This window comes from Equus asinus, chromosome 3 (genome assembly GCF_041296235.1).
Source record: "Equus asinus isolate D_3611 breed Donkey chromosome 3, EquAss-T2T_v2, whole genome shotgun sequence".
NCBI classification, from domain to species: Eukaryota; Metazoa; Chordata; class Mammalia; order Perissodactyla; family Equidae; genus Equus; species Equus asinus.
The window spans coordinates 153,569,614-153,631,106 of NC_091792.1; the positions used below are offsets into that span (position 1 = coordinate 153,569,614).

Sequence of the window (61,493 nt, forward strand, 5' to 3'; positions counted from 1 at the left end):
TGAGGTCTCTCTTATTTGCACCAATACCTAGAACATTGTTTTGCGTGTAGTGGGTACTTACTGTACATCTGTTGTATTGATCTCTTTTCGAATGTGAAGACGCAGCCTACTCTAATTATGTTTTCTTATATCTTAAAGCAGCTGCCCTGTGTGGTTAGCTTGAGAGATAACATTTCTTGGTAATTAGGGAGCACTGTAGCTTCTTTAACAAGAGCTAAATGTTTTTATGAACCATTTGAAATATGAAGACAAGGCTTCTTGTTTACATGCCTTAGTTGTTCTTTTCTTTAAAACATTATACATAAAATTTGCTTGCACAAAAAAGACGTTGCATCCAAAAATAGATTTTGAAACAACATCGTTACGTATTCATCAAAAACAAGAAACCATGTGTTTCATCTTGTTGGATATTTAAGAATTGTCTCTGCTCAGTGACACCGTTAAGGTGAGGAATTGGAATGAGAATCGTTCTTGGAATAAAAGTAGTGAACTGAAAAATATTAAATCTAAACATTCTCATTCTATTTACCAGAATCAGTATAGAGAAACAAGTGTCTGAAACAATCTCTATGGTACCAGTCTGGGAATGGAATGTAAGCTTCATGAAGGCAAGGGCACTGGTCTATTATTCACCACCATTCTATCCCCTTGCTGTAGCTCAGTGCTTGGGAAATAGTAAGAGTTTAGCATATCTTTGTTGAATGAATAAACAAAGTAAAACCCTATTATAAAGGGTACTATTGGTGTTGTTGGCATGGAAACATTCATTTCACAAGCACCTGCTATACACCAAGCACTGAGTTAGTGGCTTGTGATAAAGAAAGCAATAAAAGAGTATCACTTCATGATAGAGAATTTGAGGGGCTTTCTGTAGACCTTGACCCTTATGCAAGTCCGGCCTTTGTGTAACCTTGGGCAAGTCACATAACTCCTACGAGCCTCTGCTCCTTCATAGGAACAAGGAGAGCACAGGACTATGAAACAATAGTAGCTACAGTGTAGGTGGCATGAACTGTGAGCCTGACACTTCAATGGGTTCTCTACATATGTGATTCAACTTAGTCTTCACAACAGGTGTACAGAGTGGGTATCATATCCTCATTATTACCGTAGCCTTGGAGAGGTTATGATACTTTCCCACTGTTTCAAGTTCAAGGATTCAGAGATTGAACCCACATCTTCCTGACTACAAAACCCATGCTTTTGACACTGCACCTTATGCCTCTCTACCTAGAATGACTACATGCCTAAATTTGCTCAGTACAGTCCTAGACCTGCCTGGTCCCCACACCCCCAGTGGTTTTCTCACTTTGGGACTCAGTGGTCTCTCTCCACTAGAGACAATCATCATGTATGCTCTGCTCCCCCTCTGACTTCTGCCATAGCCTAGAGAGAGTGAGGAAGCAGACGGCCATGGAGAAGCTCAAGTGGGGTATGATCACTGCCTTCAGTCAAAGGAATCTGAGTAGTTATCAATTCTTATGCAGAGTCATGTGTCCTGGAGATGAACAAATCCAAATTCACTTGCCAAACTGAGAATGAGAGCGCTAAAGTGGTGCCAATGATAATAATAATAACAACAACAATAAACACAACAATTGGAAGATTAAACATAGTCTTCCAATCTGGATTATGTAACTAATTGAGTGTTTATTCAGTAAACAAGCCCTTATTGAGCATTTACTGTTAGTCAGAGAAACTGAGGCACCTTATATATTATCTTTTTACTTGAGTATCCTAATCTCTGAGACTCTTTTTTCTCTCTTATCTGTAAAATGGGACTAACAATTCCAACCTGACAGAGCAAAGTGATTATCATTCAAAGAGAAAATGCCTTGAAGGGATCAGCCCCTAGCTCCGTAAATGTTCACCTCCACCCCCTTAAGCCCAAGTATGTTGACATAGATATTTATTTTTATATTATTTATTTATTTATTTATTTATTTGTGGTAGGAAGATTGGCCCTGAACTAACATTTGTTGCCCATCTTCCTCTTTTTGCTTGAGGAAGATTGTCCCTGAACTAACATCTGTGCCCATCTTCCTCTATTTTGTATGTGGGACGCCGCCACAGAATCGCTTGACAAGCAGTATGTCAGTGCCCACCTGGGATCTGAACCTGTGAACCCCAGGCCACTGAAGTGGAGAACGTGAAATTAACCACCGTGCCACAGGGCCAGCCCCTGAAATAGTTATTTATAAAGGTCAGTGTGTTTATGCATTTGTTTATTCAACAAACATTTATAGAACACATGCTATGCATTAGGCACTTTTCCATGGCTGGAGATTTAGGGCCAAGTAAAACAAAGGAAATCCTTCCCATTATATTGCTGATACTCTAGTGAGACAAAGCAGGCAAAAATATAGTTAATATATAATACATCAATAAAGGCTGTGAAGACAAATAGAACAACTGAGAAGATGGGATGTAATGAAGGGGATTTTACTACTTCAGACAGGGTGATGATGTAAGGCTTCTTTAAAGGGGTGACCTCTGAGCAAAGGCGTGAAGCTGGCAAAAGCACCAGCTATGCAGAGACTCTGAGGCAGAGTTCCAGCAGGGAGAAGACACATGCAAATGGGCTGAGGTGGGAGCAGGCTTGTTGAGACCAGGGAACAGCAGGAAGGCCTGTGTTGCTAGAGCTGGATGAAGAAGAAGGGAGATAGAAAGAGAAGTCAAAGAGAAAGTCATCAGGGCTGCCATGCGCAGGGCCTGTGGGCCATGGCAAGTATCTGGGGTGTTGTTTGGATATTATTCCAAGTTTAATAGAAATTGGTGGAGTGTTTCACTGAAGATCAGTTCGTAAATGAAGAGCATGAAGCCAGAGCAAGAGGCTGGGTAGATACTGGATACCAGAGAGCATGAACTCAGTGCCAAAAGCTATTCCCCAAAGCAAGATGGATGAGGATAGACCAGAATGAGAAGCCAGAATAGCACAATGGGAGATTCCAAATCCAAGAGCACATTTGAAAATGTGCTTTTATGGGGCAGATATGAGGCCCCAGCTGGCAGACCCATCCAAGATCTAAGACCAGAGATGTGAGGTGTGACATGATCAATCCAGATGAATCTAGCAGTGTTCCAGAGATTTCCTTTCTAGGCAGGTGTCTTGAGCAGGAGGAAGTCAAAATCTACTGCAGGCTATGAGCCAGGCCTCGGGCTAGTGTTTCACAGACGTGATTTCATTTAAATCTCACAACAGCCCTGTTTCGTAGAGGTTCCAATTCAGACTTTACAAGTGAGGAGCCTAAGATGGGGGCAGGGTAAGTGATTCGCCCAAGGTCAAAGGAAGCCTTGGTTCCCAGACAAGGAAGCCCATCTTCTTCCTACATAGCCCACGACATACTTGGGAACCTGCATACACTTCCTATTTGCCCCTTCCATCATTCAGGGAGAAAACCTGCCAAAGAGTGATTTAACAGCAGTAATAACCACCTCCCAGCTGCAAAGGCCTTTCTTTGCAGTTTACCTGGCTCTTTCACATCCGTTATCTTGTGCTTCCTATGAACCAGTTCACACCCTCACTGACACTTATTTTCACAGGCTTGCCAAGGACAGGATGTGATAAATACCCTGAACAAGGAAACATTTAGCCTAAGCTAACTATTATCGGCAGCGTCTATGACGAATGACTTAATATAATCCTAAAAGCCCAATGTGATGACGAATTTATGGTTGAAGGTTGTTGGAAATTTCCTTTGTAAAAAATTATGTGGAAGTAACTCGATTAACTTTGAAAGAGAGGAAAAAAAGCCAACAAAAATACACTCATAAAGACTTACTCCTCCTTGCAGGGGTAGCAATAAAGATAAGAATTACAACCTCAAAAGCAGTTAGAGAGGGAATGAACATGTTTCACTTTGCATACTGCATGCAGACAATGAATCAGTGTGGGAAACATAAACGGGAGAGCTCTGGGACACCTTGAACATGGGCAAACTCTACGTTCAGCTGGCTAGTCCGGTATCTCCAGTTAACAGGTGAGGAAGCTGAGGCAGAGGTATGATGATTTGGGGTCTGCTGAGTCAGGATCTTCTCCTCGGCAGGGAGGGAAATGCACCTTGGTACGAGGAAACGACATGAGCTCTGGGGTCCAACTGGCCTGGGCTTGGGGCTCCATTCTGGGTTACTTGGGACAAATCACCTAACCCCTCTCAGAGTCTGATTCTTTAGATGAAGAATATGGATAATAATGCCGACTTCCTAGGGTAATAAAAGGTAATTGGCTTACTGTATGTAAAATAGCCAGCATAATGTCCAGTGTACTGTAGGTTCACCCAAAATGTTCATTTCTTCCTTCCTCTGTCTACTTATATTGTCAGCCCCCAAGGAAAGCCACTTCAAATCTTTCCCAATTCTCTCCCCAACCCTGTCCCCAACCAAAGAAAGCTATAAGATTGACCTTGACCCCATAGGAAAAGCACGAAGCCTTACACGATATGTTTGTAAATATATAAGCTCCAGGATTCTATTCTGAATTATCCTTAAAAAAAGTGTTAAATGTTCCCCTCCTCGCTATGATTGTTTGGCCCCCATTGCTGTGTTTGTCTCCACTTTCATGAAAAGCAGTTTAATTAGTGGCCTGGTACAAGGCTTCCAGCCCGTGGTTGGGGGGTGCTGGAGGAAGGGACCTGAAAGATCAGTTAGTGACATTTCTGACAGATGGAAATCCTACCGTATCATTAGCACGTCTGCAAAGATACAACTGCCTTTTCTCTGTGACTCCGGCTCCAGTTACAAATGCTGATTCTGTGTGGTCAGGACTTTCCCCATACCTAACCTAGAGCTTTTCTGCATCCTTCGCTCCCTTTCAGCATTACTCCTTTTGCCCTTAAGGATAAAATGAAAACTCTGTAACCTGGCCTTCAAGTACCTGGCAACCGTCTCCAGCCTCCTCATGGACTCTGGCCCCACTCTCCTTTCTGTTCCTTGAACACATCATGCCCTCTCCCACTCAAGGCATTTGTCCCCACTCTCACTTCCTCCTACGGTGTCTCCCCCAGAAGTGCTTTCACCCTGCAGGTGTCTGCTCAAATCTCACCTCCTTAGAGGGACATTCCAAGTGGGGCTCCCTTCCACCTCTTCCTTTATCACATCCCCAGATTAGTTCTTACACACAGTTTATCAAAGATCTGTACACATCGCCATTTATTTACTTCCCTATTTGTTGCATCAATTAACTAAAATGTAAGCTTAAAGGGCGTGTTAGTTTCCTGGGGCAGCTGTAACAAAGTACCACAAACCGGGCGGCTTAGAACAACAGAAGTTTATTGTCTCATGGTTCCGGAGGCCAGGAGTCTGATATCAAGTTGTCACACAGTTGGTTCCATGCCTCCCTCCGTTGGTTCCACGCCTCCCTCCAGCTTCTGTCAGCTGTGGGCAATCCTTCGTGCTCCTCGGCTTGTAGATGCATCACTCCAATCTCTACCCCATCTTCACAGGGTCTTCTCTGTGTCTGTTTGTCTGGCTCAAACCTCCCTCTCCTCTCTCTTGCAAGGATACCAGTTATTGTATTTAGAGCCCACCCTAAATCCATGAGGATCTCATCCTAAGATTTTTAACTTAATTACATCTTCAAAGACCCTATTTCTAACTAATCTCACCTTCATAGGTACCGGAGGTTAGGACTTGGACATCCCTTTTCGAGGGAAGGGCATAATACACCCACTACAGAGAGCTAGCACCTTCTCTTTCTTAGGGACCACTTGAGTCCCCGAACCCAGCGTAATGCTTGTCCCCTAACAAGCTTTCATTAAACGTGTGTTGAATGAATGAACACTGTCACTTTAAGACTTTCCCTCTCTGATCCTGAATCTTTGCCAGGTGGCCCCCCAATCCTGAGAGCTGCAGCTACCCCACCGCCCAAGCTTCCCACTGCCTCTATCATCATGGAAACTCCACAGGAAGCCAGCCCCCTGGCAGGAGCAGCCCAGCAGGGCTGCGTAGCTGTCCCCAGACAAGCTGCATGGCATGGTGCCATGCATGCTGTTCAGAGAGACAGAACAGGCGCTCTTTCTGCTGGGCTCCACAGTGACAAATGTCAGGGCTCTTTCTGCTTGCTCGGATGACCTTCCTTCCCTCAAGGACATTGGACATGGTGGACTCATGGTCACAAACACCTCCTCCCATCTCCACGCAAACTTCACCTGTTGAATTTCCCTCTCCTGAATCTTTGTTTCTCCCCATCCTGTGGGAGAAACATCCCTCCTTTATCACAATCATCAAATTCATCCCCATCCTAAAATCCCTCTCTGTAATAACCACCAAACCAGAACCCAATCTACTTCCTTGCCTTATTGTATACTTTCATAAAATTTATATTTCTCCTTCAAAGGACATAACACACAATACATAATTATTAGCGTAGTCACTTGTATAATATCTGACTTCCTGAACAATCTTTAAGCTACACGAGGGCAGACCTCTGTCCATTCTATAAGGAGAATGCAACCCCAATGCCTGGCTGCTAGAAGGCGCTGAACACGTGCAACCGACTACTTGAATACATACCGCACACTCTCCGTCTCGCCTCTACTTTCCTCATTCACTCTCCAACCTCCCAACACTCTGCATCCTGGATTCAGCCCACCACTTACTGTAAACTGTTTTCATGATCCATATTGCCATCCACAACAATCTTTGTTTCCCAATATCCAGTTTATCACCATTCTATTCATGCTACCTATAAATATCTGTTGCCTTCATCCACGTCTCTACCTTTCCATCATTCCATTTGGGTGGGTGGATTCCTACCTGTATCAGTCTGCTAAAGATGCCATAACAAAGTACCACAGACTGGAGGGCTTAAACAACAGAGATTTATTTTCTCATAATTATAGAGGCCAGAAGTCCATAAGATGGTGGTAGGGTTGGTTTCTTCTGAGGCCTCCCTCCTGTGCTTCTCTCAGTGTCTTCAACAATCTTCTTTCTGTATGTGTCTATGTCTTAATCTCTTCTCCTTATATGGGTGGATTACTGCCCATCCCAAGGACCTTATTTTAACTTAATTATCTCTTTAAAGACCCTGTCTCCAAATATAGTCACATTATAAGGTATCAGGGGTTAGGACTTCAACATATGAATTCAATTCGTTTCCTTTCAATCTACTCCACTTCCTTAGAGAAGTTTTCAATGATATTCCAAATGAGGTCAGAATCCCCCACGACAGTCTATTACAGCATCCTACACTGTGTATTTACAGCATTTACCATGACAGTAAATTTATAGATGTGAGTGTGTAATTATTTGATTCACGTCTATCTCTCCACTGGACTGTGAACTCCCTGAGGGCAACGAATATGTCTGGTTTTGCTCACCGTTAATATCTCCAATTCTCTGGTCGTTCTTATCTTCTTCCTTTTGATTTCTGAGATACCACTTGATTTTCCATCTCTTCCTACACCTCAAGCTCTTTCAGAATTCTTCACTCTCCTCTTGCTTTTGACCCACCGCTTAAATTTTGTTCCCTTGAGGTTGTATCTTGGTCACAGTCTCTTCTTGATCAATGAGCTGTATCTGGGAGATTGTTAACCCTCTCAAGGCTTTAGTAAATGTCATATCCTGCCAATGACTTCCAGATTCCTTTCTCCAGTGTGGTTCTGCCTTTATTGTTCCCTTTCTATATTTTCTACTTCCTACAAGTTATATCTAGCTTTACCAACTCCTCAAAGACATAGTCAATGCAGAAATAGCTTTACCTTTTAATCCACTCCACCTCTATTCCTTAGTTTAGTAGATGACACCAATATGCATGCAGTTTCTCAAGCAATAAAATACATCACAGGAGCCTATTATAAACATAAAATATAAATATATAAAGATTCTGCCTGAGTCCAGCTTCTCTCCCACATCCCAAACACAACTCTGTTGACTCCTTCTGTATATCCCTTGATTCACTTTTTATGTTTCCATTTCTTATGTCTTAAATCAGCCACCCATTCTACCTCCACTACCACAAGAACATTTAACTAATGAAAATCCAAGTCACTCCTCTGCTTAAAACCTTTCAATAGCACACCATTACAAAAGAATATATATCCATCTGTTTATCCCGACACACAGGACTCTCCATGAACTGAGACTCACTCATTTCTCTAGACTAATTTCATACTAATCTCTATTTTTCCGCATGTCTTCACCTACACTAAATTTTTCACTTATCTTTGAATAGGTTGGACTCCTCTATGCCTCTGTGTGTTCCTCTCAGATCCCACTTCAGAAATGTATATTGGGAGAAGCAGTTATTAGTTGTCACCCTTCATTGATAATGGTTTCAGCTACAGAAAACTGCCTTGTCCAAGGTCATACTTCCTTCCATGGGGCAGCCTGCCTCTAAGGCTGATCAACACAGGGTATAAATTCCCAGCTACCTTGCCCCAACTCAGGACATCTCTGATGAGCCATCACAACTCCAGAGCTCCCCTGGGGTTGGCTCAAAACTTTGTTGGGGCTGAATCACAGTTCAACTTCTCCCTCTGCAGATTTCTGCTTCCCCTCCCTCCCTTCCACAGATGTAGATCCCAAGGGAACTCCCGGAAAACACTCCTGCACACTAATCTCCATGTCTGCTTCCCAAGAAACCAATCTTCGAGACTGACTATTCCAAGATGCTGTGCCCTCTGCCTAGACAGCATTCCTGTTCTATCCTTGCCTGCCAAATTCCTACGCATTCTTCACATGCCAAGTCAAATGTCATCTAGATGCACATTTTGGTTTTCCTTTATATCAACACATATCACACTGCATTATAATTATTACTCAGATATTTTCTGTTCCTGATAAACTAATTCTGTGCTCTGCAAGGATATGTAGTAACTATCTACTGTTGTGTAACAAGTTGCCGTAAACTTAGTGGCTTAAAATAACACCTATTTACTATCTGACAGTTCTATAGGTCAGAGATCCAGATGACTTCAACTAAGTTCTCTGCTTAGGGTCTCCTAAGACTGAAATCAAGATGTCAGCCAGCCTGGCTCTTAACTGGAAGCTTTGAGGAAAATCCACCTCCAACTCAAGATGGCAGAATTCAGTTGCTTGTGGTTGTAGGACTGAATTCCCTGTTTCCTTGCTGGCAGTCAGCTCAGAGCTACTCTCTGCTCTTAAAACTAACCACACGCCTTCTCACGTGGCTCTTTCCACCTTCAGAGCCAACAGTAGTGCATCAACTCAACTTATATTTTGTAACTCCCTGAGGTCCACCTCTGTCTTCTGTCACCAGCCAGAGAAAGTGCTTTGGAGGGCTCATGTGATCAGATCAGGCCCACCAAGATATCATCCCTTTTTTAGGATCAATGCTGTCATATAGTCACGAGAGTGTTATCTCACATTCACAGGTCCTGAAGATTAGAACATGGATTCCTGGTAACCATACCTAAAAATTCTGCCTACTACTGACGGAAAGAACATACTATTCACTGGGTGCACTTCTCAGAACCTAGCAGAGCTTCTGATATAAAAGATAATTGATGCTTGAGTTAATTTTTAAATTGAACTGACTTCAGTTTCAATTATTACCATGTTTTTAAATTATCTGTTTTAGTTGCATGCATAGTAAAAAAAATACTTTAAATAGCGAATAAGGAAATAAAATAGCAATAAAGAAGTAACTGCAATCCTTTCATGATGAACACTGTAAGAGACTAAAAAAGGAAGAAAAATGCCGCAAAATAGAAAGAAAGAAAACCTCTTGAAAAAGGAAAGTGGAGTTTTGCATATTTTACAGTTGAGTCTATCAAATTTCAAGCTCAATAAGTAAATGATAGTTCTAAGTTAGAAAAGTTGCCTTACTATTAAAATGCTTTGATTATGTTAATGACAACAGGTTTTCTAAACCTAAATCTGCTTAAACTTCAAACAGAAATCTGGTTTGGAGCTGTAGAAAAGCAATGCTTGCTAGGGTGCCCTAAAGTGTGCTGTGATGAATTAGCGTTTTTGATTTGGAGGTGAGGCTATTTTCATGCACGTATTTGCGCATTTGTTTATGTAAATCATCACAGTGTTTTCAGGGTTGCTGTCTCCCTGTATATATGCCAAGACTCTAATACTTTTTGGCGATTATGGCCTCCTTCCCTTCTGCTGATTGCAGCCTGAGCTTCATTTTGTGCTAAGGCATATAAAGTGATGACAAAGGTGGACAATTGTTTCTGGCTGCAGCTCACCCAAATAAAACTGTTTCAATTGATTCAGAGCACTTATGTCAGCCAAGACCCTATACTTCTTGACACTGCATTTTTCCCAGTGAATAATAAATCACTGTGTTTCCAACAACAGCCTCTCTCCCTCTGCCTTTCTCTCTTCTTCCACCATTAGTCATGCCGGTCTAGCTCACCACCTGTCACTTGGCATGCTTCTGCAAATACTGTTACCCATGTAGAAATGGATTTGGTTTCACTGAAGTTGGGAACACACCTGTGCTTACTTGGGTCTGCAACCCACCAGCTGTAATCCCTTTAAAGGTATTTTTTGGCTGTTCCTATGTATTCCATCTGCTCTTTCTTGGCGTGGATTTTTCAAACATTTCTATCATTAGAATTCTGAATTTCAGGTAATATAAATATGCCTCACAACAAAATACATAAGTAGATAAATACATGGTGGGTAATCTCGAAAGGAAGATTAATGTTAAGTCATTAACTTGTGTATGATTCATATACCTAAGCTCCTTTAATTCTCCCAACAAATCTAATGAGGGAAAATTATGCATTATCCTCATCAAATAGGTGAGATAGTTAGACTTAGGAGAAGCAACTTACCTAGATCGTTCACCAACTAAGTGAAAGATCCTGGACTCCAAATAAGGAGTCTCTGATTGCAAAGCCCCTGTAATTGTCCCTTTAGAAGTCACATTTTCTGCTTAACCATGCTGCTTTCTTTTATCCATTCATCCAACATTCAAAGGATCCCTACTATGACCCAGACACTGTGCTGTTGGCAAAATATTTGTACAGGCAAGCACACAGTCCTGTCCCACAGATGCTGGTAGACCAGCAGAATGAATGCTCATGTAAGTGAATAATTATAATGCAGATTTTTAAAGGTGCTGCAAGGAAAGTAGGTCTCAAGGTAGATCTATCTAGAGCTGCTCTTTGAATGTAGTAGTCGCTACCTGTGTATGGTTATTTAAATAAATAAAATTATTCTATAAGTAAGATTAAGAATTCAGTGTCTCAGTTGCACCAATCAAACTTCAAGCCTCAGCAGGTACATGTGGCTAGTGTCTATTGGACTGGACGGTGCAGATTATAGAACATATCCATAGTTGCACAATGTTCTATTGGACAGTGCTAGTCTAGAGGATCAGAAAAGGTTCATTGAAAGTAGTTGTTGAGCTCAGACTTGAAGACTAAATAGGAGTTTCCAGACAAACCAGTAGAGGCCGGAAAATTCTGCACAGAGGAAACCAGATGTGCCAAGGCAAGGCGATGGCATGAGAAGATGGATTGTCCAATAAGCAGAAGGTAAATAAGAACAATTCTAAATGTTTAAGGGGTGTCCTGGAATTTGGAGTATAACATGGATTGACTGGAAGGCAGGGACCTCTTCCTTGATAAGCTTCTATGTTATTGTATGACATAGAATGGAATTTCTTTGTTGTAAGATGGAATGTGGCTTTTCTCCTGCGGGCCAGTAGTTTTCAAATCTTTTCAGTAACTTGCCCTTTTGCTTCTCAAATGAAATATTATTCAGAATCTCTATACATAAGGCAGATAAAAATAGAGCTGCTTCATTAAAATTTGGGTAGAAGCTTTCCTTCTCAGGCACACCTGGGCCTCTGGGACACCCTCACTGAAGCCTGAGGCTCTGCACAGCTCATGGAGACACCACAGAGCCACTGGAGAATTTTGAACACAGGACAGATGATCTGAAACAGTGTGTTGGAAAATTCACTCTGTCCATTGTGGAGGACTGGTGGGCAGAAGTAAGAAGGAAGCAGGGATGGACGACTACAAAGGCAAGGAAATAGATGAAAAAAAGATGGTAAGTACCATTTTTAATTAGAGAAGAAAGAATGATCTCCGGATCTGAAGGAATCTGGTATACACGGAAGAGAAGAAACAGACCCACTCCCATTATTTTGTTTTTTTTCTCTTGAGCAATTTGGTGGCTGGTGGTATCATTTTTCATGATGTGGAATTCTAGAAGGACATTTTACTTAGTAGATGAGGGGTTTAAATTCTCTATTTTTCAAAAAACAGCAGGATGGCGAGAATGGTGGTTTACATTTGGGCCTTGAGTTACTGCTCTGCCATTCTTTCAGCCAGAGGGAATATCACAAAAATCCTCATATTCACTTCAAGGAATAATGTATATCTTATATCTTTATCCTTCCCCATAGCAAACACCAATGAGAAACAAACAGACCGCAGAAACTCAAATCACAACCAGCATTTTGTCAACTGATTATATAGCAGTTAGTTTAATGCTAACATTAATCAAGATCTGATTGCTCCATTGTGAGGAACAAGAGCTATGTGCAGAGATTAATACACAAGATCTGGTTCAGAACATTTCTGCAGAAACCCCCACGCAGTCATTAAGGAGAACGCCAAATGAAGGTTATTGATCCGTTGTGTTATTGAGAAACAACATAATTGATATTTTGGATCTTAATTGTTGGTTCCAAAATAAAAGAGACAGTTTGTATAGATCATTAGTAAAAAGTTTTTTGTTTTTAACATTTAAACTAAAACATTGAGTTCAAATGTTACCCTGCTTCAAAAAAACATTGATTTACTTGTCAAGAGATCTTTATTTGTGCTTAACATTATCATCCTTTAGACAAATCTGAAGCTACACATTACAAAGTTTGGAGTCAGACAGTTTCCACTCATGAGCTTTGTGGAATGAGGGCTGTCATTCAACCTGTCTGAGCCTCAAAATTCTCTTTTGTAAAGTGGTGTTAATAATGCCCGTCTCACAGATTTGTTGGTAGGATTCAGGGAGAAAACCAATGTTGGAGAGTGAGTGTAGCACATTGTTTAGTAGCAAAGACACTGGATCCAAACTATTGTATTTGAAACACAGCTTTGCTACTTATTAGCTGTGTAAACTTAAACACATTAGTTAACCTCTCTGTTCCTCAATTTCCTCATCTTCAAAGAGGGATAACAGTAATAAGCATCTCTGACAGAGTTGTTGTGGAATTAAATGAATATATCAAAAGTTCTTAAAAGAGGCCCCCCCAAAATTATAAACACTATGTAACTGCTAACTGTTTTGATTGTTATAATTTAAAAGTGTTTAGGCACATAGTTAATTCTTGATAAATATTAACTGCATCATTTTCCCCTCTAAGCAGTAGAAAACCCAAACTAAATCTCTTGCCTTTGCTTCATATGTAGCATGAGCAGGAAAGGAGGCAACTTGAAGGAAAGATTGTTGGTCTGCATGCCTCTCCTATTTACACACAGAACTTCTGGAAAATATTTCTTGCCTAATTCCTAAATATGACTAGACAACACAGAAACACCAGAAATGTGAAGAAACCACAATGGAGAAAGACCAAGATTAACTAATTGGGAAATAAAGACCCTAAGAGAAATAGATTGTTCTAACCAGGAAACAGATTCCAATTAGCATCCTGACACAAATATAAGGAACTATTGCTTTAAGAAAACAAAAATTAGTTGCATGAAAAAGAAACCATAAGATAACAAAAACAGTTCTTGGAGTTAAAGAATATATATGGAAGATAAAATTAAAGGGAAAATATACAATGGTTGAAGATAAATTCAAAGAAATAGCACAGAACTTAGAGTGAAAAGGATAGAAAAAAATTTGAGAGAAAAGATGAGAGACAATCCAGGAAGCCCAGCATTGGACTGAAAGGAATTCTGGAAAGGAGTAATAGTGATGAGAGAGGGAATGATACTGCTGAAGAAATAATACAAGAAATGTTTCCTGAACTGAAGGAAATAGAATCCTCAAAAGAAAAGGGTCCAAATCATGAGATGCAACTACACATACATTAGAGTTGCTAATGTTAGAAAATAAATAAACAAAAATGGAAAATACTAAGTGCTGGTGAGGTTGCACACCAACTGGTACTCTCACATATTGTTGGTGGGAAACATAAAGGTAGGTTTACTTTGGAAAACAAGTTGGCAATATCATATAAAGTTAAACATTTAATTACCATCTGACCCAAGAATCTTACTCCTAGTTAATTACCCCAGAAAAGTGAAGAATATGGCCACAGAAAAACATCTAAGTAAATGTTCATAGCAGCTTTATTTATATGATATCAAAAAGCAACCCAAATGACCAGAAATTCCTCAATTGGTAATTGGATAAACAAGTTGTGGCTCATCCAAACAATAGAATATTATAGCAACCAAAGGAACAAATTCCTGATATATTCAACAGCATGGATAAATCTGAAAAGTATTATGCTAACTTTAAAAAGTGACACACAAAAGCCTACATACTATTTGATTCCATTTATGTGACATTCTTAAAAAGGAAAAACAACAGAGACAAAAGCAAAGAGAACCTGGAGACAGAAATACCAAAGGCTGGAGATTAAAGATTGAGGATTAAGAAGGGTCAGAACAGCTATAATTAAGAAGACAGGAAACAGCAAGTGTTGAAGAGGATATGGAGAGAAGAGAACTCTCATACAGTGCTGGTGGGAGTGCAAACTGGTGCAGCTACAATGGAAACAGTATAGATATTCTTCAAAAAATTAAGAATAGAATTACCATCCAATCTGGCTATTCCACTGCTGAGTATTTATCTGAAGAACATGAAAACACGAATGTGTAAAGATACATGTACCCTTATGTTCACTGCAGCATTATTCACAATAGCCAAGACTTGGAAGAAACCTAAGTGCCCATCAAGGGACAAATGGATAAAGAAGATGTGATATCTACACAATGGAATACTACTTAGCAAGAAGAAATGATGACATCTGGCCATTTGTGACAACATGGATAGAACTTGAGAGTATTATGCTAAGCAAAATAAGTCAGAGGGAGGAAGTCAAATACCATAGGATCTCACTCATAAGTAGAAGATAAAAATAACAACAAACAATCAAATAGAGACAGAGATTGGATTGTTGGTTACCAGAGGAGAAGGGGTGGGGAGAAGGAGGGTGAAAGGGATGATTAGGCACCTGTGTGCAGTGATGGATGGTAATTAGTCTTTGGGTGGTGAACATGATGTAATCTACACAGGAATCAAAATATAATGATGTCCACCTGAAATTTATATAATGTTATAAACCAATGTTACCACAATAACAACAACAACAAAATTTTAAAGTGCCATGGGGACTGGTTCACCATAACCAAAAGTGATTTAGGAACCGGTCAGCAAAAACAGTCCCAAGAAAACTGAGAATATAGTGAGCTGAACTAGGGAATGAGGGAACATTCTATGTAGGGTCTACCTACAAAAAAGCACCTAAATTCATTTTATTAAATATTTATTGAATACTTTTACTTTGAATTTATTCCATTATATGTTTATAGTGCTTAATAATGTACTTCATAAGGCACCTGTGATAAAACAATAATTAAAGCCAACATAGTCTCTGCTCTCAAAAAAAAAAGAAAAGAGGGACTGGAGACAGAAATGCCAGAAGCTGGAGATGAAGGATTGGAGATTAAGAAGAGCCATGAAGTGCTGGAAGTATCTTATATCTTTGTATGGTGATGAATTTATAATAGTATATGTTTGTGAAAACTTATCTAAATATACTTCAAAAGAATGGATAGAATTACTTGTGAATTCCTCTTCAATAAATCTGAACTCAATAAAAAGAAAAAGGCTTACTCAATGAAAAGCAAGAGAACTCTATAAAAGGCCTACGTTAGATATGTCATTAAGAAACTTCAGGAATGGTGTCAGCAAGATGGTGGAGTAGAAAGCCCTGAATGCTCCTTCCCCTTACAAACACATCAGTTCAGCAACAGTTCATAGACAAATTCTCTTTGTGAGAAATCCAGAAACTAATCAAAAGGCTATTGCACCCCAGGAGAATGTTAAACCAGATTCACAGAGGCCAGTAGGGAGAATCAGGACACCCTTTCACCAGAGGCCCTACCCCTGGCACAGCACCATATGATAAGATATTTCTCCAGAATAGATAATGTGTTAGGTCACAAAATAAATCTTCACAAATTTAAGAAGATTGAAATTATACCAAGTATTTTTTCTGACCACGATGGATTAAAAATAGAAATTAATAGCAGAAGGAAAACTGAAAAAATCATAATTATGTGGAAATTAAACTCACACACTTGAACAACCATAGAATCAAAGAATAAATCAAAAAGAAAATAGAAAATACTTTGAGACTGAGGAAAATGAAAACACAACATGCCAAAACTTATGGGATGCATCAAAAGGAGTATTAAGAGGGAAGTTCATAGCAATAAATGCCAACATTAAAAAAGAAGAAAGATCTCAAATGAGCTACCTAAATTTACATCTAAAGGAATTATAAAAAGAAGAACAAATTAAACCCAAATTTATCAGAAGGAAAGAAACAACAAAACTTCAGGCAGTAATAAGTGAGATAAAAAATAGAAAAACAATAGCAAAAATAAACAAAATGAAGAGTTGGTTTTCTGAAAAGATAAACAGAATTGACAAATCCTTAGCTAGACTAAGGAAAAAAAGGGAGAAGACTCAAATAAACAAAGTTAGAAATGAAAGAAGAGATTATTACAACTGATGCCACAGAAATAAAAAGGATCCCAAGAGACTACTGTGAACAACTACATGCCAACAAACTCAATAACCTAGAAGAAATAAATTCCTAGAAACATACAAGCTACTAAAACTAAATCGTGAAGAAATAGAAAGTCTGAACAAACTTATCAGCAGTGTGGAAATTGAATCTGTAATCAAAAACCTCCCAGGAAAGATAACCCTAGGGCCATGTGGCTTCATGGGTGAATTTTATCAAACATGTAAAGAACTAATGTCAATCCTTCTCAAATTCTTCCAAAAAACTTAAGGGAAAGAAACATTTCTAAAATCATTTTATGGGCCCAGGAATACTCCAATACTAAAGCCAGGAAAAGACACTACAAGAAAAGAAAATTACAGGTCAATATCCCTGATGAATATAGATGCAAAAATCCTCAAACTAAATCCAACAGCACATTAAAAGAACCATACACCATGACAAAGTGAAATTTATCACTGGGATGCAAGAGTGATTCAACATACAAAAATTAATGTGATATACCACATTAAACAGAAGAAAGAATAGAAATCACCTTATTGTCCCAATAGATGCAGAAAAAGGATCTGACAAAATTCAACCCCCTTTGGTGATAAAAACCCTCAACAAACTAGAAATAGAAGGAAATTACCCCACCAAAATAAAGGCCATATATGACAAGCCCAGAGCTAACATCATACACAATGACAAAAGACTGAAAGCTTTTCCTCTAAGGCCAGGAATGAAGCAAGGATGCCCTCTCCTACCTTGTCTATTCAACATTGTACTGGAAGTCATAGCTGGAAAATTAGACAAGGAAAAGAAAGAAAGGGACAGGAATCAGAAAGGAAGAAATAAAATTGTCCCTCTTCGCAGATGACCTCATCTTATATACAGAAAACTGAAGACTCCATTAAAAAAAAAAAGACTCTGAGAAGTAATAAACAAATTCAGTAAACTTACTGGATACAAAAATCAAAGTACAAAAATTAGTTGCATTTCTGTACACTAACAACAGATTTCTGAAAAAAAAATTAGGAAAACAATCCCATTTACATTAGTATCAGAAGGATAAAGTACTTAGGAATGACACTCTGTTCATGGATTGGAAGACTTAACATTGTTAACACGTCCATTCTCCCCAAGGTGATCCGCAGATTCAGTGCAATTGCATTATAATCCCAAAAGCACGTTTTACAGAATTAGCAAAAACAATTCTAAACTTCCTGTGGAGCAACAAAAGACCATCAACAACTAAACTGATCCTGGGAACAACAAACTTGGAGGCATCATGTTTCTTGATTTCAAAATGTATCACAAAGCTACAGTAACCAAAACAGCATAACACTGGAATAAGGACAGCCATACAGAAGTGTGGAACAGAACAGAGAGGCCAAAATAGATCCATGCATCTATGGTCAACTGATCTTTTACAAGGGTTCCTATAATACACAACGGGGAAAGGATGGTCTCTTCAACAAATAGTTTTGGCAAAACTGGATATCCACATGCAAAACAATTAAATGGGACCCTTACCCTATACCATTCACAAAAAATCAACTGAAAACGGATTAAAGACTTGGAACAGCAAAATTCCTAGAGGAAAACATAGGAGGATTCTTCAAGATATTTGTATTGATTTCATGGTTATGGCACTGAAACCACAGGAACAAAACCAAAAATAAACAAATGGGATTGGTTCAAACTTAAATCTTCGTGGCAAAGGAAAAAATCAGCAGAGTAAAAAGGAAATCTATGGAATGGGAGAAAATATTTGCAAACCATATGTCTTAGACTGTTCAGGATGCTAAAATGAAATGCCACAGACTGGGTAATTAAATTGATTTCTCACAGTTCTAGAGGCTGGAAGTCTAAGATCATGGTGCCAGCATAGTCAGGTGAGGGCCCTGTTCTTGGTCACAAATTTCTCATTGTATCTTCACATGGCAGAAGGGGCTAGAGAACTCTCTGAGGTCTCTTTTATAGGAGCATTAATGGGATTATATAACCTAATATAACCTCTCATAACCTAAGCATCTCCCAAAGGCCCCACTCCTAAAATCATCACGTTGGGCATTAAGATTTCAATGTAAGAATTTGAAGGGACACCAACAATCAGACCACAGCACATACATCTGATAAGGAGTTAATCTCCAAAATATATGAGGAGCTCCTACAACTTAACTGTAAAAAAAAAAAAAAATCCAAAAAAACCACACCTAATAATTTGATTTTAAAACGGGCTAAGGACTTAACTAGACATTTCTCCAAAGAAGACGTGCAAATGGTCAACAGGTAAGCGAAAAAGATTGCTAATCATCAGGACAATATAAATCAGAACCACCATGAGCTAGAACCTAATACCTGTCAGAATGGCTATTATCAAAAAAACAAAGACAACTGTCAGCAAGTGTGTGGAGAAATTGGAACCCTTGCACACTGTTGATGGGAATGCAAAATGCTGCAGCCTCTATAGAAAACAGTATGGAGGTTCCTCAAAAGATTAAAAGTAGAACTATCATATGATCCAGCAATCTCACTTTGGTATTTATTTGAAAGAACTGAAATCAGGATCTTGAAGGAATATTCACACTCTTATGTTCATTGCAGCACTATTCACAATAGCCAAGATCTAGAAACAGATTCAGAGTGTGTTTATAGACAAATGGATAAAGAAAATATGGGGGGGGGGTGCGTGTGTATGTACATATATACATACACAATGGAATACGATTCATCCTTTAAAAAGAAGGAAATCCTGCAATATGCGATAACACAAATGAACCGTGAAGACATTATGCTAAGTGGAAAAAGCCAGCCACAGAAAGGCAAATGCTGCATGATTCCACTTATAGGACGTATCTAAAATACTCAAATTTATAGAATCAAAGAGTGGAATGGTGGTTGTCAGGAGCTGAGGGGAGGTGGATATAGAAAGTTACTAATCAAGAGGCATAAAATTTCAGTTAAACAAGATGAACAAGCTCTAGAGATGTGCTGTACAACATTGTACCTATGGTCAACAATACTGTATTATATATTTAAAATTTTGTGAATAGAGTAGATCGCATGCTGTGTTCTTACCACAATAAAATAAAATTCAAAAAAAGAAATTTCAGAACACTAATGACTAAACACAGGGCCTGCAAACTTATATAGAGAAAAATAGGTTATCTACAAAGAAATAAAGGTGAGAGCATCCTCAGACACATCAGGAACACTGGATGTCAGAAAACAATAAGGAAAGGATGTTAAAGATAGGAGGGAAAAATAACTTTCCAATCCAGAATTTCATATGTAGCCAAACTGTTAGGACCAATAAGAGTGAATGAAGTTTGTAACCCACATACCCACCCTTTGGAAGTTACTTGAGAACATACAACAGCAAAAATGAAAGTAGAAACTGAGAGGAAGACATGGATTCCAGGAAGGGGGGAATTTAACCCAAGACAACAGTAAAGGGAAGCTCAGAGAATAGGTGCTATGAAGCCACTTTAGGGAACAAACAGTCCGGATTCAATGAGGATGACAGAAAGAAGGATCCAGAGGAAAAAAGGATTAATCAGAGTAAGAAGAATGCTTGATAGTGTAGAATGAGAGGGGTGACATCACCAGATGGTAACACTGTTCATTCCTGACTTCACCACCCCTCACAAGAAGAATAACTAAAAACTATTCGCCGACAAGACCACACTGAGAAAACCCTAGAACTTGGGGGTCAGGCTGAAGCACCCCTTCACCAAGAAACTGAGAAAGATTGGGCATAAGCTAAGAGCACAATTTTCAAGAAATTTTTAAAAAGAAAAGCCATTGAAAACTTTCAGAAAAACAAGACTGTATAAGGATATCATGATCCATATTTGAAGCAGCTGTGTAATATTGGAACAGAAACTCAGTCAGCTTCAAGAGGAACATTCAAGTGGATTCCAAGCACATGGATATTCTTCATATATATCCATACACAACATCGGGAACAGGACAAGACAGAAGATGCTTCGATTTAGAGAGGTAAATGAAAAATGATGCTGAAATCACATAAAACAAGTGCTCAAATTCACTCAGACAACTCACTGAGTTAGGAAATGAAACTGAGCAGAATTACATGTTTGTAAAACAAAAATTAAATTTGAGTAATTGCTATAGGAAATTGATCTTATGTGTAGGAGTTAATGTTTCTTCTTTTATTATCAAAATGTAAGCAAGGCACATAAACTAAATTAAACAAGAAATTGCGTAGAATTAAAACGAGGATTTGCTGGATATGATAAAAACTTTGGAAAGCATAAACATTACACGTTTCCCCACTTCCCCCGTCATTCAGGTTAAATTATTACACAGGAAAAGGGGTCGCGTTTACCCCTGAGCCTGGGTCCTCCCTCACTCCTCCCTACCTCGGCACGCAGCACTGTCCTTCTTAGCATAACACAGTGTGAGACACTCATCTTAGCAAGATCTTCATTTACCGACGTTACTCACTGCCAGCTGGAGCTGATTCTGTGAGTACACATATGCTCTTTTTTCAAAAATGTCTAGCCTGGTCTCAAGGTATCATATTGGCCCACCAGAATGAAGATTATTTTAAGACCAGAGAAAGTTTCCTTTTCTTTATTAAATTCTTTAAGAGAGATCTATTCTACTCGAAAATAAAATTCTTACTGAATTAACTAGGTTTGCTGGTCTACAGTACTTTTCACATGTGTCTAGATCATATATATCATGTTCCTCCATTCACCTGAATAGTGTATATCCCAATAGTCATCTCAGGTAAGGCAGATGAAGGAGAAATTTGCCTAAAATGCCATAGTTCACTTATTCAGCCATCCATCAGTCATGCAACCTTTAGGGATTGAGTATCTAATGTATGCCAGGCATGGTGCTGCATATGGGCACACAGTAGCGAGTGGATCGTTATGTGATGAGATTTGTTTTTGGAAAAACTCACAGTTGGCTGCATGGTCAACAGGCTAGAGGGTAAAAGAGGACATAGTAGAAGGAGATTGGATGCCTAATTGACAGATGATGAAATGTGTAAAACCCATGGGACCTGATGTTGAGGGAGAGGAAGAAGGAGGTATCAAGGACACCTCCTAGGTGTCAAACTTCTTACCTGGATGATGTTCTAAGGAGAGCTTCTAACAACAATCATGTTGGGCACCGAAGAAAATCCCTTTTCAGGAAATCCCCGAAAAGCCTCTCCTTGGGCTGGGGTATTGCCACAGGCACTTGGTTTATCTCAAGAGTTTCCATGCTCATAAATTCATTCAACTTCAAGACTCCCTAATCACACTCTTGTATTTTAAGCTTATTATGGAAGAAATTCAAACCACATGAGTGTTTGTCTATAAGCCAAAATTTGCTCAAGATAAGCCAGTAGTAACAAGTTCACTTCAGGCCTACTTGCTCTTTAACATCTTTGATCTTTGATGATTTAAGGGAGAAGGTGGCTAACAAACATCCAAGAGTTCTTTCCAGATGGAAAACGAGGATTTTTCTTTTTCTGATTTCCCCTTAAACTTGTCATTATTTGGTAGAGGTAGTCAAAATAAACACATTATGCTTCAAAGGAGCCAGCACATAAGAGCCCAGATAACAGTGAGATGAATCTACTTGTCTCAGTAGACACACACTCTGAACACAGACGTTCAGGAAATGAAGAGTGGGCACTAGTGATAATGTATTGCATCATTTCTTTGACCTCAAGATGAAAGCAAACAAGAGAAGCAAAATGTGCCACTCACCAGGCTGTAAAAATGGAACGTGCCACACAGCTCTGATCTATCATATGAATTCTGTCTTTGCCAGAAATATGGAGCATATTCATCAGGACGCCAGCTATTCCTTGCCCTGTCTATGTGTCCTTGTGAAAGAGGGATGAAATTAAGGAATAGGAAAGAAGGGTTTTAAATTTAATTTAATTTAGCTAATATATCAAGCCATATTCATTGAGCTATTCCAATCTTCTGAAAGGATAAAGAAAAATGAATACTTGGTTTTCACTGTGACAAACTTTGGATGTGTCTCTTTACTACTGCTCACAGCAAACTTGAGAGGATGCAACTATGTTCCCCATTTTCAGATGAGGAAAACAGAGTTTGGCAAGGTTATGGAACTTGCCCAAGGTCACATAGGTAGGATTTACTAGGGCCAGGACCTACATCCAAATCTAATTCTAAAGTTCACGTGGTACTCTAAATCTCAGTACTAGATGCTCTATAAATACAAAGCCGTATGACTACAACAAGTGTAAATAAAACAATACAAGAATGGTAGAACATGGCTCACATTTGAATGCTAACCCAATGATGCTTAGTGTAAAGCTAGGAGATTTCACAGGTGAAAACCCGGGAATGCATAGTGAAAGGCGTTTGTTCTCTGGAATCAGACAGACCCCAGTCCTAGTCTCAACTCACCTTTACTTGCCCTGTGACCTTGAGCAAAGTGCATACCCTCTTAGCTGTAGATTCCTCACATACAAAGTAAAGTTTTCCCCATCTCAGAGTTTTCGTGAGGATTAAATGAGATGATGTGCTTAAATTATTATCTGACAGTGTGTCTGGTACAAAGCATCTCTCCCCAAATTATCAATTTCATGTCACTAAAGTTAGAGACACTGTGAGATGGAGAAACTGAAAAGGAATTCACCAACCAAGTTAGTATCTAAATGACGAGTTGCAAGAGTTCACGTGATAAAGTTAGTTATAGACCCACCTATATGTATGTACATAAACATACACATATGTGCACATTTGAGTTTTATATTTGCTAAAGAATAAGTTCGTTTCAAAACCCTACTATAGTTATACCTGTCAGAGACCTAGTTATCTAGTGCTCTACCAGAAAAAAAAATGTAAATTTCCTATTAGTGTCACCAGCTCGATGGGTGATGCACACATGGACATTTCAAGGTCAAGTCCCAGGACGAATGAGTGTAAACGCAGCAGCTGGAACAACATGATAGCCAGCTTCAAAATTCTTGTGATCACAAAATTGACACTCAAACACAGTCTTTCGGGGAAAGAGGTCATCTCTAGTTAGATAAAAGCTATTCTCCATTTAAAAAGCAATAAATTCCAAAAAAAAAAATCTAAAAGTGATAAATTCTAATTATAAATTTTAGAATATACCAAACAAAGAAAAGGGTAATCCTAGTGCTCCCAAGAAATATTGCCTCTTCCTGTAATGGTTGTTATGCAGAGTTTGTTTACATTGTAATAATTTTATTATAGAGACTCTGCCATTTTAACCAGGCTTTTCCTTCAACAGCACAAAGGAATTTTTAAGATTGGTTAAATCTCTGAAAACAGACTGCGCTATACAGAATATCCCACTAACCAGCTCTGTGTCCTTGAGCGGGATGCTCAACTTCTTTAAGCCTCAAATGTTCACACACAAAGTGAGAATAATAACAACTGCCACCTTATTATAGGACTGTGTGAGGATAAAGTGACATGATCCATGTAAAACTCTTAGCAGAGTACTCAGTAGAAAGTAAGAACTCAATACAATTATTATTAGTTATAACTAGGAGGACTTTTTGCAATTGCAAATGACAAAAAAAGTTTTTTTCCACTGACTTCAGCAAACGGAAGCACATTTACTTTCGAAATGGAAAGTCCAGATGTAGACTTGGCCAGGGGCTCAGTCAATAAGGCGAGCCTTACTCAGAGACAGTCTCTGCCCATCGGGTAGCAAGATGGCTGCAGTGGTACAGGTGCTAGCCTGGCTCCCCCAACTCCAAGGCCGGCAGACAGAGCCTCTTTCTGTTTGCGCCTGCACAGGTCCCAGGATTCCTTTGGATTGGACCAACTTAGGTCACTTACACACTCAAAACAACGATTGCTTCTGGGGGAATTCAACACTTTGATTGGCTAGTTGTGGTAGGCTGATTGATGGCCCTCCAAGGCTGTCCATAATCCCAAGAACCCATGAATGTGATATCTTATGTGGCAAAAAGGACTTCGCAGACGTGATTAAATTAAGGATCTTAAGATGGGAAGATTATCCTGCATGACCTGGGTAGGCCCCATGTAATCATAAGGGTCCTTATAAGAGGGAGGCTGGAGGGCCAGAGGTCAGGCAATGAGACAATGGAATCAGAGATTAGAATACTATGGCCGGAAGCCAAGGAGTGCCAGCGGGCTGTACAAGCTGGAAGTGACAAGGAACATATCTCCTCCTGGGGCCTCCCAAAGGAACCAGCCCTGGCTGCTTTTACACTCTGATTTCAACCCCAAGAGAACCATTTTGGACTTCTGACCTCCAGAACTGTAAACCACTAAGTTTGTGGTAATTTATTACAGTCACACCAAGAAAACAAATACCTCAGTCTTGGGTCACAATCCCCGCCCCCCTGGGGTGGGGGGTGGGGCTCAGATCGCATGGAGGAGAATGGAGGAGGAATAACTCTCCAAAAGGAAAACAAAGATTCTGTTATTAGATGAGAATGAGTATTGGGGCAAAAGTCCACAACATCCACATATCAAAATTGGCTTTGTTGCTGAAGCTTTTTGCTATTGTTATTTTTTTTTTAATTCTGCATAAACAACATTACAACATCTAAATACATTCTTTTTTTAAATTTTATTTATTTTTTTTTCTTCTTCTTCTCCCCAAAGCCCCCCAGTACGTAGTTGTATATTCTACATGTAGGTCCTTCTGGTTGTGCTGTGTGGGACACCACCTCAGCATGGCCTGATGAGCGGTGCCATGTCCATGCCCAGGATCCAAACTGGTGAAACCCCGGGACACCAAAGCGGAGCGCATGAACGTAACCTCTCAGCCATGCAGCTGGCCCTACACAATAGCTGAATACATTCTTGAGGAGCTTTGTCACCTTCTATACTTGCACATTGGATCCTTGAAAAGAGGTATCTTTTTTGTTCAGCCTGAACATGCATGATGTTAGGATAGCAATAAGTTGGGGGTGACCTGTATAGCAAGTTGGCGTGTTGTTTTCCTATTAGTATCGATCACATCACATAAAGGAATCTGATAATAGTAATGAACATGGTCAGACAAATGCAAAACAAACTCAGTTATGTCAATTTAAGTGCTGGGCCTCCTTCTTTCACTGACAGGCTTGTTTATCTTCAACACTGCTTTCCTCCTTTGCCTCTTGGGCTGCATAGTGGCAGGAATTGAATGAACAAAGTGAGCTTAAAGCCACCTTCTGGTTTCATGATTCTATAGGTCACTCTACGGTAGTGGCACTGATTGCGAGGGAAGCTCAGTGTCTCCTTTGGGACATGAGGAGCTTGCGGGAGGGTTGAAGGGTTCTGAGTTTGGGAGTGTTAGGATAATATTAAAAATAAAGCTTGTCAAGAGGCCAGAAACACTCAATTTCAGGGCTAACTGCACCATCCCCCAGTTTTCTCTTCTAGGTAATGAAAGAAGAATGTGACGGACTCCATAGCTAGCACAGTAGAGGAGGTTCTTAGTGAGGAAATGGGCTGGGAAAAGGTTATCTTTCTGAGAGTGGTAGAGAGTGGTGAAAGTTGTATATTAAAATCATCTGGGAGATTTTCTTTAATTGAAAATTGAACAATCTCAGAGCCCCTCATCCAAATTAATTCTGAATATCAGAATTCAAGGTAGAAGGCCTTGGATAATGTGATGAAAAGTCTTGCAGGTGATTTTGATACATCCCCATTCTCCAATATGGAGATACATCCCCACTCTCCAAAGCCACTCCTGAGAATCAGGGTCTAGATTATATTTAACTTCTTTTTCAGTTCTCTGTCTTGATTCTGACTTACCACTCTATGCACTGTTTTTCCGTGTAAAGGAACTCAGTGGACACTGGAGAAAGATGTGGAACTACCACCACCAGCCTACTTTCTACCTACTGCCCTTTTCTAGGCCAGAGTGTAGACAGGGCTCTGTGCCACCAGGCATGTCCAGAATTCAGAGCACTATCCCAGCCCTGAAACAAACTCAACCTGACAGGCTTAGGTGACAGAGGCTGCCCCAGGCCTCAAAGGTAGAATCCTGAGTTTCCCAGACAAATACATACAAGTGAGAAGTCAAATTCTGCAGCACAACCTGCCGTCTCCCATAGTGAGATTCTGGGCACTACAAAATATGGCAGGTTCAGAAACTCAATTTTCCCTGACAGTTCAGCGTCAGGCTCTGACAAGACAAGCTGCTTCATTATCTGCCTGGGAAAGAGGAACAAACAATTTTGTTGAGTCAGGAATAGTTGATGCGGGTAAATGCTTTATCCAGGGAAATGTTTGTCATCTAGCGCCATGTTGGGCCGTTAACAAGTCATTTCCAGGACTGCTCTAGAAATGAAACCATCTTTATTTGACATGGTGTCATTACCACTATTTGTTACCCCAACCAAACATTCAAATCATTGAGGGATTGAGTAATTCAGCAAATGAGAAGAAACTAGAAAGCTAAATATAAAGAGCAATTGGGCCATAGGAAATCTCTGCTTCATCGAAGACATTAACTTTTTAAAGGAAGGATAATTTAAAAATTAGAAGACAATGTCATGATTTTTATAAGAAAAGCAGGGGTCGAAAGAGCTATATTGAGTGATTATGTCAAAAACTGTTCTGGGGCCGGCCCCCTGGCCAAGTAGCTAAGTTCACGCCCTCCACTTCTGCGGCCCAGGGTTTCGCTTGTTTGAATCCTGGGTGCGGACACGGCACCGTTCATCAGGCCAAGCTGAGGTGGCATCCCACATGCCACAACTGGAAGGACCCACAACTAAAAATATACAACTATGTACTGGAGGGCTTTGGGGAGAAAAAAAAGGAAAAACAAAATCTTTAAAAAAAGCCAAACAAACTCTGCTATATCCTATTAATCTTAACAACAAAACTTAGCACTGTGTTGATTTTATAGACGAAAATGTTGAGGACCAAAAAGCCAGAAAGCATTAAGTAAAATGATTTCCCCAAGTTCTCCTGGTGTATAAGTGGGAAGAAGAAACATTTCTTCCCTTTCTAGCACAATCTTGGTATGTCTCTTGGTTTAAACTGAAGAATATTTGCACTCCCACGCAAAACACTCTGTGGGCTCTTTCCTCACAGAGTTGAGGAAATGGTGGTGTCTAGAGCAGAGCCTTAGTCATAACCATCAGACACCCTGTGCCTGACCACAGGCTTATCTGGGACTCTTTGACAAGTCATATACATGATTAGGGACTTTTGTTTCCTTCCCCTTGCAAGAGAGAAATCTACATCAAATTGGGCAAAGTAAAAGAGAATTTGGTGGATGCATTTTGAGGCATTTGAAAAGGGATAAATAACCTAATGGGAGAAATGTAGAGTCTTTCAGAAAACTGGAACCAGTGCTCAGAATGCTGCCAGGATACATTCTCTCTCTCAATCTCTACCTTCTTTGTTTCTATGGTCTCTGCATCACCCTCACTGTCTTGCCACAGACTGGTTTACTCCATGTACCAGGAAACCTGTCTCCTAACCTCTGGAGAGCAACTCGTCCACATTCATTCCAGTCACAGATTCAGAAATCAGCTCGCCTTGTGTTGGGCACCCACCCTTGGACAATCACCTGAGGCCAGATAGGTAGCTCAGACAGGCAGGGTAGCTCCTATGCTGACAACACAAATGAAGTGGAAAAAGAGAACTTTCCAGAACAGGGAGGCTACTGGGCTGGCAGTACCATTGACATCCGGGACATAATAGAGGTGCACAGCCACAAGGTAAGGGAGAAGCTTCCTGGAAGTCTATTGTAAATATTGCAATGTCCCAGGAACTCTGTTACATTTTCAAACTCCAAGTAGGTGGTTGTCAAGACTTCAGAGCATGCACACACTCACTTACTCATTCCTCAGACATTTACTGGTGCTAAAATAGAAGGAAAAATAAGAATAAGATATGATCCCTACCCTCAGAGTTTACTGCCTGCCGGGGAAACAGACAAGTATACTAATGATGTCAGTATTGTGAGCCGAGTGTATTAATGAAGGTCCATAGAGGGCAGTGTTTTTCATGCTGTATGTGGAGACCCATTGGCAGGTCATTAAATCAATTTAGTGGGCCTCAGACAGCATTTTAAAAAAAGAAATAAAACAGGCCAGAATATATCAGTGTACATTGCACAGCAGTAAAGATGCAAGGATCTGGTGAAACGGTTGGGTTTCAATTGTGTGGGAGGCTGTGTATGTGTAGGTTTATACAACCAAGTCATGATGTAAAATACATTTCTTACTTTGGGCCATTGTCAAGAATCTTTGAAAGACACTGATATGATATGAGCAGGAACACAGAGAAGAGACATCTAAACAAGACTAGGAGGAGGTAGAAGAGGAAGAGGTTTCTGAAGAAGAGAGCTCTTAACCTGAATCTTGGAAAAGGCAGTAATTCCAAGAGGGAGGGCAGCTGTGAAAAAGGCACAGAGAATTGAGAAAGCAGGGCAGATTGATGAAGCCTTGTGGCAGAAAGCTGTTGGAAGATGGCTCACGCATTACAGTTTGATTCCTCAAGCCACTATCCCAGGACTGAGAGCTGAGGGTGTAGAATGGAAAGATGGGGCACATTCTTATAATTGAAAATACAAAGTCATGAGTGGCAATGCTATTAGTAGAACAAAATGCTATAGGGGCCAGCCCTGTGGCAAGTGGTTAAGCTCACGCCCTCCGTTTCGGCAGCCCAGGGTTTCCCGGGTTTGGATCCTGGGCACGGACATGGCACCGCTCACCACGTCATGCTGAGGTGGCATCCCACATGGCACAACTAGAAGGACCCACAACTGAAAATACAACTATGTACCAGAGGGCTTTGGGGAAAAAAAAGGAAAAATTAAATCTTAAAAAAATAATAATAAAATGCTATAAAAGTTTAGAAATGTCAAAGGTTGCTTTGGCTTAGAGAAGCAGAGAAAGCTTCATGAAGGAGGGACCATTTTTGAGTCATCTATGAATACCTTACGGGTTTGGCACAGGGATCAATAGTTTGTTTGTGTGGTTGAGTTTGGTGAGTTAGGTGAGGAAAGAAGGAAACCTTCCCAGAAAATTTCAGAACCAAAGAGGAAGAGGAGACAGAATAAGCAATAGCCCCACCCCACAATGAGGCTGACTTAAACCCATTGTAGTAGCTCTTTAAGCGAGTTTGAGATACAATACCAAATAAAATTTAATTCCCTGTATGACACTCAAATATGTGCATCAGAGGGAGGCAGTCTAGCATCATAGCTAAGAGGCTAAGACCTGCAGTCAGGCTGCCAGGGTTCAAACTTACTTGCTATGTGATGTTGGTATGGTTACCTAACCTTTCTGTGCTTCTGCATTCTCATGGGTAAAACTGATATCTACAGTAGCAGCCATGGACGTGTGTTGCCCAGATCTTCTTCAAGAAAGAACTTGTTCTGCTGAGAGTAGTGTCGTTAGCTACCAGCCTTCTGCTGCAGCATCACTGGGATCCACTGCAGAATACAAGCTGAGGTCATGTTCATCCCAGGAGCTCTTAGTCAATGACAGAGCATGAAGGGAATACTAGGGCCTGGCCGTATTTGTCTAAAGTGAGACTCTGTTAAAAGGCAAGCTTTGCTTTGGATATTCCCCCTTGGGTTTGCCAAGACTTCGTCAAAGCTGCATCGTTGTCAGAGGCTCGCTCTACCCAATCCTGCTTCCTCCAAACTCTTCCCTTTCAGAGGTGTCAGATCTGCTTTGTGGTCTGAAGCCGTTTCTCACGCAATCCTGCTTCCTTACTCTTTATCTTTCACACGCAAAATGCCCAAAAAGCCTTTTGCACTGTCTGACCATCTCTTTCCCTGAATGGACACAATACCTAAGTATTGGCTGCCCAGGTCTCAGTCTTTGAACTGTTACTCTTTCTACACTCATTTCATAGATGAGCTCACTTAGTTTCTAGAGTTTTAATGCCATCTCTTTATTGAAGACTCTCAAATTTGTGACTCCAGCCCTTGAGCAGTCTTCTAAACTCCAAACACTTATATCCAATTTCTATTTAACGTCTCTGTCAGCTTTCCAATGGGAACTGAAGACTTAATGTGTCCAAGTCTAAACTCTTGATCTTTTCTCCTAAATCTGTCCCTTCTTCAGTCTTTTCCATCTCAGTAAATAACAATTCTATATTTATAGTTGCTGAGGGCAAACACTTTGGCGTCATCCTTATTTCTCTTTCCCTCATAGCCCACATCCAATCCATCAGCAAATCGTGTGGGTTCCACCTAAGAATACATACTGAAACTGACCAGTTCTCATCACCTGCACCAGTACAACGCTGTTTCAGGCCACCATGTCCCCTTCTCTGGATTATTACAATAGCCCCGTATTTGGACTTCCTATCTCTACCTTTGACGCACTCACTCTATTCTCAACACAGAAAACAGAGTACTCTTTTAAAATGTAAACCAGATCATGTCATTTTCATCTCAAAATCCTCCGACAGCATCTCCTGTCACTCAGAATAAAGCCTTAATCCTCAAAATAACCTATAAGACCCCATGTCATCTGGCCCCACCTTCAGTGTCCCCTTGTTCACTCACGTCTTTTATTCTCACTACACTGACTTCACTGCTGACCCCCAAATTCTCCAACATGCTCCCACCTTGGAATTTTGTACGCCTTATTCCCTTTGCCTGGAATATCCCTCCCCCAGATATCTGACTCTCTGTCTTACCTCCTTCACGTTTCTGTTCACACATCCCTCATTGGTGATGCCTTCCTTGAGATCTCTGTGCAAAATTGTATGCCCCAGCCTTCCCATTTCCCTTCTCTGCTGTACCTGTTTATAACTCTCTTAACATCTAGCATAATTGATTTTTGTCTTATTTCTCTGCTCTTCTCCACTAGGATATAAGTTCCAGGAGGGTGAAATTTTACACTTATTTTATTCCCTACAGTATCCTTAATACCTATTTGAATGTCTTGTATGTGGCAGAAACCCAATAACTGTCTGGTGTACAAATAAGTGAATTAGGATAATAAAAGTGCTGACATCATACAGGGGTTGTGATCTCTGCTAACTGATGTAAATTACTTAATACAGTGCCTGGCACGTAGAAGCAGTCAACAACTATGAGTTTGTGTTAATAATATTAACAATTCTTAGTCACTGCTGCCTTATGTAAGGTGGACACTTAAATGCTGGTCTCCATGCTGGGGATAAAATTTGACAGCAATGATTAGATGGGGGGCCACGGAATCAAGATGTCTCTCTATAAAACTATTTGTTGAGATTCCTTAAGAGAAAACTTTAGGATAATACATCCCATGTAGGTGAAAATTACTACAATTCACCCACAAAATGAGAGCTCTAAATAGTTTACTATATTCCTAACAAACGTTTGTACCATAAAGACTGCACAGTAGATTTCTAGGGTAAATGTCACTCTCTTCTCGATCACGTGAACAATTTTAGCCAGGTGTAACTGAAAGACAAGACTCTGGTTTGGTTTGCCTGGATCTCCTCTTTCATTGCCTAAGTCTTGGGACTATGTCCATTTTTTCAATAAATAGTTTTGGAGTGCCTGCTATGTCAAGGCAGTCTGATTGGCAAGGGAGATTCAGCAGCTAATGAGACAGGTTTCATTCCTGCTTTCATAGAGCTGACACTTTATTAGGGAAGAGGGGTAATTAACTAAGGAATTACAGCAGGTAAGTATTAGAATAGTGGAAGCACAGGATGACAGAAGCAAGTAACTTAGCTTGAGTGGGAAAGAAAATGGGGAAGCTCACTCTTTGCTTCTCAGAAGAGGTGATGTTTAAGACGACGTGTGAAATTATCCTGGTAAAGATTTAAAGAAAAGCAACTTCTGGCATAGAAGTTATCCTGGTAAAGAGAAGGATGGTTCCAGGCAGATGGGAAATATGTAAAATGGCTTGGAGCCTGGAGAGAACATGAGGCCTCAAAATCTTGGAAGTTCTGGAAGGTGTTCTTGAAGGCAAAACAAGGCTTATCTGCTGTGTCACATGAGTGGCTTTTCCCTAATGAATAGTTTCTCAGACTCTATTAGTAATTGCAGAAAATCTTTAATCTTTCTTTAATACATGCTCAAAGTTAATTTTAAATATTAATAAAGATTTTATTTTTCTACAGTACACTCTGAATATGTCTCTTGATCACTTCTAGACCCCAGCTAAGATTCTCTCTCTGTCATCATGACCCTGCATTTCTCTGCCTCACTCAATTATTCCAAGAGCCCACAGCTGGCCTTGAGCTTTGTGCTGACGTTGTGGCTGGGCTGAAGTATACGCTTTGTCCTCCTCCTCTTCATGAAAAGAGTAACCTGCTGCTGGAGGCAGAGCTGAACATAGATCCTGAATGTAGGCATGACGTGGGAGCCTCGATGCTTCCTTCCACTACCAAGCCCGAAACAGGCTGCTCTACAGGGCACTGGATACACTGGCCCATCCCAGGAAATCTACAGCACAAATGAAGAGATGAGGCAGGTAAATATAAAAAGACAATTAACAACACAATGGAAAATGTGAACTCCGTGAGATGATAAGTGGGTTACCCAAAGAGTGTAATAGGAAATCAAGAGAGACAGGGGCCATCACAATCAGGAAAGGCATCGCTGAGCAATAACAATTTGAACTGGATCGTGAAGGACTAGGATTCTGGTAGATGATAACAGCTGGATAGTCCAACACAGAGGGAGGCAGGGTGGGGTAGGGGACAGAGAGGCAGTGGAGAGAGAATAAGTAAGGAAAGATTTTAGAAACTGCTGTTACTGTTCTGGGGCTCAGAAGAGACTCTCTTGAACCCAGCAATCTCTCTCTTTGCAAACTTACACTCATTCATTCACTCAAATGGGCATGCAGTTATTATACACCTAGGATTCTGCAGGCTTATAGGATAAGATTTTAAATCAAACCAAGGAAATAAAAAACATTTAAAGAGTAAAGGCATGATTCATAATAGTCAGCTCTTTTACAGTTTGAGCTATTTAAGTTTGAAACTCAAGAAATTACATGTTTAAGTGCCTAAGCAGTCTTGAGTTGACTTTTAATTAACCTCTTTTGCCTTTTCTCATCTAGGAAAATTGAAAAATATTTTTATAGTCCAACAGAAACTTACCTTATAAAAGAATTACGCAAATTTGAAAGTCACTTATAATAATCTTTCAAAACGTGATGTTTGCAGCTAAATGAAGCCAAATTGTATTTATTCCTTATCAGTCTTAGTTATCTTGGCATCTCTCTCTTATTAATAAGATTCAGAAAAAGCCTAGCCTCCCAGTGCAAAAAAAAAGTGAAAACCACAGTGATTTAAAAATGATTTTCTCTAATCAAGCCACATCTCATTATTCATGATTCCTTTTTTTAGATTTTAATGTTTGCAGATGCTTTTTGTGGGAAAGATATTTAAAACATGTCCTCCCAAGTGTGCACCCACCTCTTCGTGCAGATTATTCTTCCTCTGTCCTTCTGGGTTGGAGGGGAGGATTTATTTATTCAGCTTAACCTGAATCTTAGTAAAGAAAAGGAGGGCATTCCCTTTTCTTTATACCACCCCCCTTTCAAAAGAACAATAATAGGTTTGCCTAAAAACAGATACAGAGGCTGTGCTATTCAATTTTCATTTTTATGATGGTAAGTGGAGTCACCTAGCCTTCTTGGCACCCTAAATAATGAGGTTCTTACACCTCCCATGATGACTGGTCACCAAAAAGGATTCCCTATTGTTTCAGTCTGGGTAGGCTAGGCCGTGCTGCAGTAACAAATAAACTTTATGATCATGGCGGCTTAGCACAGCAGAAGTTGATTTCTTCCACACACTGAGTCTAACGTGGTTTGCCTGGGATGCTCCTCCATCCAGTGACTCAGGGATCCAAGCTCTCTTCATCTTATAATATAGCCTCCTTAACATGTCACTTCTAAGGTCACTTCAGCCTGGCTAGAGAGAGGAAAGAAGCACACCAGCTTGTAACTGCCTCAGCCTGGAAGTAACATGTGTTATTCTGTTTCAGATTCATTGTCCAGAAGGAGTCACTTGGCCTCAACCTAATAGCAAGGCAGAGTGGAAATGAGGGAGAATGCATGGAATATTTGGTGAGAATTAACCATCTCTGCCTCAGTTACATGATTAGTTACATTTTGTTCTATGCTAAGCCAAGTCCAGAAGAAGCACTAGGAGAATGGAGAATTTCAGCACATTAAAATCATTGTCCAGAAGTAACCAGGCATACAAAGCATACATGTTCTGGAGACAGAGCACACTTATTGCCTGGCTTGCCACCTTCCAGCAATAAGAACTTTGGCAAATCCCACCCTCTGAGCCTCAATGTCTTCATCTGTAAAATGGAAAGAATATCAACATAGCAAGGCAGTTGGGAGGATTAGAAGAAATGACTGGGAAAGATCTGGAAAAGTGACTAGCAAAGACTATGTATCCACTTTTAAAAGTAGCAATTATTATTATTGTGTTTTAGTGATAATAATAAAATGATGATATCATTATCATTATGCAAAATAATTAGTTTGTTATATTCAATTTACCAAAAATAATGAGAACAACTTTGAAATGCAAGCATCTCTGAGACTTCCTAGGGGAGTTCCAAATCAGCTTTGACCCTGCATTTAATTTACTTTTAGCATAAAATGTAGCATATTATTACCTTTAGAATTTCTCATTTCAGATGAAAAAAAAATCAAGCTTTTAGAGTAATTGCAAATTTTTTAAAGAGACCTCAGTGAAAGCAGAGAGGTGAGTTTCCATGGCAATCTCTGAACAACGCAAAGGGAAGGGAAGAAGAGGGGAGCATTTAATGAGCACTTACATGATGTTAAGCAGTGTGCTTGGCACTTTACAGAAAATATCTGTCTAAAACACAGGAAAATGCTGTGAGGTCATGGTTTTATGGAAGAACAAGTGGACTCCAAGGTAGAGAGACTTACCTCAGTTAACCATTTAGAATGTGGCCCAAATGGGGTCTGGCCCACCTTTGCTGCACCGTTGAGTTTCCTGCGATTGCACCTTCTTTCTGCTTCTCGCGCTCTATGCCCCATGTTTCCCAGGCTTATTCCTCTTTGTTCCCAGACTTCCTCAAGGCTTCCCCAGGGTTAATATACAAACCTCCCTCTCCAGCCCGATCTCTCACCAGCACCTCAGGCTCCTATTTCCTTCTGACAATGAGATAAATATCCTTAGATAGATTATCTTTCCTACTCAGAGAGAGTCTTCCTTGTGGCAGAAAGCCTATGAGAAAAGTTGAAAGAGTGATGGCAGGGTGAAACCACCATGCTACAACCAGCCTACTACGGACCAGCTGTGCAAGAATCATCAACGGAAGCCAAATCTGGGGGGAAATTTGACGAGGGGCAGAATATCCGCGTGGTCTCAAAGGCTCTCTGCACAGATTGCTTGTTAGCTGAAAGGCGAAAAACAGTAACTGCACAATGGAGAAATGGGATGAGACTTGGTGTGATCAAAGTTGACCTTAGCAGAGAGGAGCGCATGGACATCACATGCCCCTGGACATGATGCATTGAGAAGGAAACCCCATCACCTATGAGTAACTTGAATCTAATCACAAGGAAACATCAGACAAACCCACACTGAAGAACAGTCTACAGCCGGCCTCGATTCTTTAAAAACGTCTGGGTATGAAAGTGAGAAGGACTGAGGAACCTTCTGGATTAAAGGAGAGTAAACAGACATGGCCACTAAATGGAGCAGATCCTGTACTGGACATGTAAGTGCTTAAAGGACACTATTGGGACAATTGAAAAACATGGGATATTGGAAGGTAAATTAGATGTAAGTATTGGAACAATGTTAAGTTTCCTAAATGTAACAAGATTGTGGTTATTTAAGAGAATATTCTTATTGTTAGGAGTTACACACTGAAATATTAAGAAGTAAAAGGGCAGACTGTATGTAACTTTCAAATGATTCAGAAAAACAAATAATCATTTTAGAATTTATAGTTTACACACAGGTAAGTATGTATATGCAGATCTATGTGTCTCTATAAATGTTTGTTTATACATATAGAGAGAGAGAGAGATGATAAAACAAATGTGGCAAAATGTTAAAAATTGGTGAATCTGGTAAAAGTACATCCAGAAGTTTTCCAGAGAAAGAGACTATATTTCCAGCAATTAAATGAGCTTTAGAAGTTTAAACAAATTAAAGTTTCTATTAATAGCTAGCAATTACTGTTTGCCCCTTGTTTGCTATGGGTTCTCCTAGGCAGGTTATCGGTATTCTTTCTAAACTTTCTTAAGAGTTCTGGATCTGGAAATTATGTCTTAATTTTCATGTTTAGATATGAGGAAAGTGAAACAGGCTACTCAATGCAAGACGTGGTGGAGTCCTGGATTTGAATTTGTATTGGGTTCACTTCCTTTCACTGTGATGTCAGGAGCCTTCAGGTACTCATGGGCCATATGGAGAGCGGTGAAGGAAGATAGACAAGCAACTAGATACCGTGGTGTGGTGTTAAATTCTTCCAACCAGTGTTTATTGAACATCTGCTAGGTTCCATGCGTTACACTAGGCTCTCTGGGACCAGAGCTGTGGACAGCAGAGACCCGGGCCTTGCCTCCCAGAACTTCCACTGCAGGGGATGTGATGGACACTAGTGAGCATAAGCGCTACGGAAGCACAAGGAGGGGTATCTCATCCAGACGAGGAGGGTAAGGCAGGCCTCTCAGAGGGGAGGTGACTGCTGCCATCACGGATTTTCAGATATGGGAGAACCTGTGAAATCTTGCTTATCCCTGTGTTCTAAAGACCTGGCACATAGGCATTTCCCTAACTAGTGAATCTGGACAAAGGACATACAGGTGTTCTCTCTTGTGTATAGCATGTACTACTCCTAATTGATAGGATGAGTGAGTGAATGAATGAATGAATGAGTGAGTCAGTGAAAGAGTGAACAAATTTCCACCTGTAACTGCAAGGAACCCAGTGGGACGAGCTCTCCCAGGAGGTTATTCTCTCTCTCATCCTTCCAAGGTCACCAGAGTGAGTGGGTCAGTTCCAGCAAGCCTTTCCCTCTTTGATTGGGCAGTGAGAAGAATTTGGGGGTGGCAGCATGGTGACTAACCATAGCCGTGGGGGTTCCTGCTCCCCCTGCTTCTGTGTTCTGATTTCAGAGGAGATGAAATGCTTTATTAAGAAAAGCCATTTAGGTCTCTCTTTTTTCCTGAGTTGCTCAACCTTTTTCAGACCCTGATATTCACAGAGGAGAACAAAGCCGCCTTCCCGAAGCTGTACTTTGGGTTTTGTTCTTGCTGAAGCCATGAGAAGCCAGCAGCCCGTGTGCCTCTGTAGGTCAGAAACAAGGGCCCTTTGGCTCTGTCCAAAGATCATAATCTTCGTAGTAACAAAGCAATATGCTTTCAGTTTTACTCAGTGCTTTCTCTTTCATGATCTCATTTCATTTACAGAGCAGACTTACGGAATGTTGGAGACCCTGATGGCTACAATACTGGGGGATTTCCACACCCCCTTTGGTGAAGTCCCAGGAAACTGTGAAGGAGCCAGGGGCCTGCCCTGTCGGGAGGGGGCCCCCTCCTCGGGGCAGGAAGCCCAGCTGGCTCATTTCTTTGCCCTTTGCTCACCCAACCATGCCAACTGACCTGCTTGCTTGCGCTTGTCCCATATATTGCAGTTCCAGTGACATTTCACTTGAAAAATAGATCTTATAGCTGGAAAGAAAAGTTTGGAGACTAGTGATCAGTGGCAATACCTTCATATTTTTGGTAAAGAAATGCAGGTCCAGAAAAGGAAATCGTTGGCTTAAAATCACAAAGTTAACAAGTAGCAGAGCAGAAACTAAGCTCCTGTCCTGGGTATCATTTCGGTTTCTACTCTAGGGCATGCGATTGCTGCATCTGGCAAAACCAGTCACAGGAAATGGAAAGGTCCAATGTTCTGGCCCAAAAGGAGAGAAAAATGACAATATTTTCTTTTAAATCCCTGAAAGCTGAAGGTTCTGGCATGCCCCTCCTCCCGTGTGCCTATTGGGTCTGTGTTCCCTGATGCTGAGAAGGCCCGGTGAGTCACCCCTCCCTCCCAGAGCCTCACTTTCCTCCCCGGAAACTGACCTGGGGAAGGTGGCTCACCACCATCTCTTCTGGATTCCAAATGTGCTTCAGGTTAGGAAATAACTAGCAACGTTTACCCCAGTCCTGACTAACTAAAGATTGAACACCAGGCTGAACTGAAATCACGGATGGGAACAGTTTCTTTCTAATGTAAAACCATAAGAAGAACTCCTTATGATGTCCAAGTTGCTCCCAGCCGCGATGCCAGGGAGCACAGAAAGACCTACAATCACCTTCCAGGGAAGGGAGTCCATTCCCACCCCACCTCTCATGCTTTCAAAAGCCACAGAAGGGAGAAAGACCCTAAGCTGCATGAGGTTCCTTTGAGAAGGTGAACTCAGGTCTATTTTAGCCCCTCCCAATGAAGAAATGGTGGGCTGAGTGGCATTCCCTGAGACCACTGCCCCCAGAGTGACACTACCTGCCATCTAGAGGCACTGGCGCAGGAAAGGGAGGCCAGGATGGTGGCTGAAGCTGAATCACCAGCTCCAGGAGGGCAAAGGGTCAATTACTTGCAAGCATCAGCAGACTCAACACACTTTCGAGCACATCTCTTCCTCCTGTAGAAAAAAATGATGTTGCCTTATAGCTTCCTCACCTCTAACTTCTTGGAATGGATTTCATGCTATCTGTTCCTTCCATGCCAGTAATCTCTCTCTCTCACTCTCTCTCTGGCCAAAAGAATACCACTTTTTCCTGTTCAAACCTTGCAGAGTGCACCAATTATATATGTTAAAAATGATGACAACAGTGAAATTACTGAAAACCATAAAAGGCAATTAAAAACTAAAACCTTGAAGTGTTGATGCTCCATGAAATTATACTGATTTGATAGATTCCACAGTTGGACATTGCCTTCCTCTGTCATGTGAACAAAATTTTATCTTTTCATTTTAAAAGCAGTGATTATATCGGTATTTTTTTAATGACATCTATGGGTTGTTTCCTTTCTGTAAATATAGAATGTTCATTTGCATAGTCACAAAGGAAATTAGGAAATGTCTACTCAATTTTTACAGCTCATGACGTGTACTAATATTCCCAGTTTCTTTTCTACTGCCTGGCTGAGCAAAAGATAAATTTGTGTCGCTGTTGTTTGTCATATTGCAAGATGATAATGTTGACCAAATAAGCAAATGAAACGACCTGTCAAATTTACACATGAACTGTAGGTTAGAGTTGACCAAATGCCTTCACATTTTTTTTTTAATGCACTTGTTTTGAAATTAACCTAGGTTTTACTCTACTCTCTCACAGCTGCTGAATCTGTGAACTTGAGCGTGTTACCTTACCTCTCTGAGCCCCACTTTCCGCATATGTAAAATGGAAATAGTACTAGTATTCATGGGATCGTGGGGTGGACTGAGCAAGAAAATATGCAGTTTAGTGTGATGCATGCACTATAGAGTAGGCCCTCAATAAATGGGATTTCCTTTAATTTCACTAGAACCATGCATTGACCTGATGAGGTTTGGAGTACAGGTGGCAAATGTTGTAATTCCTGCTCTGCAGTGGAGATGACTGAACTCAGAGAAATGAAATGAACTGACCCATATCTCACAAATGACTAAGTATCACTTTAAACCACTGGTTCTCAGGGCTAGCCCCGTGGCCAAGTGATTAAGTTCACGAACTCTGCTTAGGCCGCCTAAGTTTTGCCGGTTCGGATCCTGGGCATGGACATGGCACCGCTCGTCAGGCCATGCTGAGGTGGCATCCCACATGACACAACCAGAGGCACTCACAACTAGAATATGCAACTATGTGCTGGGGGTGCTTTGGGGAGAAGAAGAAGAAGAAAAAAGAAGATTGGCAACTGATGTTAGCTTAGGTACCAATCTTTAAAAAAAAAAAAAAAAAAACACTGGTTCTTGATCAAGGATAATTTTGCCTCCAGAGGATGGTTGGCAATGTTTGGAGACTGGAGATTGTCACCATGGGATAAGTACACTATAGGCCTCTAGTGGGCATAGGTCAGAGATGCTGCTAAACATCCTGAAAGGCACAAACTTAACTCCCCACAGCAAAGAATTGTCCAGACGAAACTGTTACTAGTGCCAGGGTTGATAAACCCTGGTTTAGATCCATGTATTCTGACAACAAATCAAGAGTTCTTTTCAGTTCACCTTATATTTCCCAAAATACACCAAAGCACCTTGTAAAACTAAAATACTATTTTTGTTATTTAAAAGACAGAGTAGTATAATAGAAAACTTTAAGATTGACACATCTGGGTCTATTCTCAGCTCTACCACTTACTAACATTTCTTCTGAGTGACCTCAGGCAAAATTAACTCATCTGGGTGCTGGTTTCTCTGTTTGCAAGATGTAACAGGCTACTTCAAAAGTTACAAAAAATTTAAGTAAACAACTGTGTGATGTTAGCACATAGAAAGGGTCCCATTCACGGCAGCTACAATACAATTATTGATATAGTTGACGTAACATTTATGGATGTGAGTGTAGACAAAAAGGATAACTTTCATTTTTTCAATAAAATTTATGTGTACCTACTAGGTGCTAAGCACTGAAGATACCAAATGAGCCAAACAGAAAGGGCCGTACTATGATGGAACTTACATGCTGAGGGGAAGTGGACAACATATAGAGGTAAAGACAGAAATCTAAGATAATTACAGATGGTGACCAGGGAGGTCTTCTGGAAGAAGGCAACTGGAGTAGAAATCTGAAGGATAAGAAAGCATAAGAGTGAAGTGAAAAAGATCATTGAAAGAAGGAATAATAAATGCAAAGGCACCAGGCAGGAGGTGTTTGAAGAAAGTAAGCAAGGAGTGTTGGAGCATAGAGCCAACTGAGGTGGGTGGGAGAGCAAGGGTCTTTCCACCTTGCAAAGAACCATAGGGACTGTAAGAGAGATAAGGAATTGTCACTTTTCCCTGAATAATGCCCATTTGCAGGCTCCTACCTCCAAGACTGAACCCAGAGTCCTGCCTGGAACAAAAATCAATTAACTTTGAGTTCTGATACAGACTGTCTGTAACGGAACCTTACTAAAGGAAACATAACTTTCTCAGTTCCTATAGGTTCAATGGAGATCAAGATCCAAGCTTGGCCTACTTTCCACATGACTGAGGTAGAGACAACTCAGGGTATGATATACTGAATGTTGAAATATTCCTCTTCCGGCCCCAGCAAAGTTTGGAAAAGAGATCAGTGGCAGAAATAGACTGAGAAAATAAGATGGTGTGGTCCACATTCCTCCCCAGTTTGGGGTTTGGCCCGGGCAAGAGTGAGGGCTTTAAAAACATTCAAAAAGGTTTGGGGGAACTCAAAACATAAGGAAGAAACTGATGACATGATTCTCCAAGCAGAGCTTCAGAAAGCTGTCAGCCCACAGGAGAAATGCTTCATGTGGCCACATTCAGCAGGGACAGAAGTGAGGTTGAACTATTGGTAGAGGGAGAAAGCAGGACTGTGGGCCTGAGAAAGCATGACTGACTCTCCAAGGCCTGGGAGAAAGTTATAGGGGTCTAGAATTTCACCATTGGTATAAGGAGGGGATGGAATATTACTGAGAGTGCTGATGGCTTACCAGAGTCATGACTTGAAAGAAGACACAGTGTGTGAGAACTCTGGTCCCTCAGCAGAAAAGCCAGGACCTTGAACTCCAGTCATGGCAGTCCAGATGCTGACCCCAGGGCAGTCTTCGGTTCAGAGTGCATACCAGACTAGTCATTGGCTAATACCAGTGCAGACTCAGATGACTCTGCATGGATCTATGAGCCCATCTTCCACATGAACCTTGACATCATCTTGAAGAAAAATAGGAGTATGAGGAAACTAATTCAAAGACAGGACATTCAACTCTAAGGAAATGCATTACCCCAAAAATATCACCGGAATTATTGGACAAGACTCAGTTTTCCGGATTAAACTAAATTTAGATTCTCCTCCATGACCCAGTGGAGTACACATACTAAATAAGAAATAGAAACAGAACGATACTTTTTGTTCTTTTTCTTCACATTTTAGTGTACCGTGAATACAGATGACCCCACAACAGAAAAAAATAATTAGTTGAGTTGATACCAATATAGAAGATTCCCTAATTTGAGATGAGCAGAAAAGCAAAATTTTTTGTTTCTCTAAATGAAAGAGGAAAATCAGGTTAATATCTGATGGGAAAAGAGACTGTCCTTTGGAAGAAGGCCAAGCCCTCCTGAGCCTGTGGATGCTTGATCTTGTCCTTTGAGTCTACCTTTTCCTCCTCTTTATCTTTGAGGTTGATGCTCATTGCCTGCCCCAAACTCTGTCTACTGGCCTCTTCATTGTTGACTTGCCAGTTCCCTGCCTAGGAAGGGCCTGACTCCAGTAAGAGCTGCCAATTGTAGACCCAGGGCTTATGATTAGGGTTGCTAGATAAAATATAGGATGCACAGTTATGCATTTCATTTGAATTGCATGTAAACAACAAATAATTTTTTGTATAAGTGTATCCCAAATGTTCCCTACAAATATTGCATGAAACATACTTTTACTAAAATAAAATATTGTTCATCTCAAATTTAAATGTAACTGGACATTCTATATTTGTATTTGTTAATCTTGCAACCCTACTCTAAGCAATGGCAAACCTAGATCCCATGCCAACTTGAAGGAGAAATGGGTACCCACATCACCATTCATCCACACTGTGCCCCATATAGACTGAGAGACAGGGCATACCTCAATTTTAGTATTCACAGATGTAAAATGTAAATGTAAATATAACCATAAATGTAAATATATTAAAAACTGAGGTTTTGGGGGAAAAGTGGCCTGGAAGGTTGAAAGAGGTTGAAGCTACCCTGGGTCTCATCATGGAAGGAAGAGTGCCTTCTCTTCACATCAACATTATTAGACCTCACAAGGATCTCATGGGTAGGCATCATTATGACTATTTCACAAATGGGAAGCTAAGATTCAAGGAGCATAGCAACAGTGAATCATAGTGAAAAGTACACTACATTTATAGTCAGTAAAACCAAAATTTGAATTTCAGCTTTACCCGGCTGTTACTACCAGAAATATCTTAACATTTTTGAGTCTCTGATTGTCATATTTGAGAAAAGTAATACACAGACCACTGAGCAGAGGGAGTATTTCATGTATTGATGTATGCAAAGTACCAAATAGCACTTAGCAAGGTACTCAAGAAATGAAAGCCACTGGCATTAATTTCTATGAGGTAAGTTTTCCATGAACCGTGATGCCATGACTGAAATCAGGGACCTGGTACATAGTATAGTCACGGACACATGGAGTTACTTAATAAAGAAGATTTGAATTAATGTCTAGTACTCAGATAATTCCTTCCCATTAAGCATTGACCTCCTCTATTGCCCTATTTTCAAACACAAATAGTAATGAGATACAGTAGTAATATCTTGAATCATGAACTCTTTTAATGAATTAAATTTATTGAATCAACTTTCTCATCAACACTAGGCTCTGGCTCAGGGACATGCCCTGGCTGTGCTATAAAGGTCTTCTTGGGGAGTGGACCCAAGCTTTGGTCACCTCTGAGTAAAGATGGGTGGAGAGAGTACTAGAAGAGGGGATATCATCAAGAGCAAAGGCAAAGACATGGAAAAACCTGGAGCACAAATGAGACTAGTGAAGATCTGTGAGTCATTATAAGGATAATTTTGATGCAAACCACTTTGGTTGCAGATTATCTTCTAGAGTCCCCACTTCTTTAAGAATTAAAACAACCACCCCAGTATTTCCCAATGAGGCAGACTCACTGTTCATTTGCCATCTGGAATCTTAGTCTTGCAAAAGAGTAAAGTTAGTGAAATATATATTTGAATGAAACTCAGCCTCCCTCTTTTACACTGCGATGAACAGTCAGGAGTCCTGGGAGGTGAGAGGGGGGAGGGCTGAGTGTGAGGGCCATGAGTTCACACCACACCTCCCCTCTGTGCTGAGGATTGTTGCCATGACAGCCATTCCCAACTCCAGACTGCCTTTGGAGTCCTGCTAGGTAGGTGGCTTACTCCTGAAGTGGTTTTTGTGTATGTGGAAAATCAAAGTTACTACTTGCTCTTTCTTTAATGTCCAATGTAATTATAACTATAGTAAGTGAAATTTCTCTAAACATTTAAACTTGCATAACTAATAAATTAAAATGTAAGCTTTACTAATCCTCTTATACATTTAAAAGTTAGTTACAAACCTTAGTCAAACTCTCTACCTATCTCAATAAAAGCATAAGCCTAATGTGCCACATTCCCTTAACTGCTTCAAACACCTTAAAAACAGACATGATATTCACAAATTATCATATTGATTATAAAATGTATTGTTATATTTATACTCAACCTGTGAGAAAGTTAGTGATCCTAGAGACTTAGTTAATTTCTTCATTATTTACATACTTTAATATATTTTAATGCATCTTCCCAGGTTACAGTGACCTATCAAACAAAAAGATTATGGTAGAACAGCTGACATTGTTGGGACTTCCAAAGTGAATAAAACTCTAGCAGCTATTTCTTACCTGGGCTCCTCTTAGAATCAAGATTGACTCCTTGTGTCAACGAGAACGTCCACAGCCATGCCTTTTCCTGCAACTTGGTGCCTCTGCTGTCTTCTTTCGTCACATCCATGTCATGGGACATGTTATAGGCTGAATTCTGTCCTTCCAAAGATTCATAGCTTGAAGTCCTAACCCATAGTTCCTCAGAATATAACTGTATTTGGAGTCAGAATCTTTAAAGAGGTAATTAAATGAAAGTGAGGTCATTAGGGTGCACCCTAATCCAATATGACTGGTGTCCTTACAAGAAGAGGAAATTGGGACATAGACACATACAGAGGGAAGATAATGTGAAGACACAGGGAGAAGATGGTATCTATAAGCCGAGTGGAAAGGCCAGGAAACAGATTCTCCCTCTCAGCCTTCAGAAAGAAACTGCTGACACCTTGATCTCAGACTTTTAGCTTCTAGACTGTGAGAAAATAAATTTCTGTTTAAGTCTGTGGTGCTGTGTTACAACAGCCCTAGCAAACTAATGGAGGATGTGTAGCTTTGATTTACAATTTAACTCATTATATAGTTTTTGTATCTCAGTAAAATCAGTTGAGTCATCTAGAGGTTTCATTTTCTAGGAGACAAGAAGCTAAGTTGAACTATCAGCTCTTCTTTCTAAATTTTGAACAATCCATCATATGGCAACCCACTGCCATGCTTTCCACCTAGTTCTTGTCCATGGTCCATTGAGGTTATAGGCCCTTCTGCTCTTTGTGCAATTCCCATCCCCTTTGAGAACTATTTTGCCCATCCCTCTCCATTATGCACAGAGGTAGGTAAAAAAATACACACATGCATCTGAAAAACAGAACATCATATATGTCAATAGTCCGCTACTAATTTTGGTTAACTTAAAAATTGTATTCATTCTTCTTTTGTATCATAATTATCATCTTTAATGAACTTATTTTGTCTTGGAATGCCATAACTTTCATATAGATTCAATTCATTCCAATTAGCTATGGTTAATATTCTGTTTTGATATTCAAACTGTTATAACTTGGCAAGTAGAAGTTTTTAAAAACTATCTCTTTTGTCTTTTCAGTATGACCCTAGATATTTTTTAAAGTTTTCTTGTCTTCTGGCAGTCAATGTAACTCAAAATCCATGCAAACTTTTTTCCATCCCAAGACATGGAATCCATGGATCTCCAAGGAGTCTCGATTCTCTCTAGCTCAAGAACCAGCTAGGATTGGAGGATGAGGTGTGGCTGCTCAGTGTTGATGCCTTCCACGTGAGTGCTGGAGGACAGCAAGACGCAACTGCTGGATCACCCTGGGGTTAGAACTGAAAAAAGCTATTTCTAGCCAAGGTCATGAAATCCACAATTACATCTTTAATTTAGCTTTAAGAATGATAAATTATTTTATTTCCACTTTAATATGCCTAACTTAGATAGATTTTAAACCATCACTCCAACTATAATTGTCTCCTTTTATTTTTACTTTCTACGTATTTCTCATCCATCACCATTTGTAATCATTTTATTGACCCTAAAGAATTCAAAGCACCTCAGAAATTGCCTCTATTTATCCTCCCTCAACTCTCAGTATAGATACAAATTAATTGAGCCCCTCATATACATGTTGTGGCATCGACGCTTTCAGGTCCCATAGAATGATATTTCTCAAGCTTAAGGCCTAATTTGCTAAGGATGTAATGTATAGGCTGAATGACCTTTACCCACTCTCCTCTCCTCTCTGGACCTTACTCAACTCACTAATATTTTTTTCGAACTAAAAAAAGGAAAAGAAATGGCCAGGTCTCAAATTCCGTGATTCAGGAAAGAATTAGGTCCAGGATCAAATCTACTTCATTAACTAAAGGATTTTTACAGGAGAAACATGGAGGGAAGGGCAAGAGAGCTGAGGACGATACCATTCTTACACCACCAAACACCGAACACCACTGAGCCATTCTTTTCCCACCTGAAGCTGCAGATTAAAAGAGTTAAATGGTGTAAAAGCACTTTACAAATTTAAAGCGTGTGCAAATTTTCTGCCTTTTTACTGCGAAACACCACTCATGATGATGATTGAGTTAATTCAGGCATTAAGCTTTTAAGGCGCTCACCCAAGTGTCGAAAGGAAAGTCCTTACAAAGTCCACGTATCCTGGATTTCCAATTCAGTGCTCTATCCACCAGATTATGCAGCATTTCAAATACGAAAATGAATTCCATGGATGAGAAGCAATCATTCACCCATGGGCCAGCCTCTCATCTTTCCCCGCACACCTGTCGGGAGGAGATTTGACCGGAAAGGCCCCACTTACCTGAGATAAAGGCCAGTCCACTAAGGACTGTGACGCTGGGTGCTCTGCCCTGAAGCAGGGTGGCAGACAGCTGCATTAAAGTTGCAAGGCACGCAAGCCTTCCTGGCCTGTTTTATTCATTCCAGTTCCCAGGGATAACACTCCAAACTCTGAGTTAGAGGTGCACCTTTGTTCTTATTCTAATATAACCAAAGAAAACAAGCTCATGATACAGCAGTTTAATTAGAGTATGCAAATTACTGTGCTCCCATGTCCTCTCATGGGCGACGTCACACCTTATTTACAGGAGAGGAGAACACAGCTCAGAAAAGGAGGAGGATGGAAACAAAGCAAGCAGTCTATGTTCCTCCACAACAGCGTGGGTGGAGGGCCAAACACTGGCTGCCATGGTTGCCATCATGCAACATCATTCACTCTGTTTAGCTTGTGGAGGACTTCGGTTAAGCCACATCTCTTTGACATGCTGGGAAAAGTAAAGAGCAGGCATTGCAGACAGTGCCTGATTTTTGCAAATTTACTTTTGACATACATACATTAAAGTATACTTTTTTATGTGCGGTTTTATGAAATTTGACAAATGTCTAGAGCAGTGTAACCATCATCACAATCAGGACACAGAACAGCTCCATCAATGCATAACTGCTTTGTATTCAAACCCTTTGTATTCAAATACTCCATCGACTCTGTAACCCTGGCGACCACTTCAGTTCTCCATCCCTATAGCTTTGCCTGTTCCATAATGTCATACAAATGGAAATCTGGCTTTCTTCACTTGCATAATCTTTTATGTACTTTAGATTCATCCATGTTGTTGTGTGTATCAGTAATTTGTTCTTTTTATGGCCCCGCGGCATCCTATTGTATGGATACACCTGTGTTTGCCCATCCATTCATTAGTTATAGGACATTTGGGTTGTTTCCAGGTTTTGGTGATTACCAGTGGAACTACTATAAACATTTACATACATGTTTTTGTGTGACGTAAGTTTTCACTTCCTTGGGTAAATATCTAGGTGTAGGATGGCTGAATCACATGATGAGAGTGGGTTAACTTTATGAAAAATTGCTAAATTTTTTTCCAAAGTCATTGTACCATTTTGTATTCCCACCAGCAACATATGAGAGCACGAGCTCGTCTACAGCTTCACCAACACTTAATATTGTCAGGTATTTTTATTGCTTTATTATAGCAATTCTAACAGGTGTGTAAGTGGCATCTCACTGTGGTTTTAGTTTGCATTATCCTAATGACTAATGATGTTGAGCATCTTTTCATGTGCTGACTTGCCATCATATATTTTCTTCAGTAAAATGTGGATTCAAAACTTTTACCAAATTTTAAATGAGTAGTTTTCTTATTCCTGATTTCAATAAAGGATTTCTAAGCTTACAATTGTGTATAAACTAATTTTTTATTAAGTAAAAGCTAGCCAAGATTGTTATAAACAGAATTTGAATCAAAAGAAAGCTAGATTTTAAGAAGCTTAAATATTTATAGTTCCACAACAGTGCTTCTCAAAGTTTTGTGGGCAAATGAATACCTGGGGATTTTGTTAAAAATGTAGGTTCTGGGGCCCGGCCGGTGGTGTAGTGGTTAAGTTCTCGCACTCCACTTCAGCGGAAGTGGGGTTTGCCAGTTTGGATCCTGGGCGTGGACCTACACATGGCTCATCAGAATAGAGGAAGACTGGCACGGATGTTATCTCAGTGGTGATCTTTCTCAACAACAGCAAAAGTAGATTCTGATCCAGGAGGTCTGGGATGGAGCCCGAGAATTTGAACTTCTAATAAGCTCCTAGGTGATACTGATGCTGCTGGTGCCTGCATCACATTTTGACTGACAAGAGTCTAAAAGACCTTGATTCAAATTCCATTTTATAATCCCAAAGCTGACCAACACTCATCATGTAATTAAATTTTCTTTTTCTTTTGGAAGTAAAATAAAAATGAAATTAATAAATACATCAAGATAATTACATCTCTCCCTTAGGACATAATGCATACTGTTAGAACTTGCAAAGGTGTGTCACAAAGTCCCTGTGCCAAATATCTGTCCAAAAATTATGCTATCATGTTGTTTAATTTTGCTACTAAGGAACATAGAAAGATCTTCCCATTGAAGTCACTCCAGTGAAGAAATAGTTATATATGTCCCATATTTAGAATCAATTATTTTTTTGTCCCCAAAATACTTTGATGTGGTCGCTGGTTACAGTAAAAACTTTCTGTGTTTTTCTCCCCATAAACAATGATGTGAGAGTGGGTGGGCAAAGTCCAGATACCCCAGGACCTTATTTAAAAAGGCCCATAAACAGAGATCAGGAATTAGTGTGGGCACTATCTAAATGTTACTAAATATTGCATCAAATACAAAATAAAATGACAGTAGAAAAACCCTGTTATTGTCTAAGTCTCTTTGAGGCTTGGAATTTCTGTTGCATTTCTGCTTTTAAAGGAATCAGAATCGTCTTTGCCCAGAGAAGGATATCATCTATGATTTTGGCAAATGCAAACATCTGTTTTTAAGGGGATTGTATATACTTTAGAGAGTAACCAAGATAAGTCATTATTAAAAAGAAAATATTAGAAATTTCTATTTTCATTCATTTTTAAATTTAAAAAAATAAGAAAATTCCATTTGATCAATGTTGAGTAAATCAATTGACACATGGATCTTCATTTAGTCCTTATATCGTAGAGTGGAAGATAAAGAATTCCATTTTGGACATAACTTTGAAATATCTGTGAGATATGCAAATGGAGATGTCAAGTACGCAGTTAGACCAGCAATCAAGAGAGAAGGAAGGTTGCACCCATAAGCCAACTAGGTGTTAGAATAGAGAGGGGAGTGGACAGGATCACTTCTATAAAAAAGGAAGGCATAATGGAGGGGAATTCTAACATTTACAGCTTTAGCAGGGGAGGCAGAACAATCCAAGAAAACTGAGGAGGAGGTAAAAGAGTCAAGAATGCAAGAGAAGCAGGAGTGTTCCCAGGAGAAAATGGTGTCTCACAAAATAGTAGACAGAGTGTTGAGGAAGACTGATTATCCACATTAAATACAGCTGGAGCGTTTAGTAAAATGAGGGCAGAATCTGCTTCCTGGATTTGGTTATAGGGAAGGACATCTTTGGTGACCTCAGCAAGACAACAGCCATTTCCAAAGATCATAGTGCCAACTGCAAGTGCGCAGGGCCAATGCCCGAGGAAGTGCATTCTGTTGCTGTTGTTCACAGAAGCTCATTCTATTTTGGTGTATAGAAATACACGCATGGTCCGAGTGAAATTTTTGGAAATTAAAGAAATGCAAAACGTGACAAACAAGAACACATTTTAAATTAATCATCAATAATCCTATCACGTAAGGCAATCCCTGGAATAATGTTGTGTGTCTAATTCCTGAGTTTTCTCACTTAGTAGATGTCTATTCTTTTAATCTATTCGGTATAATTGTGATTATATTTTATGCCCTGATTTTTTCACTTCTCTTTTTAACAAACAAGTTTTAAATGCTTCGTAAGCATAGAATGTCATAAAGTGAGCATACCATATAGATATTCATCCCATTTAGATTGTTTCCAATTTGAAGACTATTATAAACAAAGCTGAAATGAGCATCTTTCTATATAAACCGTCTCCGCAATTATTTTGGATTATTTTCTTACAGAGAATTGTTCTTAGGGAAATTTCTGGGTTACATGTTAGGAGCACCTTCAAACTCTAAGGATCTTTTTTTTTTCAAAAGCCGTCAGCTTTTTTTGTTTTTTTAAGTATGCTTTTTCGTGAGGAAGATTGGCCCTAAGCTAACATCTGTTGTCAATCTTCCTTTATTTTTTTTCTCTCTAAAGCCCCAGTATGTATGTGTTATGTTCCACGGACAGAACTTCTAATTTTCTTTCTCACAATGCAGAATATTATTTTTCCACCTCTTCCTCCAAGGATCTAGAACTTTCCTAATACTGAGCCATAGAACATCACTGCCAAGAAAAGGGGAGGGGTGTGGAAGGGGGAGAGACAAAGAAACTGGAAGGGAAGGGAAGAAGAGGGCAGGGGAGTGGAGGGCAGGAGAGGAGAGGAGAGAAGAGGAGAGAAAGCCATTTGCTACCAGTAATTTCAAGAAAGCCATTGAGTCTTGTGTAACTTACATTTTTCTCCAGATACTTGCATTTTCAAAAGCTGGAGCAATGGCATAGTAAACACTTGTCAATTTCAGTTCTTCCTACTAACCCCAGTCTCCCATTTGGGAAAGCCCTATTAGCTGGAGTCCTGGTGAGAAACACCAGCCCCTCGCCAGAGAAGGAGAAGCAATCACAGCTCTTCTATCCTATCTTGGGTCAACAGGAGGCTGGCATGCAGATTGGGCCCAGTAAGTTGACTATCAATTCTGGGGTTTGGATTTTGAGAAAGAAACACAATCACATGGGAACAGAGGTCACTGTCATCATTGTGGTGGACTGAGCAGGCCAGCCCATGCCTCTGTTGTGGCCTCTGCTGCGGTCCTTGATGGGCTGCCCTCCATGGTGATTACCCATCTCTACGTGTGGTCCTCCTGCCTCTTATTTCTATGTGCCCCTGATATCCCTGAGTATCTCCCTTTCACCAAAATTAGCATGAACCAGCCTTTAGTACTTGTAAAGAAGACTCTGTCTGAGCCCAGTAAGCAGGACCAGGCCACATTGAGGATTTTGGACTTTATCTTTAGAGAAGTAGGAAATTACTAATGGGTAAAAGTTTTTTCAGCACATGACTAATTATCCAAGGAGGGCGGAAATGGAGGGCTGGAGAAGGAATGGGAGTTAGGTAGACTCCTAAAAGTGGTAGTAAGAACTGAGGACACACAAAAGTGAACTCCAAGAAGGTAAGGAGCAGAATTCTAGAAGGCTGCTTGGAGTCGCTAACATGCTGAGAACAAAGGCATTCTCACTTTCACATCATCCACAGGCTCAGGACACCGGGCAAGTAGACAAGGGACAGAGAGGCTCCAAAAGTACATGCCTGGAAGCAGTTACAAGGACAGATGAGGATGCCAGGAGAGACATTTTATGCAGCTTACGTGCAGACTCCAGAGCTGGGTTTTGTCCACTTGATGGGGCCAAAAAGAAAGAACAATTTGATAATAATCTGTTCTTCTGATGGCTCCTGATTGCTCAATGCTCCTCTCCAACATGTTAGATAGGAAAGGGCCACACCAGCATACAGACACCTCTCCCCGCTTTGAGAAGAGAGTTTCCTAAACTTCACTGATAAGATTCACCTGCAACTCTGGCTAAAAATGTAGCTTCCCAGGCTCTGCCCCCAAGAGATTCTGACTCAGAGGGTCAAGGGTGGAACCTGAGAATGATTTTTAACAAGTTCTGTCATATGATTCTTGTCATCATGGAAGTTTGAGAAACATCACTGCAAACTCTCTTATCTGATGAAGATATGAAATAGACAGCCAGCAGAGATTTTCCTGGTCATCTATGCTATCATCCCTGAGAAGGGTGTTTTGAAGGTTTGATTTTGCATGTACCGGCATCTCCTGGAGGGCTTGTGAAAATACAGATTGCTGGTCTCACCCCCAGATTTCTGATTCAATAGGTCTGGGTTGGGGACTGAGAATTTGTATTTCTAACAAATTCTCAGGTGATGCTGAAGCTGCTGGTCCTGGACCACATTTTGAGAAGTATTGACCTAAAAGGAACACAATGTCCGTGGGTTTTCAACACATCGGAGGTTAGGCCATAGTAATTATCACTCATCAATTCCCTCAAAGGAAACCCTCCTCCCTACAAACAGCCCCTCAGAACAAGACAGGGGATCCCCTATGCATAATTACACACCCTGAGGACCAGAGACGAAGACCCCCCAATAATACATCAGAAATAAAATCTGAAATCCTCAACATGATCAAATAGACTCCTTGATCCAATCCAAACCCTAATCCTCTTTCGATTGAATAAAGAGTGAAGTAGGAGGTTGAAAGGAGATGGATGCCTGTACAGAGGTGATGTTTCTACAGTACAGCCTTGGGAGACCCGGGGCAGAATCAAAGTGAGGAAACTGAGGCAAAAACACCAGGGCCTTGGGACACATTCCTGCATGTTAGGGAGAGGACAGCTGAGATGTAGGGGAGATCATGGTGCTGGAAGTGATGTCAGGGTGGGGACTGGGGATTTTTGACAAAACCAGGCCAGAGCGTCCAGCCTGACTCTGCCAGGCTCTCGTGGGACCACAAAACCCAGTACATAGGCTCTACCTTCGGTGGGGCTTCATAAATGCCAAACAATGCAATGTTCTAAGTGCTTTTCATGAAAGAACTCTGTTAATACTCTCAGGAACCCAATACATAGGTACTACCAACATCACCCTTTACAGATTAGGAAACTGAGACACAGAAAAGCCAAGTATCTTGGCAAAAGTCACAAGGTGAGTACTCACTGGAGCCACATGTCAAATCCAGGCCATCTGACCTCAGAGGCTACAGTCCCAACCCTGACAAGCTGCTGCTTCTTAACAGAATACATAGTTCTTGATCATCTGCTACCTTAAGTCACTATTTGAGCCACTTTGCGTGGGCGTTAGAGGAGGGAGGTGAAATAAAACAAAAAGGATACTTTCCCTGTCCTGAGAAAGATGATAATCTGGAAGGATGGACCCACGCATTCACAGCTGCATCTACAACAAGGCAGATTACAAGTCCAGGCATCTATGTCCATTTAAAGGCTAAGGGGACACAGAAGAGGGATCTGTGGGAGTAGGTGGCACTTCTCGGAGACTTGTTGTTAGAGGAGGTCTTTAACGTGGGCCCAAAATAGACTATAAGCAAAACAAACAAACAAACAAACTGGTCCCTCCAAGGTTGGCGCTTGCAAGAGAATATCTAGGAGGAAGAAGCACCTGGTTCTGAGGCTGCGACCTCATTTTTCAGACTCTCCTTTGCTTCGCATCCCTCTCTGGTTCCTGCTGTCACCATCCTGCTGGCGCAGAGGGTAATCACCTTCTTCAAATACTCTGGCCCCGATACTGAAGACCTTTCCATTAACTCCCCACTGTACAGCTGAGGACAAGCTGGAATTAAAAATAATGAATATCAAAAGGGCTTTTACCAAACGCTCAGGAGGAGAAACAAGAAAATAAATAGTCCCATAATATCAAAACTTTTGTCTAAGAGAGCTGCTCCATCCACACGGCACCCTGGGGGAAAGGATGTCTTGCCTGACTCCTGCTCTTCCTAGACCCTGGTCTGTGGACTTATCAGATACTATTTTCATCCCTGCCTGTTATCTGGGCTCCTCAAAGTCTAGACAGGAGATGGAGAATGATTTCCTTTGGACCTGGGGCCTGTCCTCTCGGGTCCAGCCTCCTGTGTTCTAACTCACCTCTTCTCTGAGTAATTGGAAATGACTGACTTTCTCCTCTGGACTTTAATTTCTCTATGGCCTTTCAAAGAACACCATGGTTTCCTCGTCTGAAATCAAGTCTGGACGCTGCCATTAATTAACTGAATAAATTTGATCTAGGCATTTAACCTTTCTGAGTTCCTGTTTTTCTGTTGGTAAAATTAGGGGTTTGAATTAGTGGTTGGCTCAGTCCCATTTCTGATCTCTCTATAATTCTAGTGCCATCCATGGGCGTGACTCAAGTTGTTCACAGCATATGTTTTGCCTCAGCAGTAATACATTAAGGGAAATTGCCCAAATCTGAAAGGTCAAGTCCAAGAGAAGGGCCCATGTCTCTAAGCTCAAAGATCCCTCTGCTTTTAAAGAACAAGTCTGAGTGAGTAGCTCTGGGCTCCTGGATTCTCTGGCTGCATAAATGTAGTATTTAAAGTACGTTAGGACTATGGGAATCCAGGAGCCCCTGCTATCTCTGACAAGCTCATTTGCATGTAAAAATGGCATGGCTGGTACAAACACAAAGGCCAAGTCATCTGCTTCTCCCTCAGGCCCCAGCCTTCAGTCTCTGAGCCATCGGAAGTGAGGAGCAGGATTCAAGCTAGCCTCACAACACCAAGCACTTTCTCAGGAACTACAAACCACGGCCTGTGGTCACTCACCAATGGGCCATCAGCACATGTGTGCAAGCAACTCTTAGCCAACCATTGGGACTTATGAGTTCCTTGTTGTATGTGAAGATGCGCACAGAATTTTAATACAATGGTGATAATGATAAAGCTCATGCTCAAAGAGGAGAAGAACCCCAGTGGAAATAACAAAATGGCTTAAAGTGACCCCATTGACACCTATTATTGTGTTGAAGGTCACACTACTGGCTGGAGGCTTTTTTCAACATTAAAGGCCTAGAACATTAGATGCTTCTCCTTTGGCAGGAGGTCTGGAACCTGACCTGGAAGATATAGATATAACGGAACCAAGATGGAAATGCCCCCCAAGGAGAGTACAGGAGGGACCAAAACTGGGAACTCTGCTCTGATGGAGAATCAAAATTAGGAGTGCAGGAGAGCAGAAGGAAACATTCAGACCTGGGTCTGGAAGCAAGGGATCCAAAAGGTAGGAAAAGAGGAGAACTGGGACCACTGAACAAGATGGAAAGCAGGTCATTCTGGGCAAATGCTTGGAAAAAATCTCTATCATCTCAAGCTGGGTATTAAGGTGGCCTTTTAACATCCTAATGGTGTGGTATATGGGTCTCATCAAAGGTTCTATATGTCAATCCACCCTGCCAAAAAGAGACAATGGGTGAGTGTTTTCTGGGCTTCACGATGTCATTGGCTTCCAACTGAATTTGTTTTCTACCCCCTAATTGCATGGTTTATTGGTTACATATTGCTGAGTAACAATTTACAATAAACAGCATCTTAAAACAACATACATTTATTATATCACAATTTCTGCGTATCAGGATTTCAGGTCTAACTTTGTTAGGTTCTCTGCTTCAGAGTCTCATTTGAAAGCTGCAGTCAAGGTATTGGCCAGGGCTGCAAGCTCACTTGAAGGTTTGACTGAGGAAGGATCCTCCTCCAGGCCCACGTGATTGCTGGCAGCAGCCTGTTTCTTACGGGCTATAAGACGGAGGACCTCAGTTTCTTGCTGGCTATCAGTCAGAAGATACTTTTGTGTCCTTGATTTGTGCCTTGCTCCACAGGGCAGCTCACAACATGTATGGCTTTTTCATAGCAAGCAGGAGAGAGTCTCCTAGCAAGATAATGTCGCAATCTCTTATAATGTAACAGTGTACATGCGATCACATGTATCTGATCACCTTTGCCATCTTCTAGTGGTTTGAGACAAGTTAGAAGACACATCCACACTCAAGCAGAGGGAATTACGCAAAGGAATGAATACTAGGAGGTGGGGATCATGGGAGCCACCCTAGAGTCTGTCACACATAAACAGAGCTGCTGGTTGGTGCTCAACACTATTCTTCCATTCTCCTTGAGAAATTAAGTGAGGACATCATGGTATTGGTGATGAACTATAGTCGTGTGCCACGTAACGATGTTTTGCTCAATGACAAATATATGATGGTGGTCTCATAAGATTAGTACCACATAGCCTAGGTGTGCAGTAGGCTGTACCATCCAGGTTTGTGTAAGCACACTCTATGATGTTTGCACAATCACAACATCACCTAACAACACATTTCTCAGAACATCTCCCTCTCTTAAGCTATGCATGCCTGTGCATCACATAGTTAAGTACAGGCTGCTGGACAAGACAGTGGGGCTCTTTAATCATGCCAGAGTTGATGGACAAGGTTGTTTCAACTTTCCTTTGCCTTGTAGTTGTATTTCCAAGCCAAGAAATCAAAGCCTTCTTTTTCCCAATAGACACAAACCACAGATCAGATGAAATGAGGTAGAGAATTTAACAAGAAAAAGTGTTAGGATCTATATTTGGGTCCAGTAAACCTATAGCACAAGTTGAGGCAGCACTTGGTAATAAAGGCTTGTGAATAAGCCTTAAGGGATTTGGTTAACTTAATATGAGTCAGCAATGGGATGTGTCTGCCAAGAATAGCAAAGGCTGTGTTAGACTCAGTGTAATTAGTCCAGATGGAGGATTAGTCCAGAGGAGATGACCCCTTCTCACTTTGTGCTGCTCTGACCACACATGGAGGCTGGTGCTAATTCCGGACCCCAATTTCTAGGAGGGACATGGGTAAATTAGAGCGTTGGCAAATGAGAGCCCCCAGGATGTCAAGGAGGTTGAAACCATGGAACAGAACAAAAAGGATGAGGACTGGGGATATTTAATCTGCAAAGGCAAACAAGTGCAGGGTAGCATTGTTTTAAAACACTAGTGGGCTGTCTTATGAATGAGGTATTTGATAGTTTTATATGAGCCCAAGGGATAGAACCAACACTCACTGTGAAAGTCCTGGAGGATCAGATTTCTGCTCAGAGTGAGAAACATTTTACAATAGGCGCTGCTGCCATAGCAGAGAATAGATGCTTAACATTGGAGGTCTTCATCGAGTCATTCAGTCATTCAATAAACATTTATTAGTTCCTACTCACTGCCAAGCATCAAACTATGCAGATGCCCAACAAAGAAGATGCATTCCCTGCCTTCCAGAAATGTACCTTGAATAAGACAAGTAAACAAACAATTTCAATGTAAGAATAAAAGACTGGAAGTAATAAACAACCCTCAAGCCTCAGACATTTATTTCTTGTTCAAGTCACATGTAGGAGACCACAGCTCAGTTCCTGTGGTTCCATGTGCCTTTTTCTTCTGGGCAGGAGGATGAAGGAACTTAAGACAGGAGAAGAGCAAGACAGCTGGTGGAAACTTGTGATGTCTTTGAAAGCTTCCCCTCAGATGAGGCTAATCTGCTTATATTCCATTGGCTGAAGGATGACACACTGCCAATCAGTGGACACAGAACTAGTGTCTTGCTACAGAGGGCACTGCAAGTCACATAGCAACGGCAAGTGTGATAACCCTCTACAGGAAAGCAGGAGCAAATAATCAGGAAAAATAACGGTTTACTACAGTGCCCTCAGAGACATTCTGTAGGAGTTGAGAGGACAAAATATTTCTTTCCTCCAGAAGAAATCAGAGACTTTATGGAAGAGGCAACTCTTCAAAAGGGACTTCAAGGCTAGAGAAGATCACCCTTCACAGTCTTGGGCCAATCACTCTCCCTTTCGAAAATCACTGTATATTCACACTTACAGTCATGCGCCACACAATGACATTTCAGCCAATGACGGGCCATTAGACGATGGTGATCCCATAAGATTTGTACCATATAGCCTAGGTGTGTAGTAGGCTATACCATCCAGGTTTATGATGTTCATACTACAACAAAATCTCGTAATGACGCGTTTCTCAGAACATATTCCTGTCGTTAAGCATCACATGACTATATTTCTTCCGTGGGATAACACATTTCGGTGTGAATGATTACCAGTTGGTTAGCTCTGGTCTAAGTGGGATATGTTTCTTGCCTGGGGAGAGAAGTGAAAAAATAAACAAACTTTCCACTCGGTGAGTGAGTGAAATCTACAGGAATTTAAATGAGGTAAATGAAATTTAACAGTTGAGAAATTACAACTATGAAGAACTAGGTTAATCCAGGAACGAACGGGAGTGAATCAAGAGAAAAAATAAGAAGCTGAATTTAATTAAGGGACCTAGAAGGAAGATATTAGTAGCTGTTCTCCATGAGGAATAATAAATGAAAGATTGTCTGTCATTTTGGGTTGTAAAGGCCTAAATTACCATCCTCCTCACGCCTCCCTCTTCAGAAAATAATATATTTAATCTATCGGTGAAATTTTCACAGATGGAGGGAGCCAAAGCAGACTGATTACAGTTTGCTTATAAGAAATTCTTATTCCCTTGGCCACTGGGAGAAAGTAATTTCCAACAGGGTAGAAGAGAAAAATTGTCCCTTTTTTCCTAAGTGTTGCTGGTGGACTAAGGGAAGTTGAATGAGGCAGGAACGGGCACTTAGCCTAAAATGCTTCACTGTTCACATTTCATGTCCTTTAATTTTTAATACATTTTATTTCTGTGTTCAGGGAGGTTTTGTTTTCTTTAACCTCCTGGTATAAAATCATTCTCTGAATACTTTTGGGATTAAATACCAAACTCCAATTGTGCCAGGCAGGGACTGGGAGAAGGAAGGTAACTTCCATTTGAAAACTACCTTGTTCTCCTCAGAGGAAAAACACAATTTTAATATTTTAAAAATAGTTGGTGATGGTAATAAAATTACAACAGCATTTCCCTTTAAAGCTACCATTGGGGCCCTGAGTGGGCATCATTAGAGGTGAATATGGTGAGTTCCAGTCTTTCTGGATGTGTAAAGTCGCTGGTGTGCAAGACAAAGTCTGGTGAATGAAACTTAGAAGGCCTGTTTGGAGTTCTGCGTCCACAACCTGCTAGCAGCGGGATCTTGGCTAATTGCAATAGTAAACCTTCATTGAGCACTTATTATTTGCCACATATGGTTCTAAGCTTTTACATGTATTAGCTCATATAATCTTTGTAACAACATGATGGAAGGTAGGTATTGTTATTATTCCCATTTTATAGACAAGAAAACTGAGGCATAGTATTTTGCCCCAAATATGTAAAGATCTTCTATAAATCAATAACAACAGGAGAAAAACAATAGAAAAATGAGCCAAAGACATGAATAGGCACTTCATAAAAGAGAATATCCAAATAGTCATCAAATATAGGAAAATGTATTCCATCTCATTTGTCATCATGAAAGTCCAAAACAAAACCAAAATGACACACCACTACATAATCAATATAATGCCTTAGATTAAACTGTCTGACAGTACCAAGTGCTGGAGAAGAAGCAGAGCAATGGAAACTCACAGGCTACTGGTGGGAACGAGTTGGCCCAACCTCTTTGGAAAACAGTTTGGCATTAACCACTCAAGCTGGGCATTTGCAAGGCCCACAATGCAGCAATCGCACTCCCAAGTGTCCAGCAGACACACATATTTCACCTGTGCACAAAAAGCAGCCACAAGAGTGTTCACAGAGCATGATTTTGGAAAGTCCTAAACTGGAAACAATCAACAGTAGGATGACTCAACAGTATCAACAGTAGGATGACTCAGAACATTCACTATATTCATACAACACAGTACTGCTCCACAAAAGCAAGAAACTTCTGCTCCATGCAATAGGACGGATGAATTTCACAAACAGGGTTGAAAGAAAAGACACAGACACAGAAGAATACTGAATGATTGCATTTAAATCAAGTTCCAAAGTTTGAAAAATTAAACTCTAGTGTTCAAAGTCAGGAGAATGGAGACTTTGGGGAAGGACGGAGGGTGTGGTGATGAGGAAGAGGCAAGGGGCCCTCGTGGAGTCACCTCAATCTTCTTCACCCTGCCCTGGGTGGTAAACAAGAAACTATCTGTCCATCTTGAACCCACGTCTTTGTTCATGGTTCGAGAAATGGGTACAAGCAAGAGTCGCTCTACTACTGCTCTTCTTCAGGATTCCATGCACCACCAGACAAAAATTGGTTTGTTTTCTTTAAATAGTAAAGATGGAAGTATTACACACGTATTGATTTTTTTTAAATCAAAGACCCAGCCCCTGCTTGTACTTGTTCCTCAGAAATTAGGAACCCAAAGGTGCAATAAATGTTGTGTTTAATAAAGTTAAATATAAACAACTTTAAATACTTAGAAACACTCTAATGCAACAAATTGGCAATTTCAATTTCATTTTTTTTATTTCACCTATTATTTACTCAGTCTTAATCCAGGAATTGCCTTTGGGTAGTGGAATTATTAGGATTTTTTTTTCTTTTTCTTCCTAATTTTCTGTGATTTTCCAAATTAGCTATAATGAACAAGTATTACTTTTAGTAAAACAAATGCAAAAGTAAACTTTAAAATTTGGCTTAACCCTTGACTTGTGAGTTGTGGAGATTTAAAAGTAACACACAGTCCCCTCTGGTGTATCACTCTGTGCCTGCCAATGTTTCTTTCTCTCTTCAAGTTTTCAGTAAATTCAGTAGAGAATTTTGCCATTTGAAACTCCTCTATTGAAACCAAGCCCATACTTCCTGGACTCAGGC

General features: G+C 40.5%; 1 long non-coding RNA gene across 3 annotated transcripts; it reads right to left on the minus strand.

The window, feature by feature from the left end:
- Positions 1–32,643: 32,643 nt before the first annotated feature.
- Positions 32,644–50,622, minus strand: LOC123284794 (uncharacterized). 3 transcript variants are annotated; one of them, XR_011502356.1, is made up of 5 exons: positions 47,484–50,622; positions 45,178–46,497; positions 42,229–42,448; positions 39,097–39,235; positions 32,644–38,276 (listed from the first exon to the last, which is right to left on the minus strand). It is a non-coding gene; the product is annotated as an uncharacterized lncRNA (long non-coding RNA). The 3 variants fall into 3 exon arrangements; XR_011502355.1 differs by adding an exon at positions 45,000–45,094 and having other exon boundaries at positions 32,644–39,235; XR_011502354.1 differs by having other exon boundaries at positions 32,644–39,235; positions 47,484–50,621.
- Between the last annotated feature and the right edge of the window lie 10,871 nt (positions 50,623–61,493).